Source organism: Leuciscus leuciscus (genome assembly GCF_965113295.1).
Source record: "Leuciscus leuciscus genome assembly, chromosome: 6".
Taxonomy (NCBI): Eukaryota; Metazoa; Chordata; class Actinopteri; order Cypriniformes; family Leuciscidae; genus Leuciscus; species Leuciscus leuciscus.
The window spans coordinates 24,671,277-24,738,520 of NC_138730.1; the positions used below are offsets into that span (position 1 = coordinate 24,671,277).

General features: G+C 37.8%; 4 protein-coding genes across 6 annotated transcripts; 2 read left to right on the plus strand and 2 right to left on the minus strand.

Moving 5' to 3' along the window:
* Positions 1–3,653: 3,653 nt before the first annotated feature.
* hhatla (hedgehog acyltransferase like, a) lies at positions 3,654–10,440 on the plus strand. Of its 2 annotated transcripts, XM_082173869.1 has the most exons (13): positions 3,654–3,824; positions 5,652–5,764; positions 6,572–6,639; positions 6,729–6,842; positions 7,071–7,091; positions 7,317–7,511; positions 8,036–8,245; positions 8,442–8,613; positions 8,760–8,904; positions 9,002–9,037; positions 9,160–9,361; positions 9,564–9,708; positions 9,955–10,440. In XM_082173869.1, exons 2-13 carry the CDS (start codon positions 5,659–5,661, stop codon positions 10,095–10,097), a joined length of 1,557 nt encoding a protein of 518 aa, XP_082029995.1. In that variant the 5' UTR covers positions 3,654–3,824; positions 5,652–5,658; the 3' UTR covers positions 10,098–10,440. The 2 variants fall into 2 exon arrangements, with proteins under 2 accessions (XP_082029995.1, XP_082029996.1); XM_082173870.1 differs by lacking the exon at positions 7,071–7,091.
* A 1,899-nt stretch (positions 10,441–12,339) lies between these two features.
* On the plus strand, positions 12,340–17,168 carry klhl40a (kelch-like family member 40a). Its single transcript, XM_082174387.1, has 6 exons — positions 12,340–13,533; positions 13,849–14,009; positions 14,544–14,651; positions 14,753–14,938; positions 15,025–15,174; positions 15,290–17,168. Exons 1-6 carry the CDS (start codon positions 12,418–12,420, stop codon positions 15,399–15,401), a joined length of 1,833 nt encoding a protein of 610 aa, XP_082030513.1. The 5' UTR covers positions 12,340–12,417; the 3' UTR covers positions 15,402–17,168.
* On the minus strand, positions 17,152–23,719 carry zbtb47a (zinc finger and BTB domain containing 47a). 2 transcript variants are annotated; one of them, XM_082174386.1, is made up of 6 exons: positions 23,207–23,719; positions 19,825–21,096; positions 19,381–19,528; positions 19,149–19,264; positions 18,039–18,183; positions 17,152–17,960 (listed from the first exon to the last, which is right to left on the minus strand). In XM_082174386.1, exons 1-6 carry the CDS (start codon positions 23,207–23,209, stop codon positions 17,554–17,556), a joined length of 2,091 nt encoding a protein of 696 aa, XP_082030512.1. In that variant the 5' UTR covers positions 23,210–23,719; the 3' UTR covers positions 17,152–17,553. The 2 variants fall into 2 exon arrangements, with proteins under 2 accessions (XP_082030512.1, XP_082030511.1); XM_082174385.1 differs by having other exon boundaries at positions 23,204–23,717.
* Positions 23,720–26,084: 2,365 nt separating this feature from the next.
* vipr1a (vasoactive intestinal peptide receptor 1a) lies at positions 26,085–60,738 on the minus strand. The gene is made up of 13 exons (XM_082174384.1): positions 59,726–60,738; positions 57,384–57,459; positions 52,495–52,599; positions 43,306–43,412; positions 39,641–39,738; positions 33,342–33,474; positions 30,852–31,005; positions 30,343–30,403; positions 29,427–29,493; positions 29,217–29,308; positions 28,992–29,121; positions 28,091–28,132; positions 26,085–27,958 (listed from the first exon to the last, which is right to left on the minus strand). The coding sequence occupies exons 1-13, from the start codon at positions 59,777–59,779 to the stop codon at positions 27,767–27,769; spliced, it is 1,311 nt and encodes a 436-aa protein (XP_082030510.1). The 5' UTR covers positions 59,780–60,738; the 3' UTR covers positions 26,085–27,766.
* Positions 60,739–67,244: the final 6,506 nt, after the last annotated feature.

Below are 67,244 nucleotides of genomic sequence, written 5' to 3' on the forward strand. Positions count from 1 at the left end.
TCCTGCACTGAGCCAGAAACCTCCACACATATACACCAAACTTTACAGTTTTATTCTTATATTCTAAAGGTTTTCACATTGAGTTTGTTCTTGTTCACCTGATTTATATAACAGTTCATTTTTACTTTTTCAGCTATTTTTCCTGATTTTTGGAGTAATAAAAAGAGATAACCCAAATCCCCTCAGTAAAAAAATTTTTTTAAAAAGAAAGAAAAAAACCTAGCTTAATCCAATGTTCCGATTTCTTTTCTGGAATTTCTTATTTAATAATTTCTCATTTGCATATTTAAACAACATTTCAGAAAACTTGTGCAAAACAGTTGTCTTAATGTACAGTACTTAAATCTACTAGGTTTTATGATGCTGGGTTTAATCAACAAGTTATTATGTATCCTATTCATCAGTGGTTTCTTGTCTTAAAAAATAAAAATGTGCTTTTTGGCACGTAAAATGTTTGTTCGCATCCTGACCTAAACAGCGCCATCACAAAACTGACTTGACTGTTTTGTAAAACAAAATCGTAGGCAACTAAATAACATATCTAGCCTACTTAATTCCTGCTGACTTGACTGAAAGAACAACAAGTCAAAAGTCCGCCGCTTCTTAAATAAAACATGTGCCCTTTAAAGCACTCAACTTATGCAAGTCTTGCCCCGTGACAGAAAGGAACATGTTTACGTTGGTCTCCATCCACATCACGGGCGACCAACGCTTACAGAGCCAAAACTTTCGCTCTTTTACAAAGCAGTTTACATTGCGCCTTTACGACGACTCAATTATATAAACACACTCGGTGATTGTTTTGCATCAAATGTAACACGTTGTCATATGAAAGCATATAAAAAAAGACCAAAAAAACACTATATCCTCGTCTATGTTGGTCTAAACAAGAATGAAATTATTATTGTACGCGGACGCAGGCTCGCAGCCCGCTCGTTTAAAATGGTGGGTAAAGCTAACAAAACGCGCAACGGCGACCAACTTCAACGCACAAAAACACCTCTCACCTTTCTCAGCATTTGACGAGAGTATCTCCTCCTCCTTAGGGTTCGTAACCTGCGTTATTATGGACGTGTTGTCCATGGAAACGAGATGTTAGCTCCTTTTCCAGCGAGTTCTGGCCGTGTCCGTGTTTCAGGTTGTGCTAACAGCTAGTCGAGTTAATGGCAGATCTCCAGCCAGCCAGCAGACTGCTGTCGCTCAGGCTAGCGTGGGCGAACGGACTGCACCCGACCACTAATCTTTGCGTTTTGTTGCATTAAAATACGCGTCGCGGACACACATTTGATCAATCAGCCCGTGCGGATGCGCATTACAAAAATCAACTGCGCCAGCGCCGAATGGCTAATAAGTAATTGGAGGTTGGATTGCTAAAATAAGATAGCGTTAGCGAGCTGACCATGAAACCTCCGATTCTGGGCTGAATAACTGACCCGCGCGATGTCTGAACGCTCGCGTTTAAACTCCTGGGGCTATAGCGGAGAACGCCGCGACATCTGTGCGCTTAAGCGAGCGTCAAAAACTGCCTCTTCATGTTTTCCCGTGTTTTCTGATCTCTGCTTCCAATATGGAGACGGCGTGTGTTTGATGTTCACGAGTCAGAGCTGAGGAACGGCAGGAGGAGGTATTTTCTGGGAACCCCCTCCCTCATATTAAAAATAAAAGCACGGCCGGGGAGCGCGCAATCCGCCCAATGACAGGACAGGAGTCCTCACAAAGTCGACTGATCAACACTGACTCAACAATGGAACTAACACTAAAAAACAAAACGTCCAAATAAAACACACGAACACTTGGTCTGGTTTGCTTCGTGATCCTTAGAATAAAGAATAAGAGTGAAAGTTTAGAGAAGTAGGCTATAGCTCACAATAATGATTGTTTTGATTTCTTCCTATTGTTGTTTCTTATGTATTGAGCAGCTTCAATATGCGAAGAAATGAACATCGGTCATTTACAGAAAAGAAATGGATATAGAATGTAAATGGGAGTCACACTGTAGGTTACCAATAGAGCAAAACAAATTGTGCGTGTGCCTGTATTATGAAGTGGGAAACAGACCGTATAGGCCTATATTTCTGACTGTGAGGTTTAAATAGTAAAGGGCTTGCCTTCCCCTGTGCGCACTCTGCTGCTCAAAATTATTGTTGCACTTTGTAATATATCGCTAACCATGTCGCTAACATCTTTTTCTGCCCCTTTCAAAGTTTTTACCAAGGTTCTCTGTCTCTTCAGTCTCCATATTATGTCAAAAAAATTCAAATTCAAATAATAAAAATAAAAAACATAGGCACCAACAAACAATCTGGTATTTATTTAATATTGACACCCATATTAACACAAATAAATGAAATTGTCAAGCATTTTTCCATGTTAACCAATGCATTTTGTTTTGAATTATAGCTATATTGCTTTTTATAATATGTAAGCCTATAAACTGATTAACCTGTACGTAATATAGCCTATGTATACATATGTACATATTTATGTATGTGTATATATATATATATATATACAGTACTGTGCCAAAGTCTTATGTTAAATCCCATGTTAATACCCAGGCATGTTTTAAGTCAGTTATTTATATCTTTTGCTGTAGGGTGTCAGTAGGAAATATCAGTTTACATTTCCAAACATTCTTTTTGCCATTAATTGTAATAATCCAGTGAGATTTCTGTATGCACAAGGAATCTGACAACAGCCGGTATGATCTGATCTCACCATCATCGAGTCCGTCTGTGATTACATGAAGATTTTGCACAGTAGGCTACTGTATATATACACATATATGACGTAGGCTACAGGTTAATCAGTTTATAGGCTTACATATTATAAAAAGCAATATATAATATATATATAGCCTATATATATAGAGAGAGAGAGAGAGAGAGAGAGAGAGAGAGAGATTTTTTTAACCTATTTTAGTGTCTTAGTATAGCTGCATAACTATGAACAAAATAGCCTGTCTTTATTGCGCAGTTTCTTCTGCATGCATTTTGCCACTTTGGGGTGTCAGAGCAGCCTTATTAAAAATTTGCAAATTGAATGTAGAAACACAAGAATTCCGGTGAATGCGTGATTGACTTTCTAATAGCCTATTGTAATTCAGGTTTACCGTATACCTTTACTTATAACTAAGGCAAGTTGCAACGTTTTATTGAATCAATAGCCTATAGAGTCATATACAGTGGCGTAGCGCAAATCCGCGGGACTCCCTCGTTTGGGGTCACTAAAATCACTCACATTACCATCACGTCACCCTCATTGATTTGAGCCCCGTCACTGAGGAAAATGTATAGCCTAATCGTTTAAAGGCTTTAGATAATAACAAAGGGTGTTAAATAAACAGTTTATTTATTTATTTATTTTATGCATTCAAGCCCAGTTGGAAAAATAGACTAATAGGCCTACCAAAGTTATATCATGAAGTGAGTGATGGTTCACTGGATGAGCTCTCGGGACTGCTTTGCGACAGTATAGCTTATATCATCCCACGGACCAGAACATAAAGGAATTTCTCCAACCGGCCAACCATCACCTGTATCATTTAGCGCTTCTTCAATTTTTGCGCCTTTTTGATGGACAGTTGGTGCCACCCCTTGGCGGTTCCAATCCGGATTATAAATACACTCTCTACACCCCCTCCCGCAGCATCCACACCAGCTACTGCTGCCTCTCACAGTGCACCATCGGCACTGGGAAACCGGGACGGATGTATTAGGAGAAGCCCCTACTCACCCCCCTTTTCTTTTCTTTTTTACCCCCAATTTTGTGGGGGTTGACATCTGTCTTCAAACATCTGAACGGCGGTAAAAGGCAGATACGAGGTTAGTACTGAGCAAGTGCACTTCGTTTTGAATTACTGTACTTACTCTGTACACAGTGTTGCAAATAGACAGAGTCCCACGGACCATAAGTGAGGCGGCGTGTGGGCGTTTGGAGGTTGGTGGGGTTGTGCAGCATCATTTACATCTAAAAGGACTTTGGATTTGCGTGTATAGCCTATATTAATTAGTCGACACAAATACTCTGATTTTAATTGAACAGGTACACGCATGCCTTCGTAATTAATTAAATGTTAAGATCAAGGAAAGTGAGTGGCCAGAGCGCTCGTCCTTGGTTTCTTATGCTCCTGAAGGATCTCCTGATGTGTGGGAGATCGCATTGCGCTGCAGCTGCCGCACTGTACTACCATGAGCAACTGCACAGGCTAAAATAGGAAGAGGTTGTACGGCGCGGCGCAGCTGACTGTGCTGTTTCTGAAGAGCCGTGAAAACAGGCACTCCCATTTAAGTCACTGACTCTTGAGAATTAGTCTGGGTGTCAACTAAGTGCCAATGTTTTTGTTGTTTAATTTGTTTTAGTTTTTTTATTGATTGCCTAGGCGGAGGGTAGCGTAATGCGTAAAATAATAAGCTATATTAATTATTGATGAGCATTGTGTGTAATAATTATGCGGTGTAATAGGCCTACTGGTCTTTTTTTCCTGGAAAATATCAGCTTTTACATGTACTTTTACTGTTGGCACTTGGCAGAGGAATGCTGCCTTAAATTTTTAAGTTCAATCAACTTGGATGTTTAAGTCATTTCAACTTAAATTCCATTATAGCCTACTGACTTAATAAAATAGTTGAAAATTGCTTGGCTTATTTTTTTTTACAATGTACAGAGTTTACAGTGTAGTTTACAGCAGACACAGTAACAAACATTATTATGTTGTTATTTCACGGTAACTGAAATGAACTACGAAAGTACTGGAATGAGCGCAAATAAAAACATTTAAGGCTCACGTGAGATAGGCCTACAAGTTATGCTTTTGTTGTACCATTTAAACGAATGTTTTGAAGCATTACAGATCACCACTCCTTTATAAATTGGATTTTGAAAACTAGTTCTGCAAGTAAAACTTGATTATGGGTGTCAAACCCCGAATGTCATGTTTCTTGACAACATCACTAGCTGCTAGCAGTTGAAAGGGAATTATAATCAGTACAATTTTTATTTTATTTTAAGTACATAAAAAAAATCTATGTATGCTATTTTCATTTCTAGCACTTTATTATATTTATCGTATGAATTGTAAATATTTTTTTTACTCCAACTGTAAATTTGTAACCTCATTAATATTAATAGACGCGTCACAAAAATCTCCTGTGATTGGACAAATAATTGCCCGCTGATATTATTAGGTGAAAATTTCCCCGCCTTCCATTGCTTCACAGTATAACCTAAGTGTTTTTATTTTCTTACAGTTTTAGAACTTAACTTTCGCACCAAACTCAAATATACTTTTCTATATACGAAAAGTATTGAAATAGTGTCCTTTTGACCTGGTTGTAAAATACCTGAAAGAAGAGAAGGATCGCTGAATATCTGAGGAGTGAGTGTGAGTGACGTTTGACCAGCAACGGCCGTTAGTGAGTATGACAGCGGAGCTAATACACATATTGTATAATACGAACAAATAATAAAATACGAAATAAATACGATTCGACATCAAAATTAATCTTTGGTTTATGAACATTTAACATGACAAACAATAAAAAGAACCTTAAACTTGTGGGGGTAGTGTGTAACTGTAAGATTTGCCTTTACCTTGTAAGATAATTTTCATGTGAGTGTAATAGGATTCTAATGTTAAGACTTCTCTTCAGGTTAACCATGGGGATCAAGGCAGCCCTTCCCAAGATTGAGCTGTACTTGTACACTGCTGTCGTCTCTCTTGCACTCTTATGGGCAGGCAGCTGGATCATTGAGGCCTCCAGTGGTACACTTTATTTTTATCTCTTGCTTTTTCTTTCTACATTAAGGACACATAATTATATTCATGTCTATCATGGATGCCCTAGAACACCATGAGTAAAGGTGCATTTTCTCTTGTTCATTGTAAATTAGAGCACTATAGATGTAGTATTATTGTTTGTGTGTGGGCAGATTGTTTTGCTTATTGGCATCCATGCTGGTCCTGGAGCAAACCAGCCATGTCCTGTCCATATTACATACATATTGATTATGTCTACTTATCGGCACATAAACAGAAACATAATTTTAGACTTAATAATTTAGTTATTTCTAAATCCAGTCCTACATTGAAACCCTCAACAACCCCTGACTTTTAAATAAGATCTGTTATGCAATTTGTATTATCTTTGTAATTCATGTTACAAAGATTTTTCAGATTTCACAGGACCATCTCATAATCTCAATATATATATGAGAGTCTGGATTATCACAGAGAGCCTCTGAATATGCAGGCTGGCAAAATGTACCTTATGTAATGCTATTAGGTTTTGCTCTGGAGGCTGGAGCTCACCCTATTTGCTGTTGAATCATGTGAATCTAATGTTCATTTTATTCATTTCTATAACACATGGAATTCATGGTTAGCTGTCTGCAAAGACTGCATGCATACACAATAAATATTGTAATTCTATAGCAATAAAACAAATTTCAACGTCCTTCTTGATTTAAAATGTTAAAAAAACATGACGTGGTCAGGTGGTAAGTTTGATTATTTAGCCTGAAATGCACCTTGCTGCTTTTGTGAATCTTTTCTCTTTTTTTTTTTTTCCAGAGCATATAAACAGGAGGGCATTTAGGGAGAATGTGAAACCAGGATGGCACTACTTTGGCCGAAAAATGGCAAGGATCATATCACTATGTTATTACATAAATGACTCGTATTTAATCATATTTAAGCTTTCTGTGACTGATATCCTCTATCTCTTCAGGATGCGTCAGATTTTGAATGGGTTATGTGGTTTACCACTTTCCGCAACCATATCCTGTTTGCCCTCTCTGGTCATGTGATCTTTGCTAAGATCTGCTCGATGTTGTCTCCAAAGGTACTGTATGTAGTTATGCATCCTGTGCACAATGATCAGGTCATTTACAATGACTTAAGAGTAATACTATTTGTTGATTTGTGAATGTTGCATGATTTTATATGCCAACAACTGTTAACCAATGAAATAGTGAAAAAAAGCATTTTGATATTGACAATGCATGTGTGAAATGATCTAATCCGAATGTTGTGTGAAATGTTACATGTATTTCGTCTGCTGTCAAAGAAGACTGGTATAGATGCATTCAAGGTAACTCTGAAAGTAGGCCTACTTATTATCTTTAATCATACTAATTGACCAACTAATATTAGTGCTGCTACAACTCAAGCGAATGCTGGACTATATTGTAATTTCTAACACTTAGAAACAGTAGAAACTTAAAAGTCCTTTAAAACCCCATTCAATATTGTTGCATGTGACAGCTGGATTACATGAATGTGTTTTTTCACAAGAAATTTTCTTCGTAACCCACAGAACAGATCTTTGATCTATATGGTGTATGGATCTCTAGCTGTCCTGATTACTATGGGATGGACATACCTCTCTCTCGTCCTGTCTCACTGCATCATCCTCTACAGTGTTTCCCTCATCAAGAGGAAGTGGCTCTGCTTTGTGGCTGGACTTACCAGCCTGGCAACATTTAAGATGGAGCCCTTTAACAGTTGGCAGGTGAGAAAGTCCATAGTTATTGTATCATCGTTTATAATGCCTCTCACGGTGCATTCACATGGGGCGTCGGCATTAACGCTTCTCATTTACTTTGAATGGGTGACGTCATGCGTTGCCTAACTGAAATGTGGGTTTCGTTGTGCCACGTCACTGGCGTTGCTCGCGGCAACTTTTCAAGCGCCAACGCAGGCATCAGCCAATCAGATCGCCTATGCAGATACCCTAGTGCAGACGGTAGCCAATTGCGTTCATGCAACACCAGAAAAGTAATGTGATTGGCTGTTGACACTATGACGGTCGCGGCAGCACCAAGCTCCAGACACGCCCTCCGTCAAGCGTTGACGTCGATACCCTGTGTGAATGCAGTGTTATAAAATGTTTTTCCCCACAGTCTAACCAAAAAAATAAAGTTAAACCCAACACACTGGCCAAATGGAGCATAGATGTAATTGGATGCAATTCAGGCGTCTACATCAGCATGTGAAAAACCATTTAGTTGATGTTCTGATAATGTTTTAATGCAGGAAGGCTTTGCGACTGGCTCCTTTGATCTGCAAGACGTCTTGTTCTACGGGGGCTGCGGCTTCTCCATTATGCGCTGTATGAGCTTTGCTCTAGAGAACTGTGAGAAGAAAGATGGTAACTACAGTTTCATGGATCTGATCAAGTACAACTTCTACCTCCCCTTCTTCTTCTTTGGACCTGTCATGACCTTTGATCGTTTCCATGAGCAGGTGAGTCCTGTATAACAAGAATTCCGATACCTTCCTAACATTTTTCTCAAGAAAAACACAATTTTAAAGGTCCAGTCTATAAAATCGTGTTTATAAAACACAATCTATATAATAGAATACATACAGTAAATGTAATTGTGTTGATATTGTCACTCTGGTTAAGTATGCATTATAATGATCCCTCTGATATTCTCAGGCTAACAACCCTAACTTGACTCGTAAAGAAAGAGAGATGTGGAACATCACCATTCATGCTTTGGTGCACCTTGGGGCTATTTTGGTGGTGGATGTCTTCTTCCATTTCCTTTACATTTTGACCATCCCTAATGATTTGAAGCTTTTGAAGCAACTGTCTGACTGGTCTCTGGGTCAGTTTGATACAATTATTTCATTTTAGTAAATAGTTAGAAAGCACAGTGGATGTTTAGAAATGATGTCGCAAGTAGTTTCTAATTATTTGTAAGTAGAAATTAATTTGTTCACTCACTACAATATTGATTGTATGGCTTTTCAGCTGGTTTGGCATACTCTAATCTGGTGTATGACTGGGTGAAAGCAGCCGTCATGTTTGGTGTCATCAACACGGTATCCAGACTGGACCATCTTGACCCCCCTCAGCCTCCTAAATGCATCACAATGCTCTATGTCTTCGCTGAAACGTAAGTATTGTCATTAACAGAAGAGAAATGGAGCATGTTTTTGGGTCTGTGTAACCAGATCACATGTTAACAGTTTCTCCTGACATTGACTTTTCAGACACTTTGACAGAGGAATCAATGACTGGCTATGCAAGTGAGCAAATAATCAATCCCATGTGTATCATCCCATGTATCATTTTAATATATATTGCTCTATCAATCATATACTCAGGAAAAACATTCTTCACAACATATATGTCCTGGTCTTTGTTAAAGATATGTCTATGACTATATCGGAGAAAACCATGATGCTATCTTCAAGGAGCTTCTTGCAACCATCTGCACCTTTGCTGTCACAACTCTATGGCTCGGACCCTGTGAGCTGGTTTACATCTGGTCTTTCTTTAACTGCTTTGGCCTTAACTTTGAACTGTGGGTGGCTAAGCTCTTTTCTCTGCCACCGTTTTCCACCATTGAGGTAAGATCCCAAAGACATCCACTGAACAAATACAGTGTAATTCAGCCTGATGGATTTGAGCATTTGGGTTTTTCATTACACTAACAAATTATTCTCTTTGAATATTACATCATGACTGAATAGCCTTGCATTTCACTGATATTAAAATAACAACATTTGTTTACTCTGAGTTCAGCCAGAATGTAATATTAATATTTTCCAGCGGAATCTTATGTCTGAGGCGATGTCACGTCGAATCAGGGGCTTGTTCAACGCTGTTAACTTCTGGCAGATTATCCTGTACAACGTCCTGGCGCTAAACAGTCTGGATTTTGCTCAGCTGGTTGCTAAAAGACTGCTTCTTAAAGGTAATTTTGTTTTTGTTTTAGGTCATTATATAATGAAAAATAAAACAAATGTAGCTAGAATGAGTGTAGAATGTGTTAAACATTTCTTACATATGTAAATCACTTGTATAGGATTTATCTATATATACACACATATATATATATATGTAAAATGTTCAAACAAAGTTGTATCAGCACAAAAATTCTTGAGGAATGGAAAAAACAGCATGTACATGGAGAATAATAGGACTCTTGTGATTCCCTCAGGCTTCCCCCTTTCCACTCTCTCGGTGCTGTTAGTGACTTACTGTGGCGTGCAGCTGATCAAGGAGAGAGAGCGAAAGCAGGCGCTACTGGATGATCAGGAACCAGTGCCGCCCCCAGAGACGGGCAAACAGAAGGCAGAGTAAAGGACAGAGAGGTCATTGAATCCGATCCAGCTCTTGAGGTCCTTCTTGTTAATTCTACCCCTGAGCTTTCATGCCAGACCGATGCAGTCCCATCACTATGGTCACTGCTTTGCACAAGTCTGTTTTAAAAACACAAGATGTTCTTAACTGTGAATAGTTCTGAAGTGCACTTGCTGTAGCCAGATGCAACTTGTCTTCCGACATAATCTTGCACAGACAAACCAAGAAGTGCATTTTTTATTTATATTTTCAGTGGCTATAGCATTTTAAAGGATGGGTTTGCCAAATATTTTATGAATAAATAATATATTGAACAATAAAAATAAAATGTACAATGTTTTCAGTGCTGTCTTTTGTTTCAGTCTTTCTTAATATGTTTACAGCCATGTTATTTTAGTATTATTGAGATATAATTATAGTTTTTATTCATATTTTAAAATGAGTTTTTATTTTATCTTCTGTTTTAATTGTAAAGTTACGTGTTAACTAAAGATAAGTTAGTTATGTGCGTTTAGTCATTTTTTATTTGTTTTTTAATGTCAATATAGTTTTTATTTATTTTTATTTTAGTTTGAGTTATTTCAATACATTAAGATAAACCAATTTAAATGAGAAATGTCGGTGCATGTCTTGGTAACTTGCTGAAATAAAATATGTTTTTTTTATATATTTATATTATTTTATTTCAGTTAACATTTATTTTATTTCAAGTACCATTTTTTATGGTTTTAATTTTAGTTTTAGATTACTATAATAACCCTGGTTTACAGCCATTATTATGACACAAAACATACATGTTAACATAGAAATAGTCACCACTGGGCATTTCAACCACACAGAGCTTAGTCACTTTTCAAAGTTAAACTTTGTGCAATCACATTTTTATGTTACTCATGTCACACTCCAGCAGATGATACGGTGTGAACACATTCCCCTATTAGGCTTTGTCCTACATGGAGCTTTGAGTGGCACACAGGAGATTTGAGTTGATTAATGGGTCTAAATATACACTGATGAATACTGTAGGTCTGCTATGCTGTTATCAGCACACAATTACATATCCTAGTTTTCAGTCTCCCTTTTGACCTCCCTTTGGTCACCTTATATGGGGTATTAGCACAGAATTAACCTTTCGCTTGTCTTCATATACACTATTGAAAATAAACGTTCTTTATTGGCAAGGTTCTCTAGATTATTTAAAATGTTTCTCACACTAGGAAAAAAAGTGGTTATTTTAAGAACTGTTTTATGGGAATCCAAAAATGGTTCATCACTGTGAAAACACCCTTTTGACACCTATTTTTAAGAGTTTACCCTCAGAAAGTGTTAAAACTTCAAATTAAATATGTATAAAAATGGCCAGAAAATGCTTAAACCAAATACAGGTTCAAGGTGAAATGATAAACAAGCTGAGGCCTAGTGCTCAAATATTAATCATATTAAGCCATGGCACTCCTGTAAGTGAAGTTTGAACCTAGCTCTTGTCACTTGCCATTCCTGTTCTCCCCACTATTTCCACTTCTTTCCATATGAAAAAAAGGCAAAACACATCAATAACTTAATAAATTCTGTTGGAACTATGACAGATAAAGAAAGTGCTATTGTGCTCATAAGGACCCAGGTTCAAGTATAGCCTGGGACATGTCCTGTTTCCCTCTCTCTCTCTCTCTCTCTCTCTCTCTCTCTCTCTCCATGTTATTTCCTGTCACTTCTCTACTGTTCTGTAAAAATAATAAAACCAATCATAAATGTTGCAAATAAAAAAATAGGCATTGCTAGTTTCTCTGAATTGATGCTATAGGATGCAGGAGCCCACGGTCGCGAGGAGCTCCACTAGAGGGCTCCACCAGGTGGACATTATCTCTCAAAGCAACAGGCAGGCAAACTTCGGTTTGTCTCCTTTTAAATCTGGTCTGATTTCCATCTTTTGTTTTTCTCTGTAACTCTTCTTTTCAAATTGGCCACATTTCTCAATAACATTACATTTTCACATCTTCCTGTCCTTTTGCATAAGATCTACAACTCAGTAGTCCCAGTGAGCAGCATGTCAGCTGTTGGCATGATCTGTGTGGCGGGGGGAAGGGAGGGACAGGTTGAATTTCAGGCCCTAAGTGTGGTTCATTTGCACATTTCTATATATAGATGGACAGACAGTAGCTGATAACTTGTGACAGCTGAGGAAGGAGGCCACACCAAAGAGGCACATCCTCCGCCATTTCTCTTTTAGAGTAACGGTGTTAATACAGTCAGTTCAGTTCTGCAGTGGGAGAGGACTAGGACACCCCTCCCTCCTACTGAAATCACATCAAACCATAACAAGATGGCCTCCATGTCAGTGGACCCAGTGACAGAGCCGCGGATGTACCAGCAAACGCTCCTACAAGATGGGCTCTGTGATCTCCTAGATGCTAACAAGTTTGTGGACTGTGTTCTGAAGATCAGAGACAAAGAGTTTCCTTGCCATCGGCTAGTGCTAGCCGCTAGCAGCCCTTACTTCAAAGCCATGTTCCTGTCAGACCTAGAAGAGAGCAAAAAGCGGGAGATTGTTCTAAAAGACATCGAACCTGGGATCATGGGAATGATCCTGAGGTACATGTACACCTCGGATATCAACCTGACTGAGCAGAATGTCCAAGACATTTTTATGGCGGCCAACATGTACCAGATTCCGTCAATCTTCAGCGTGTGTGTGTCGTTTCTGCAGCAGAAGCTTGTTCTCAGTAACTGTCTGGCCATCTTTAGACTGGGATTGTTGCTGGACTGTCCACGTTTGGCCATGGAGGCACGGGACTTCATCTGCGACCGGTATCCCCTCATCATTCGGGACCAAGACTTCCATCAGCTGGGTCCCAGTGAGTTGGCGGCTATCATCACATGTGACTCCCTGAATGTTGAACGAGAAGAGGCAGTGTTTGAATCTCTCATGGACTGGGTGGAGTATGACACGAGTGAGAGACTGAAAGACCTGCCAGAACTTCTACACTGCGTACGTTTCCGTCTTATGCCGACGAGTTACTTTCAAGAGAAAGTCGAGGGGCACAAATTGATCAGGATGGACCAGGAGCTCAAGAAGGAGCTCCAGCTTATCAAGGATGCACAGAAAGGACTGCTACATAGGGTCAAAAGGTCATCGCACAGGAAGGAAGGCGCGGCGGAGGATTCTGAAGATGAGGATGAGGAGGGTTTGCTGCCGGGGATCCTAAATGACAACCCACGTTTTGGAATGTTTCAAACAGACCTTATATTGATGATTAGCGATGCAGGAACAATGGCGTATGACATTGGTGCAAACGAGTGCTATATGGCGTCTTCATCCACCGAGATCCCTAAGAACCACTGCAGTCTTGTCACAAAGGAAAATCAGATCTTCGTCGCTGGAGGTCTGATGTACAATGAGGAGAACAAAGAACAGCCGTTCAATTCGTACTTTCTGCAGGTAACACACAGGCATGTTTTGGGAATGTTGCTTTATGTGTTTGCCTTACAAATCAATGACTCAAAGCATCACCTTCCAAAAATACATTTGTGAGAATGACCCTCAGGGTCTATTTTGCTTCAGAACAGCTGTTAAAGCTTTGAACCTCATGTGTCATGTTTTTAATAATGCCCGCATGACACATTTTCCTCATGTTTTTCCAATGAAACCTCTGAAGGGATTGTGTTGAAGGAATCAAACAATTATATAAGTATGAGAAAGGAACAGTGCTTTTGGATTATTATCTTTCAATCTGAGCTCTTGTTTACCCCACAGTTTGATCCCATGAGCTCTGAATGGTTGGGGATGCCCTCACTACCAAACCCTCGCTGTCTGTTCGGTCTGGCTGAGGCTGAGAACTCCATCTATCTGGTGGGAGGAAAAGAGCTGAAGGAGGGAGCACGTGCACTAGATTCTGTAATGATCTACGACAGACAGTGAGTAGCATCAGGAGATCGCAACATGCAGCTGACTTGTTGCCTCGCTGACTGATCAGGTATTGCAGTCAGTGTTTGCGCAAAAAGGTATATCCCGAAACTGATTTCAGACAGTTTCAGGACAGTCTGAGGCAGCAACAGTCTAATGAGATATCTTTGGTAATAGCTAATTTAATAATTAGAATATTTAATTAGTTGCCTTCCTACCTCGGATGCTGCCCATGGATGCAGCATTTGTCAGATTTCAGAAATTACTTCAATACAGCCATTAGGCTGCTTTTACTTACTATAATATATTAAAAATATATTCTGTTTATGTGTTGGCTATACCGCACAACCATGTCTTTCTTCATGTTTATCCTCATTTTATAGCTCACCATAAGCCTAATGGTATGAAATTGATAAGTAAAGAGAACACAGGTTTTCCCCCTCACATGTCACTCTGGTAGATCAGGCTGAGCCCTGGTCAATATGATGTTGTTTGATATGGTTGAATTCTGATTTGTTTTCATTAATAATTTCATTATCACACAGGTCATTCAAATGGGGAGAGTCGGACCCTCTTCCGTATGCAGTTTATGGACATGGAATCGTTTCACACAAAGGGCTGGTCTATGTGATAGGTGGAAAAACCGAGAGCAAGTGAGTGAAGAACCTGATTTTAACCTAATTTACAAACACATAGCCTATGCCAGGTTGTCCTCGGTTTTCATAACCGCATTACTTGAAATGTGATCATTCAGGAAATGCTTGAAGAGAGTCTGTGTCTATGACCCCACTAAGTTTGAATGGAAGGATTTGGCACCCATGAAAACTGCCCGCTCGCTGTTCGGCACCGCTGTACACAAAAACAAAATCTATGTGGTGACTGGAGTTACTGATAGCGGCCTGACTAGCAGTGTGGAAGTCTACGACATCGCCAGCAACTCGTACGTGCCACTCCTTTATCATTTTATGTGTACATTGCAAGCTCATGAGACATTATAAGTTGCTCACTTGTGTGTCTCCCGCTTAGCTGGTCGGAGTTTGTGGAGTTCCCTCAGGAGAGGAGCTCTCTTAACCTGGTCGAACTGGGCGGCTGCTTATATGCTGTGGGGGGTTTTGCTATGATGCCCAAAGAGACCACCGAAAAGATGGAGCCCACTGAAATGAACGACATATGGAAGTGAGTATTTAGGTTAAAGAAACTGGTTTAATGAGATTTATTGAGCTGAGGAAGCTTGGTCATATTTGAAACTAAAGTTGAGACATGAGGTTTGAACTTGTGATTTTCCTGACAGGTTTGACGAGGAGGAGAACTGCTGGAATGGGATCCTAAGGGAGATCCGTTATGCTGCAGGAGCCACAGTGCTTGGGGTGCGTTTGAACACCTTGAGACTCACAAAGCTGTGATCTACAGTTGTCATCTATAGACAAAATAATGCCGCCCACATTTTCATAAATGAGCAATACATACAGTACATACCACTGAATCATAATGAACAGCACAGACCTAGCTTGCTTAATGTTAATATAGTTTGTTTGTGGTAGATCTTAAGGTAGCCTATATACTGTGTCAGTAATAGATCAATGTTTTATACCCAAGTCGGAGTTATGAATTTCGCTGGGTCAGTGTACAGAAGATCTTAGTATGATGCAAATAGTCTAAAGAGATTCTACTGTTTTAAGAAAAGGATGGAGACAAACACAAGACCATCAATTTTTTTAGTCATATTGGGTAACTAAATGTTGAATAATTTGACCTTATTTAAATGTCCATGTACATTGATTTCTATCATTCTATTATATGTTATTTTAGACAACAACATAACATTTTGCAATTATGACCAAGTGCAATGTTCTTATATTTAAAAGAGAGAGAAATAAATGGTAATGACTGAACAATAACCTAATATCCTGTAGTAGACAATGACCAAACTAAATTAAAACACTAACAATAAAACACAGTTGTGTCTGTAGTAAATGTCCAAAGCCAAATGAAAATTAAAAAAAAGTTAAGGTGAAGGATTACAAGTGTTATTATTTTATATTATGTATGCCATCCTTTTTTCTTCTTCTTCTTTTTTTTTTTTCTCTCTTTTGTTGATACTGCTATTGACGTTCATGGTGGATCCCCAAGTTTTTTCCTCATGAGTAATAGACAGCTGATGCAAACACAAACACTCTGGAATGAAGAGATCTGAACACCTCCCTGGTTTTGGAACATAGACCAAAATATTCATAGTTACATCAGCAGAAATTAAAACACTGCAGACATAAGATTGTAATAGCCAACTCATGAAAAATACCAAAATTACTGCTGTGTAAAAACATTTAAAGATCTGAGACTATAAGATTCCTGCCTAAAAGTGCAAAATGACCAGTTAAAAACAATTAAAAATATATATTTTTTTAATTCAGAAGACATTAGAGTCTGCATGAGACTGTGAGAAGTGGATGTATATTAAATAGAGGAGAATAACTGATTTTTTTTCTTCCATTAATAATATAATACAATCTCTAATAATTCACCAGTTAAAGGAGCACTTTTTATGACCTACAATAACAGCTCAAGTTCAGCCCAAAAACATTCAACCAAAAACACAAAACCTCAAGGTTTTTTGAGGTTTTGTAACAAAAACAAAAGAGCCATAAATTCACTGACTCATAAATGTATCAGCTTTACAAGCTAACAACATACAAATTACAGTTATTATTATTAATGCTTCTGAAAACAATGAACATAAATGATAAAACTATCACAAAATGTAAAGACTAAACAAATCCTTATGAAACCCTTCACACCAACAAGCTAGTAAAATAAAGTGCCAGAATCTACACATTTCCACCACCGACATGACCTGCATTATTTACTCATGAATTCTCCATATACCTCTATGTAAATATAGCAGATCATCACCACAAATACAAATAGTACTTATGGACAAACTCTGACGTAAAATAAAGCATCAAAGACTAATAAAATGTAAACTGAAAGCTATATAAACCGAATATGCTTTTGTCTATGTATTATTCTGTAAATATACTGTACATAAAAGCCTATATGTATTACATTTAGTATGATACATCTGGGTAATAGTTTTAGGGCTCGACATTAAGCCTTTTCATGTACTTGTCCGTGTAAAAAAGTTGCTTGTCCAGATTTTTTTTTTTTTTTTTGTAGTAAATATAATTTATTCTGAAGCAATATTATCATCAGTGTTCAATCAGCTTTGATATATTTAAATCTGCATATTGTAATATCTGCACCTTTAAAGGAACCAGTTTCAAAAAATCCATTTGTCCCGGACAAGCGTTAATGTCGAGCCCTGCAGTTTTAGTATTTTACTTAATACTTTTTGCCTAACTAGGGTTTTTCATAGCACAGATAACTCTGTCAACATTTGAGATGGGAATGGAAGGGATATTAAAATGTTTTTACATCAGACATCAGAGAAAATGACATATGCAAACAAACAAAGGCTAACATGAAATCCCAGGCTCTTTGCTACATACAAAGTACCTCTGCATCACAAAGAAACAATATGCTAATACAGAGCAGTAGTTACAGATTCCTGGAGTCTGTCCTTCCAACTGAGTAGAGTGGTGTAAGGGAACGCAGCTGAGAATGTGACGGACCCCCGTCCACTGAGTGGAGAACAGATGATGGAAAAGAGACTACGCCATGCAGATGTGGGCTGATATCTCTCAGTGTTTCCATCCCGACCGGCAGTTCTTGGTTTGCGGCAGCTTCCGTTTGACTGGTTACAGCGGAGGAGTCCAGCAGTGGAGGATTCCTGACCTGGGAACACTTGTCTCGGTGAGCTTTCAGCATGTTGGAGAAGCGGAAACGCTGGCCACACGCATCACAGGGGTAAGGCTTCTCTCCCGTGTGTGTACGCCGATGCCGCTTCATATTGGGTCGACTCGTGAAGCTCTTCCCACAGATCTCACATATATACGGTTTCTCTCCTAAAAAGAAACAGCAGGCCTCTTAGACTGACTGTATAAAAGATTTCAAAGTGCTGTACATGTGTAAGAGCGTCTCACCTGTGTGCGTCTTCATGTGTTCATCAAAGTACTGTTTCATACTGAAGTCCTTCCCACACCACTGACACATGAACTGCTTGTGTCCGATGTGGATGCTCATGTGAGAGCGCAGCTGGTACTTATACTGAAAACGCTCACTGCAGACCTAAAGGAAAAGGAGTGGACTAATTTAAAACATGGCCAAAAATTTATAATTGATATTATCCATATTAGACAGTTCTGGTCCTGGATGCCGATTGGTCAATTCAGATGTGCTAAAATACGCAATGTTATGATGCAAAAACATGTTCACCTGGTTATAGTTTATTATCACTGTGCAGAAACCATAGAATAACTTTCTTTTATTGTTTACTAGGTATCATTATAGATTAGCTGATTCAGAACATTTTATATTTTATTTTAATTTCATTCTGCTAATGCTGTAAATAATACAGAACAGTCTTTCAGACCGATTAAAATCAGTAACTCTTCTTTTCTAGACCTATTTATTAAAAGAACTGACTCGTTACTTTTTTTGCCAATTTCTGCTGCTAACTAACATACTGTATATAACCCCTGTAAAACATGATTTATGTCACTGAAGGCGCTTCACCGCAGCTGAAAATCAGTGCAGGAAACAATAATACAGGGTAGCTTCTAATTATACAAATTATGAACATATTGATTAAAAATATGAACTTTGTCTGATACATTTTCAAATAATAGAGTAAAAATGAATCTTGTGATTTTAAGATTTTATGTTGGAAATGTTCAAATGAAGATTTCGATTAATGTGAAAAACTATATTTTTTACCATGTCCTATTGTTTACATACATCGGGCACTCTATCCATTAGAAGTACTTTTGATTTAGCAAAAAGGGTTTCATGTTTTTTTTTCCGTTTTTTTTTTTTTTTCATACGTCATATTAACTTTTGTTCTAATATTCATTGTAATATCCCTTTCATTTCCATATCAAATATTGACTGTTTGCTGATAGGCAAATTTGTTAAGTAAAATACTAAAACTAGAAAAACACTAGAAAGGAAATTTGCTTAATCTTATAGTGAAAGAATGACAATAATGAAAATAGTCACAGCTTGTCCTACTTTATTGCTTATTGTTTTCATACCTCACACTGGAAAGGCTTCTCCCCTGAATGTTGGAGAGAGTGGACCTTCAGAGACATGCTTCTTTTAAAGGACTTGCCACATGTCTCACAGGTAAATGGCATTTCTTGTGTGTGGGCTAAAGACATGTAAAACAAGTAAGAAATGAGTCAGACAGTCAAAGCTTTCTGTTTAGAGTATGAGAGAGACTGCGAGTAAAGATTTGAAAGTGAAAATGGCACTAACACCACTCACCGACCATGTGTTTGCGTACATGAGCCATTGTGTAGAATTTCTTCTCACAGATCTCACAAGTGTACTTCTTCTCAGCATAGCCATGGACAATCTTATTGTGCTCATGAAGTGACCAGAGCTTCCTGAAAGCTTTTCCACATGTTAGACACTACAAAAATGAGACAAACAACAGTAAAAAAACAATAAAATCATGTCCATTGCATTAAAGTCACCATGAAATCATAATTGACAATTCTTGTTTTTATGGAATATAGCGTTTAGTGTTTATAATAAATTATTTATCAGTGCACGTTTTTAATTTATGTGTCCTTGTAAACGAGGGCGGGACATCCTGTCACTCAAATGAGATCACAGCAATAGCAAACCACAACCATCCAATGATTGACATCCAATGACCACAATGATCAGTTCCTAAATACTGTAGATCCAGACAAAAGCGCCCACCTGTATGCTCTTCTCACAGTCGGTCTGCTGATGCAGCAGTAGCTCACTCTCCAGAAAGAAGCGTTTTCCACACTTGTCACAGATATGCATGCGGTTATGCGTCACGTTCATGTGTTTCTCCAGGTACCAGCGGTTGTTGAACGTCTTGGGGCACCTCACACAGGTGAAGCTCTGAAACTTCAAGCTATCCTGGTCCAGACGCTCCTCCCCGCTCCCAACCTGAGCCGTCCCTTGCCTCCCGCGGCTTCTCTTGGAGACCATCGCTAAAGCATCAGCAGAGTCCCGGGTTTGTCGTAGTGGTCTTTCAGATATGAATACAGGTAATGCATGGTCACCTTCCTCCTCACTGGTGCCGTCAAGTCTCACATCATCATCATCATCTTCACTTTGTTCACCTTCCTCTTCCTCCTCCTCCAAGGCCACATTGTCTCTTGATTCCTCAACAGTGTCATCGCTCCTCCTTCCTTTTCCAGGAAGCTGTTGTGCTGAGGGTGACTGAGCTGCTGCGTTGCCCTCTAAACCTTTGGACACATTAAGGGTCTGGTTGTTCAGATTCAACTCTACAATTATTTGCTCTCCGTTAAATGAACCAAGTTCTTCCGAGTCCTTCAGGTTTCTTGTTTCCTTCCCTTCTACTTTACAAGCGCCTACTTGCACTTGGCGCCCTTCGCCAACTTGAACAGTATATGAGTTCTCTTCACTTTTCCCTCCGTAGATTCTGGCACAGGTGGGGTCCTTCTCTTGCTTGATCTCCATGTGAAAGTTGGAGTTTACTGAGGTGCTGTTGCTCCAGCTCTGAGCCCTTACTTCCTGTTTGGCTTGGTCCACACCGGGACTGATTTCCAGCGAGCCTCTAGTAATGAGTTCACTGCAAGAAGTGGCAATGTTGCTCATCTGGAGCACCGTGGCAGCTTTGAGCACGTCCTGGGCATTGCAGCTGGAGACCAGCAGCTTGGATGTGTAGATGAAGTTGAGGATTTGCTGCAGGCCTTGAGGCTGGAGGGCCTCCAGAGAGAGCTCCACATGCCGCAGCTCCTTACTCGACGCAAAGAGTGAGTGGAAGAAGGGGCTGTAGGCTGCTAGGACACCCTTGTGGGCCTGGAACTGGAAAGAGGTCTGATGGTGCAGGAGGATGATGTCCACGTCACATAGATCTGGTTGGAACAGACGTTGCTTGTTCAGCCTGTCCATCAAGAAGGTGCAGTGAAGGGCCTCATCCTCAACGAGGGAGAACTCTGCAGATGGGTGCTCAGCAGTTTTCTCCACTATAAGCTACAACAGAGCATCAGATTTAATCGAGACGCACATCAATTTGACATTTTAAATAGTAGATATTGATTTACATTGCAATCAAACAACAGGCAGGTGTAATTGTCATTTTAAAGGCAGATGTTAAGCATATGATATTATTATACATTTTTTTTTAATTATAATTCTTCTAATAATGTAAAACTATTTCTATTAAACACATTATATGTGTGTGTGTGTGTGTGTGTGTGTAGAGTGTCTTAAAGGGATACTTCAGGATTTAGCATTAAGCTTTGTATTAGTAGAAAAACTGTAGTATTTTCGAATTACCGTGCTTTCCACCCTCATATCCCCCTGAGATGAGAGATTTATGTATTTTTTATCTGGAAAAAATCTTCCGATGACGCAAAAATCGTCATATTGCGTCATCGGAGGATTTTCTGGCCAGAGGCTAAAGACTACAGCCAGTAGTAGGGGCTGTCCCGCATGTTTTCAACCCGCCCATAGAGGGTGGGATCTCACTCACAGAATGTACACATAGTTTCAGCCGTCTTTCTTTGGAAGCTAAGTTAACAGGCTCTTGTTCTGTGGAGAAAGCTGAGTAGTAGGAGAAAGCTGAGTAGTAGGGGTTACCATCCTCTTTTTCCTGGACATGTCCAGCCGTCAAGATCGTCCAAAATGTCCGGGATTCGGCTTTTGCTTTCTGCAGTCGCCATTCATTGTTTACATGCACACCTTTTGTTTCAATCTAACTGAATTCATTCCGATTGGTGAATCTGAATGTAGTGTTTACATGAACGCTAAACAAGTGATCGGTTGATGTGCGTTTTAACATTGCTAAGAAAATTCCCGCTCCTCCGTGAGAGATGCGAGACCGGCGCGTCTCAGTAATCACGCCACCGGCCTCGCGCCGTTCTCCCGCGCCCCTCAGCCTCGTCCTGCTCGCCACAGTAAACATGATGAATGGCGACTGTAGAACGCAAAAGCCGAATCCCGGACATTTTGGGCGATCTCGAAATCCAGGGCAAACTCATCACGGAGACTCGCTAGTAGCCTAACCTTGTTGTTTTCAACTGCGCTCTCTTACCGGTAGGCGTGGCTTGGGAGTGGCCTCCTAGGGCAGCGAAGCAAGTGCATTCTGGGAGTTGTTGTCTTTCATCCACATAAGCCAAAAATACATTTTCTGGCTTTTCTCAGTCTAGAAAGCTCCAAATTCAAAAATAATTTCACATTTCTTCTACATAAATGACCTATTTTAAATACACATTCATCTTTCCAGAGGTGAAGTATCCCTTTAATATAGGCTAATCAATAATCATCCAATTATCCAGGTAAGCAGTGAAGATACCCAACATATTATTATATTATGATGATTTTTAAATATTATATTACAATATTATATATGTTATGTTTATAGTATCTAAATGATATACAGGCTTTCCAACTGTCATATTATAATCATCCAATTATCCAGGTAAGCAGTGCAGATATCCAAAATATGATTATATTATATTAAGATGATTTTTAAAGATATGAAATAACATGTAAAGCTGCTTTTACATTTAATAAAGATGGTCCCTCACAAGGAAATATTATATATGTTATGTTTAGAGTATCTAAATGATATATAGGCTTTCCAGCTGCCATAATAAAATCCAATTATCCACACAGTAAGTAGTGGAATATGAAATATTATACAAAGATTTTTTTTAATTAATTTTTTATTTTATGATGTCAAGTTTGATATTTTTCCTTATAATGTAAAGCTGATTTTATATTATATATTTTTATTTTAAGATCTGACTGGTTCTACCAGTATCTTACTACTTGATATATCAACATTATTGCAAACAGTCAACATTGCTAATTTAAGTTGCAGTATTGTTCTAAGTCATGAGCTGGACCGGCTACTTTATTATGCATTAAAATTAGATCAGTTTTTTCTACATCAGCATCTTATCAAAAAGTCGCAATAAGTTGTCGAGGATCTCCCCAGATGTGGAAACTGCATGACATCAGCACATCTGTATGACAAGCACTTCGTCATTCAGATGTGACTGATGCATGTCAGATTGCACAGGCCTACGAAACCTCAGAGATATGCAGGTAATAAACAGAAAAAGGGTCTTACAACCATGGTGATTCAGTGCTTTCTGCCTCGAAGGAGTACCGTCTCCCCTCCTTAGCATTTCAGTGCATCGTTTTCATGAAAACAGCTGTCATTCATATCCCCACTGTGCTTTTCTGTTTAGAAATCTGTCCTTTTTCGCCATGTCGCACGCAGAGGGCTCGCACTCTCAACCAGGGAGTGATGGTGATTGGAGGTCGAAAATCATATGGGTCGTTTTGTCTGGATCTTTAAAGCGACAGGGACGTGATTAAAGGAGGGAAATATACAGTCGGCATCTTTCGACGCAAATTGTAATTACAAATGGAAAGAACGCATTTTTGAACGTCTTCAAACGGTTCCCTTGAGCACCTGGCGCCAGCTGCGCAGTCACAGCAGCAGAGCCCATGGCAGCGGGGTCAGCGAGTCCACAGCGGAGTTAACCGGTTCACCGCAGACAGACAGGCAGCGTGGAACAGCTGCAGAGCGCCACTCTGGCCACGAGGTGTCGCTAGAACACCGTTTCTGTTAGACGCCTTTATCGAAATCATCGTTGCACTGACTGACAGCTGTGGTTTCTTTAAAAGAATGTTACTTTTCATGTTTTGATTGTTATTATGTTGGCTTGACAAATCACAAACTGATCTACTTTTTAAAATTCTCCTTCTTCTTCGGTAAAGCTGTTAAACAGCCACCAAACTCGCCTCAGACCTGTACTTATCCGACGGTTTTCCCATAGACTTACATTGACTGAATGTTCATATGAAATGAGCCAAGACTGTTAAATCTCCAACTGACAAAAAATTCATTTTAAACTGCCAGAAGCCCACTGGACTCAGAGGACCCTTTTCAAAGACTGTGATGACGAATTTGAGCGGTATCGGCATCGTAAATCCTACATTAAGTTTTTTATATTTTTTTATGTTAATTTATAACACTATACGTAGTATAATATTACCTTTGCATCAAATTACCCCCCAACATTTTTTTTTTTTAATTAAAAAGAATAATTTTTAGCTGTCGCTGCTGTGAGGTTATTTCTATATCTACACAACAGATATGTAGGGCAGGCCGCAGGCTATATGTTATGGTTTCTAATTCAGCGGCTGTAGACGTGGTAGTAAAGTTGGAATCTGTTTCTCTCTTCTGACTGCCGTTATCAACCTCTCTCTATTTTTTAAATACAAATATATATTTAATGCATTCTCCCATGCACGACTATTCTCCTATTACGACTTCCGCTTCTGTTCTGACTCTTGTGAACAAGTCGTAACACTGGCTCTGCTGCTGTAACCCATTAAGCATTAAATTATCAAAAAAGATTAGAATCATTAGACACCAAAAATGTCCTCAACAACATGGTGTAGGAGGAAGGTTGTAAATCTTAGTGATTTTCGCACTTTATGAGTAAGCTTAGGCTAATTCACAAATATCCATAAATCATAGGGACTATACAAACTGATGTCAGTAGGCTATAGGGCATCTAATAATAAGCCTCTCAAACAAAGATGTTTATAGTTGTAATAATGAGTAATGAGAATTTAATTATAATGCCATAGTCTTTAAACAGTCCATTTGTGAAGTAGTTGAGGCTTTTGTTATAAGAGGGGGTTTCATGCTTTCATTAATATTTATATCTACCTAATTAACATGATGTGATTCTAGGCTTGGTTTCCAGCCCTCCCCATGGGAGTGCATTCATTTCAATGAAATCCTCAGGAGTCACTGCCTCCTGTTGGCTCATTTGCTTACAATAAAATAAAACATTTTGTTTATGTATTGGAGATCTCTCTGTAATTTTAAACCAGGCTTGGCCATGCTGAGTTCGGTAATCTGTCTGGTGGGACATCAACGAGCTGCCTGGTATTCACACATTGAAAATGTTATATGTAGAGTTACACAAAGGGATAAGGAGAGAGAGAGAGTTACGAGAATAATTTAAGAAGGGATTTGGTAGATAAATAAATGAGAGATGTGTTTCAGACGGGAGGTAAACAAAGATGAGATCTCTCTCACCTTTCACTGGGTCTGGTTTCTCTCACTCCATCATTCTTGCTCAAGATTTGATTGTCATCTTAGCGGTAATGTCTCTAGCAGGCGTTTACATGATTTTTGTTTTTAAACTTCAGTAGAAATCTGAAATCCACAGTAAATGAAAACAAAGCAGTTGCTATTGTAGTTGATTTAATGCCAGAATTAATACAATGTGTTCAGCTTGTTTTGGGACCCTTGTGTATATGAATACCTACCCCAGAAAAAAATAAACATTTGTCATAATTTGTATATGATTAATCAATCTCTCTCTCTCTCTCTCTCTCTCTCTCTCTCTCTCTCTCTCTCTCTCTCTCTCTCTCTCTCTCTCTCTCTCTCTATATATATATTCACACACACACACACACACACACACACACACACACACACACACACACACACACACACACACACACACACACACACACACACGGGCAAGAATAAATAAATAAAATGGGCCAAAAGTGGTTGTTTAATGGTCTAAACCATTTTAATCACAAATTACTGGTTACGAAATAGCCTTCCCCAACCTGCAGACAGCTTTTTCCTGAAGAAGAGTCAGTGTTGTTCCACTCAATGTTGATGGCTTTAAAAAGTAAAATGTTCGTTTGAGTTTAATGAGTTCAAATTTGGACTCTGATGCCAAACCATGACGGACTTGTTCTCAAGCCACTTCTTGGTTGTCTTTGCAATTTGGGCAGGAGCATTGTCTTGTTGAAAAATAACATCTGATCATTCCTCTTTCTCTCATCCCAACTTTTTCCTTGAGGAAAGCAAGCCATCCTGCAATATTCTCCAGTTACTCCAAAGCATTAAATTACTTTTTCACTAATACCAGCAGCTAAAAAGGCTCCCCACACAATGACACTCTTCATCCATGCTTCACTGTGGTAGAGATGCATTAATTATTATATTTCTCAGCAGATTTTCGAAGACGCCGCTCTGGATCATCATTTCTTTGTGATTCATCAATCCACAGTCCACACACAACTTCCCTTATTCTGCCAAAAACTTTATTCTGTCTTTGATGTTTTTCTGAGACAGCAATGGCTTTTTAAGTAATGCATTTTATACAATTTTGCAAATTTCCTGTATATATAATAAACCAATAGTAAATAAGAGACAATTAAAAGATTTGTGTTTAGACATTTTGGGCTTGACCCTTATTTTCCCCAGGAGCATGTGCGTGTGTGTGTGTGTGTGTGTGTGTGTGTGTGTGTGTGTGCGTGTATGTATATATATATATATACAATATACAATATACAATTACCAATTATATATATACAAGGCAATTACCTATTAAAATTAAGTTTTATTTAAAATAAATTAAATAAAACTAATTTAAATCGCTTATTGGTGATGTTGATGATCGTTAAATAGAAAATAGAAAAATAACTGAAAATAAATAAAAAATGACTAAATGTAAATAATTTAATAGAAAAGACATAGGACCTAATGTAATAAAATTGATCTGTATACTTTCTATGACAACATCCACAATACACTTTTAAAAAAAACCAGCAACAACACTCTTATAGGGACATTTTCTCTTAAATGTACATCTTATTCACACTACAAGAACTGTGCATGCAAACATGCATGAGCATTTTCATGCCAGCAACTATGACTAACAATACGCATGCACTTCTGACAGCTAAAAAGATCTTGGACTAAATATTCTCTTTAGAAAGACCAATCTCATAAAAAAAATGCATCTACAATTGTCTTTATGCAACAGTGCAGTTACACAACCCATGTAAATGTTAACATAGAACTATACAATTACACTATAAATCACTATCATAAAACACATAGAATGACGTATACTTCAGCTGCACAAGGAAGCTTGCTTTTATGACTCTCAATGAGAGACGTTTGTGTTTGTCCACAGACATGCAAGCACATGACAAAAATGGGTAGGACGCAAAAACAGGATTGTAGCAGAATGTCAGTTTGTCTGAATCACATGACTTTTTTTCCTGGAATAAGGAAGGAGATAAAAATAAAACCTGGTCACAAGAGACCTAAAAGGTCACCTTTCAGCTTTACAGATTATTAAGAGTCTGACAAATATTGAGCAGCATAATGAGGGCAGGGGAAACAGAAAAACACAACAGACAGATACCAACTAGAAGATTAATGCCTGTGGTGGTGTTGTGCACCAAAATGGGGCGATGGATGGGGACCACCAATCAAACGCTTCTTCTTCAGCAAAATCACTCTGATCGCATCCTTGTACTAAAGACGGCGTCCTTTGCTGTTCAGAGTCAGTAGTTTAATGAAACACAATCAAACCTCAAAGAGTCCATTTTACCCGCATGTTTCCCTCCTGATCGATGTGTTTGAAATGATGGCTATGACCACCATCACATGCCAAAACATCCCCATAAGCCTTGAGCTGCACGGTTTCCCTCATGTTCCTGCTGAGCAGTGAGATGCGCAGTTCCTACAGGAATGACGACGGAGCTGCACCCTGCACATGGTGGAGGTGGTGTGGTGTACAGCACAGATTCATTGGTTTCTGTGTCCCGTTATAAACGGAGCATCACTCGGCATTCAGACGGTGGAGAAGTCATCTTGGCAGGCGGAAGCGCGACGTGTGGTCGGGCTGCATTTCGTCATCATAGTGATTTGGGAGCTGAAGTTGAGGCCGTTGCTTGCCATTGAGGGCTGCTGGTACTTGGTATCAGCTCCCAGAAATCTCTGCATGTGCCACCGCCTCCACTTTCGTTTAATCTCAGACTGAACCTGGACAGTGTGTGAATGTGTGAAAATTATTATTATGATCACAAGAAACAAATTCACTTTTCAAACATTTTCACGTTTCCAAACATCTGATTTAATAAAATATAAATAAGAATTAAATTCTGGTCATATTACCTCTCCATTTAGAAAACAGTACAGGACAGCGACACAAAATCCCTGAAGAAAAAAAGTCAGTCATAGCAACAAACAAATAAAAAAAAAACTAGAATATATATATATATACAGTATATATATAGAATATACATTCATGCTGTTTTAATCAGAATCAGTTTTAGAAATTACCATCTTAGACCACAAAATCAATGTTATATGTGACCCTGGCTGACAAAACCAGTCACAAGTCACATGGGTATATTTGTGGCAATAGCCAACAATACATTGCATGGGTCAAAATTATCGATTTTTCTTTTATACCACAAATCATTAGGATATTAAGTAAAGATCATGTTCCATTAAGATATTTTGTAAATTTCCAACCGCAAATATATAAAACATTTATTTTGTGAGTGAATGCAGCAAAATTGTGAACATAAATGGAAAACTTTAAAGGCGATTTTCTCAATGTTCCGATTTTTTGGCATCCTCAGATTCCAGATTTTCAAGTAGTTGTATCTCGGGCAAATATTGCCCTACCCTAACAAACCATATGTCAATGGAAAGCTTATTTATTCAGCTTTCAGGTGATGTATACATCTCAATTTCAAAAAATGTACCCATGTGACAGATTTTGTCGATCAGAGTCACATAGGCTATTTAAATTTCAACTCATCTGACTTCAGAAAAAGATGGATTTAAGGCCATTTTTGTATATCCTCATTCGACCTTTTCATCTAGCTGCATAACAAACATCGAGGGAATAATATCACTGAGCAAGCTGGCAGATCCCACGGTGAGTCTATTGCTGTGGCCAATCTTAGTATTCTATTGGCATTTAAGAAATCCAAACTAGATAAGCAATTGCTTATAGAAGAGTGCAGTTGTGGGTAAAAACATGTTTCAGTCCCCAGCTGCCTACCTGGAAAGACCCCAGGATCAAGTCAAACACCAAACGCACATAAGAATTGATGTGATGAGGCATAAAGGCAAAGATTATGTAGTTTATTCCAAACAAGGGAATCAAAAGTAGAGTTGATTTTGCAAGTCTCCTGTAAATAAAAAGAAATGGCATATGTTGGAATACTTTTGTGTTTATATTGTGCATGTAAGACCGCGGTGTCTATGGTCTAACACAAAAACTCACGAGTACTGGTGTGATTCATTTCTCCCAATATCCCGGGAACTGATTTTCTGACGAAGTATCCGTATGATACAAATGAAGAGAATAAAGTTCATCTAGAGAAAAACAGAATAAACAGATTATGACCTATTTGAATATTGCATTCACTACTTGCCATATTAGTTTATTTTATTTTGCCATATTAGAATTTAATGCTGCTGTACGGCCACTCACCAGTATCGTTATCAAGGTAGGGGTTTTTATAATCCACCACAGATCATCGTCAATAAAATCCCAGCATCTGTTAAAAGGAAATAATAGCTGTAGAATGAATCTACGGTGATGGAGCAAAAACATTTGGGTTCTGCAAGTAAAAATCTCATTCATTTTCTGCATAGAGAAATTTATTTTTGGCAATACTCTACAAACCATTTAAGACAGATCTACCTTGAGCTACAAGGTTGTTAATGCCGTTATCAATCTATCTATATACTTTTTCCTCTTTTTGAAAGATGTGAAAACACTTGTGGAGTTTTTCTTATGCTATTTGAGCACATGGGAACACAAAAAACATATTTAATGTATTCTCTCATTCACCGCTATAAAGGTTTACCCAACTATGACGACTTCCGCTTCCGAGTTAAACGTCACTTTTACCATTGAAACAAAGCTGATTGATATAGTTATTTTCTTAAACTCTTTGTTAAATAATTGTTTAAAATTAAAAATGAAAGTGGATGATCACTGTTTGAACGTATGTTGCATTCCACAGTCTACACATGTAGATTTAACGCAAAAACAAATTATGATTTTTTTTTTAAATGAGGCAATGAAGAAGAAAATATCCACGTAAATTATTTTCAAATGTCCACTCCTATGAGCTCTGTTCTAAATATAGACTACTGACCTCCATAACGGCATGTCATTTATCATCGAGGAACAGCCTTGAGTGAAATTTACAGTGTCAGCTATACTGTAGCTATCGGCAAAAAGTGTGCAGAAGACAAAATCAACTGAGCTCATAAACTCATACAAATAGTTACATCCTTACTCCATTTGTTACTCGTAGGTAATGGTGGCTACAACAAGTATTTTTTATATGGCTTTATAGTAGCAAAGTGCAGTTCTCTTAAAAGCTCCATTTACTTACCCAATATCATGTAAATAAGCTTTTGTGATGCTCCAGACTGTTATGAAGACACCCGGAACTCCTGTAACACACATATCGACTATAATTATTATCAATATTTGAATACATACAGTTTTGACATATGAAGGCATAAATTAAGGCATATTTCCAGGGATTTCTTATTAAATTGGCCTACACAACCATTAGGAATTCAATAAAACAAGTGGGATTTCCAATTAGCCTCAAACCTTAATTGATCCTGAGATACAGATCGGCGTCTGCTTATCACATTATACAATCCTTAATTTAAAGAAATGTGATGTGAAACTTTTTCCAACACAATATAGTGACGTCAATTTAAAGGTTAATTGTTAAATCTCGAGTGTATACATGGACAAGGTCCTATTGACTTTAGTGATCAATTTTTCATTCATATTTGACAGGCGTTCCTCTCCTGTCGTGAAGAGTTACGAGACTGAGGGGCCATATATCTTAATTTCACTGGCACTGAGATACATGCACATACACACCCCATCCAATGAGAATGTACCACCAGAAGTACTTCCTCTCCGAGAAGAAGGACACAGCCAGGAGAGCGTGCAGATACAGACCCTCCACCAGTAACCAGAAGAAACTGGCTATGACGCCGTACTGGAAGAAAACTATCGCGGCCTTGCAGCCCACCTGTAAAATGCAGAGAGGATTTTGTTTAGAACTATTATGCACTTGTGTATATTATAACAGGAACTGCGGTCTTGCATGTTTACCATGTACTTAAACAAAGGGAATGCCTTTGCGCTGGTGTGTTGCATGCGCTTAGCACTAGAAGACATTGTGCAATACTTCTAAAGAGGGGCATTAAAAAGAGTGTAAACACATATAAAGAACTCCGCATTCTGGTCTGTTAATGTTTGAAACTTGTAGTGCACTGACTGTTCAGATATACTACATGTAATTATCACCAATAATTATTGCAATAATCACACAGACATAAACAATCTATATAGCGAATCCATTTTAATTAACAACAATATCCAACTAAGCCTGATTCCTCTACGGGCTGCTTAAATGTCAAACATGTTGTTGTGACCTTGCAAGGGTGTTTACGGAGGGGATACCGTGCCATCATGAGTGTTTGAGCACCCTGTTGTGACAGATGTGACATATTCTGTTGGCCAACAGCTGCGTCCAGACTACTCAAAACACTCAGAGCCAGATGAAGAGTGTTTATACAGGAAAACACAAAGAGAACACACTATTAAACCTTTACACACACAGGCCGTCGAAAATGTAAGCTTTTCTAATAACCCTTTATTATCTAATAACTCTTTATTAACAAAATGTTATTACTTCACAATTTTTTTTTTTTAATCCGAGCACAACACATATGCTATTAATGAATATGAAAATGGCACTAAACAAGCCAAACATTACCATGATGCTGGGTAAACACAGCGTCGGCCATATCCGGATAAGGGAGGTCATTTACAAACTCTTCAAAGATCTTAAAGGACTGCTCAAACACGGCTACACCTCGCCACAAAATGAGATTAATGAGCACTTTACCAACCAACATTTAAAGAGCAAACCTTATGACAAAACATTAGAGCAATTTACTCCTGACAGTGTATCAATTGTGCAGTCTGTGCTGTTTGTTTCTTAGGTTAAGAGGGGGAAAAATCAATTGCATTCACCAGGTGCAGTTACATTCAGCTAAGAAAGCAGAAATAAAGTAGACCGCAACCAAATACACCTATAACCTAATGAATGTGATTTATGTGGTAATATTCAAGTGAAAAATAACTGTATAACTGGAATATCACATTTTATTACATATCTCTCTGCAGTACTTCATTCTGATTAGTCAATGGGAGAATTCAGAGGTTAGATTTTCATCAGTCAGGCCTTGGGCTGGAATTAAAATTCCCATTAATTTTCTCCATAGGGGTCACTTATTCAAAACAAAAACAAAAGCGTAGCTTGATGAAGCCGTGAATGAGCGTGGAATCATGGGAGTTGTCGTCTTTACCTCCACAGCCGATGAAAAGCCATCCGGCGGGTTTATGTATTAAGAGCTCAGCTAATGTATTAAAGTTTTATTAGCGTTACAGTGGTATGAAGCAGGACGGGCCGAGTGACTGGGGCATTTTACGTTTCTGTTTTATTATGCTTATGTGCCGCAGTCGGTCGCTGACGCTCCTTTCATTTTGTTGTTTATGCATATTGTACAATCAAAGATTTGTTTAATGTCTGCCTCCTTCTGCCCTAAACTTGAACTTTGTTACAGTAATATTTGATCGCTTAAATTGACATTATTTTGTTTCATTCTTATAAAACACCCGTATATGCTGAATTACTCATTCGGGTCACTTTATCTGATGAATTAAAATTGTGGGGTGACGCAACACTGTTTTACTTGGTCAAAACAATCATACTAAAAATACATCTAAAGTGTGTTGAAAGTTGTTATAATGTTACTCTGTGTGTTCGCTCGTGGCTGCTATGAGACACTTGTTGCACACTGCAGTAATCTAGATCGATATTAGATTATCATATTAGTAAAAGCTGGATGACTGTGCTGCTAATTGGCATGCAATTCATTTTAAAACATTGTATGGTGTTGAAAATGCTGTATTTCTGTTACTACAAATAAAGCTCTTTCTGATTTTGCTGTTAGCCACTTTACATAATAGTGTTGTCTGATTTTCTTTTTTGGTACAAACATGTTATTCGCGGTAAATCAAGAAAACAAGAGATTCAAACAAAAAGACTAACTGTGTTGAGCTATATAACAATTAGCTGTCTGTCGATAAAGGTATCCAAACAGTTGCTCACCTGTCTAATAAAACTCATAATGTATTAAAGCGTCTTTGGTGTTTCCATGGTTTCAAAGGAAAACCAGAAATCAAGGGTACCGCGGAAATGGCGTTAGTATGACACAGGACATTACACTGGTTAAAAAGCATATTTCTCTGGATGTAAACATTGTTTACATGATACCTTACTTAAAAACCACTTACAGATTCATAGTGGCAGTCATCAGGTTCCTCCACCTCATACAGGACAACATCCTTCATTATTACAGCAACAGCCTTCAGTATAAAGGACATGAACAGGTGAATATGGATGTAGTTCCTTGTGCAGTGCAGTTTTCTGGAAAGAAAAGACAGAAAGAGACTCAGTGGTTTGTTTCAACATAATAAATGATACGCACAAACAAAATTAAGTTTACATAATAGGCTCTGCAAATACACTGTGTTCCAAATTATTATGCAAGTGGATCAGTAGGATTTCGGTACAATAAAAATTCAGATTTGAGTTTTTCAAAGAAAGTTTTTGTTTGTTTTATTTCTTTTATCTTTTTAGGTAACTGGTATCAGTCTCAGACAGGTTTTTAAAGTATTTTGCCAGGTCTTCTTATAGGTGAATGGAAAACCTACTTAAAGAGGTGTTTTCACATTATTAAGCAAGTCACAGTTCTCATGCTATATGGGGAGGAAGATCTTTTTGAAGATGAAAAGTATGAAATGGTGCGATGCGAACCAACTTAATGTTTTCCAAAAACTGAATAGATCGAAAAAATTTGTGAGTGATTTAGAGCATAGAAGAACCCAGTCAGATTAAGGCTTTAGAATGGAAGTTTCTGTCAAACTAGATAATTTGATTAAAAGGGAAGCTATTAAAAAAGCCACTGTTGAGCAGCAAACAATTATTTGAAGCTGCTGGTGTCTCTGGAGCCTCAAGAACCTCTCCATGCAGGCTGCCAGTTGTGCATAAAGCTGCATTTCAGCCACCCCTAACCAAAGCTCACAAAGACACTGGCGGAGGGGGTGGCCAGGGGTGGCTTCTTCCACCCCTTTGGCCACCCCTCTCACAACTGCTGTTTCGGTCTCTTTTTATATTTACAAAAATTGCGTTTTTTAAAACGCTGAACCGTCTCTTTAAGACCACAACTTTTCAGACGAACACTCCAACTTCACCTCAGCGCCAGGCGCAAGTCAAACGAGTGCGGAAATGTGCAAGTGCCGAATGAGCTTCAGCAGAACATCAGACAGTGATATGCACATAGTAAATATAGAGTCAGTCTTTCTCAACTGGTGGGTTGCAAGACCGTTTTGAGTAAGTCGAATAGTGTGCAGTCAACAACAAACATAATTCTCTTTTTTTCTGATGCTACTTTTATTTTAGAAGATGTGTGTGAAAGCTTGTGACACTTCTGATGCTGAGAAAAGGGCGTTGTCCTTATTCAGTTGGCTATCTTCGGTAAGATAAGATGCCTGTCATACGGCTGACAGCTGTTGTAGGGGAGACCGGGGACAGTTGCAACAGGGGATGGTTGCAACATGTCATTTTTCTCCAATCAGAAACAAGCTAGAGTGATGACACTCATACTGCACATGCACAGTTAGACCCTCCACCCACCAAGAAGACAGTAGACATATTCAACCTCTGCTGATGTATTTATTGAACAAAACTTGTTTTGGAGGTATGGAAGTAAAATTTTTCATGAGATATATTTTTGTCATACTGTCCTGAAATTTTGTATGAATTAATCGAAACTTACTTCGTTTGAATTATTGTTTTGTTGACTTCTAAGTGACATGGTTAGCATGTATCAAAGTCAGTGTGTCTAGCAGGCATATGATGTTCTGTCATGGCTGATAGGTTTGGGGACGGTTGCAACATGTTATAAATTGCATGTTTAATAAAAGTTTGTTGCATTGCAAATTGTTAAATTCTTCCTGTCTGACACTGAAATATGGAGAGATTGAATAGCATCTGTAACACCTGCACACTGAATCTATGTAGGCCTATGTTCTACACATGAACAAACAAAACTCAATAACTGTTATTTGATAAATATGACTAAATAAATAAATAATAGGCTACAATAATACTATTGAAATAAATAATACTATAATATTATAGTAGGCCTAAAACAGTTAATATTTTCAGAATTCTTTGCTCATTGAGACAAAAAGCTTAAGTTAATTAATGAAATTTAAGGTATTTTTAACATGTTGCAACCGTCCCTGGGTTGTGTTGCAACCGTCCCCTGGGTCGGGGTCAGTTGCAACATCTGACTTCTTCCATTCAAATAAATACTGTGAACGATATGTCATATATAATCATCTTTAAATGGTATGGGTAATTAGCAGACAGATGCAAGTTTAATATATACAAATTTGGTTGGTCTAGTCCAAATAGTCTCTGAGTAATTGAGAGAAATGCAAAAAGTGTTGCAACTGTCCCCGGTCTCCCCCTACTGTGCTTGCGGTACGCGCAAATGTGGCGTGCTGTAGTCGTAGTTGTCATCAATTAACTCATGTAAGAATCAAAAAGGCGATTAAAGCTGTCAAAACTGCATGCATGTATTTGTTATATATGCGTCCCATGTGTCTGGATTAAAATATTCTGCTATGTGAGATCACAATATAAGGCACAAACTGATATGTAATGTTTTAATGTCCAAATAAATGTGAGCACTGTGCATTTGTACTAGACGATAAGCATTCATTTTGCGTTAATTTGTAAAGGACAAACAAAAATGGATCATTTTTAAATCCATAAAATAAATAATTTTACATTCTGGCAACATTACATTATGAAAAACATAACATTTTACATTTTGTGCTGTTGACTTCCGCCTTGTTCACATTCTTGCACATGGGGATTCAAAAGATAACTTTTGTTTTCCTTTTTAATTTAGGTATGATAGAACTGTTGCAAATATATATTTTGACAACTAATATAGAAAGTTAAACTTTTTTTTTGAAAAACTCAGAATTGGTTGAAGAGTTCATTGATTATATAAAACGCGTTGAAGGTTGAATAATCGTTGGACTACAGTATTTATCTGCATGTTATCTCATCCATGAAGATGCAACAATGTAGAACAAGCTATTGGATATTTTGAGAACCAGAACCAAGCTAACTGAGCAAGTTGAACTTTAGCTATAGTGTGTGCACTTTAATTACTATTTAATTAATTTTAATATGAGGTGGTGGGTAATAATAAAAATATATAAAATTTACTCAGTATTCCATGATTCCTAATTCACTACTTTCTCAATTACAATTAAGTACAAATTAACTTTATGCAGTTGTTTAGGCACTAAAACAGTCCAATACATTATCAAATAATTTTTTATGATAAAATAATTAAGATTTCTGTGCCACCCCAGACTGGTTGCTGGCCCTTGCCTGGCCACCCCTATGAAAAAATCCTGGCTCCGCCACTGCACAAAGAGAAACCTTTACAATGGGTTTAGAAATACATTTTTAAATAGTTGTGTTTACGGACGAATGCTGTGCTGCAATGGATGGTCCAGACGGATGGATTTCTTGGATGGTTGGTGAATGGCCACCCCGCTCCAACAAGACTGTGATGTCAGCAAGGAACTAGCATTTGATGATTTGGGCTGGAATATTGGGAAGTGAGATTGTTTGAAGTGTTAACCGTTTAGCGGGATCCCAGGGCATGCTCCGCATGATATTTATTTGTTTGCTTGCTTGTTTGTTTATTTATTTTTGCAAAATAGTCTTTTGTGGTATCATCCACATACAAAGGTTTTTAATAACATAACTGCATGTATTTTATATTATTTAAGCACCTAAAACCTTATCAGTTTAAGAATTTTACTTAAAGAACTTTACTTAAAGGTATAGCGGAGGATGTTTTACTTCCTGGTGGGTAGTCTAAACTATTGGTCCTCCTAATTGTCAATCATTCTGGTGAATCAATCAAACTTTTCAAAAAGTGGAGAGGGCGGGTCTTATCTAAAATTTGGAAAGATCCTCCGCTATACCTTTAAAATGTTTTAATATTGACAATGTTAATTTCCAGTCATCTGCCAGGTTTTTTCCTAATATCTGTCATTATTAGCAGAAGACATATTATACATGGGGGAAACCAATTGTTTAGTCAATAATTCAGGAAGGTCCTGACATTAAAGCTCTTGATTCTAACTTTATAAAGGTACTCAGCCTTATAAAAGTTCTTGTAATTGTTTAACTATAGTATTTGTTACAATAAGGATAATCACAGGTAAGACCATTGATGGCTCCTCATTACCATGCTTTGAGCAATGTTAACTTTTCTTTCTTTTTTATCTATAGCATTTGTTATGAAAAATAGCATAGAAACTATAGGTTGCTACAACATGCCACACTTGTAATGAAAAATCTGTTCCCTTGACAGATAATCTATTATTAGTTAGTTATAACAAGTAAGTCAACAATTACCACAATAAATACAATAGAAGTGATACATTCTAGTAAAGGTGGTCATGAATAGTTTAAAACTATGGTAGTGGTAGTGGCGCAATGGATAAGACACATGCCTTTGGTGTGAGAGACCCGGGTTCGAATCCACTGTGAGACACCAATGTGTCCCTGAGCAAGACACTTAACCCCTAGTTGCTCCAGAGGCGTGCGACCTCTGACATATATAGCAATTGTAAGTCGCTTTGGATAAAAGCGTCAGCTAAATGAATAAATGTAAATGTAAAACGCTTTCTGGTTTATGTTGGTGCAAGATGATGTTTTCTCCTCTTTTCATCAGTCTTTTCAGTTTATGTGGCTGTTTCAGATCACGTTTGACTTTCTCCATAGCGTTTTAAAGTGGCAAATTCTCAATAGAATTCAAATGGGTCGCACATTTTATCATCAGCGTCGCGATAGGAACGGCTCGCACAAATCTTACCACACGTTTGGAACGCGCAGGTGAACGCCCGCAGAGTATACAGTGATTCGCGTGCCACACATAAACAATGAAATAAACCAGACTTCAGTCATGTTGCGCAGATAATTGGTCCGTTCAGTTCGTATGGGAACTTAGTGCACTAGTGTACTTGCTTGTTTTGGTTATTGGGGACGTTACCTCCCCCATCCCAATGTCTGCGAGACAGAATTTTATACATTAAGACAAAAGGGCTACATACAATAGGAAACTGTTACGCCCTCGCCCTCCCACAGGAGATCGATCTACCCTGCAAGAGTTGATTGCATCTGAGGCACAGTCACAATGTAAATGCATCTGTCTAAAGATGACTGAAAATAGGCTACACATAATCTTTCAACTGTTTGCTGCTCAGCATTGGCTTTTTTATAGCTGTCCTTTTGATACAATTCATTTGTTTGACAGACACTTCCCTTAATAAGCCTTTATCTGATCAGGTTCTTCTGTGCTTTAAATCACTCACAAACCTTTCGACAGTTTGATAATCTCGATTCAGATTTCGCAAAATAATAGTTGTTTTCATGCCTTTTGAAAGACATTGCACCATTTCATGCTTTTCATCTTCATAGAAAGATCTTTCTTCCACCCCATATAGCATGAGAACTGTGACTTGCTTAATAATGTGGAAAAACCTCTTTAAGTAGGTTTACCTAAGAAGACCTGGCAAACTAATTAACAAACCTGTCTGAGGATGATATTGATACCAGTTATCTAAAAAGATTCAAGAAATAAAACAAACAAACACTTTCTTTGAAAAACTAAAATATGAATGTTTAAATGTTTATTGCACTAAAATCCTACTGATATGTCAATTGCATAATCATTTGGAACACAAATATATATATAATTTTATAAAATCAAATTCTCAATTCATGAAATTTCCGTACATATTACTATCTGCACTCAAATGAATGTTCTTCATTCATATATGTTGTTCATGTTGAGGAGAGCAGCTCATTCTGTTCAAACACACTGCTTGTGTTCAAAGCTGAGAAGGAAACTTGTATACTATATATGAGAGCATAAACATATCAAGACTCTCAAGAACTGTGTTCCTGTTTAATTAAGTGTGATGTAAGCCAAAAGAGGAAGCTGTTCAATACACTTGAGATATGGCTTCACCTCTGAGGTCACTGAGCGGGACATTCACTGTGTTTTACACTCACTAATTTACTACTGAGAAGTTTGTGCACTGCAAAGCGGCATCTCAGAGGTTACAAGCCATTTTGTTTGGGAGGTTGTGCAATAATGGAAACTGTGTATAACCCAATCAAATTCCTGACTTGGTGTACTTTCGCAATGTATTGTTAAATGTGATATAAAACGGGGCATTTTGAACAAGGTCTTCTGGCTTGACACCAGTGTGATTTAGCAGAACACTGATTTGCTGCTGGATCACAGCTGAATCAATCACATAAAATGTGGGTATCCACTGAGGACAACAAAACTATCAAATTTGAGTTATTTGGGAGTTTCTTCCTTGCGAGAGAGGCAAAAGCCATAGAGAGCCAAGGTTTTGTGACTCCTGTCCTATAAAACACATCAATGGTATATTTTGAGTTGTATTTGAGGATTTACCTGAAAAAGCACAGGATGATGATGGCGATAATGAGGGATATAAGAGACACAGTGTGACCAATGGTGTATCCAATTCTCACAGAGCCCAGGAATTCACCCTATGAGGGAAAAAATGTGAATGATAGCCAACTAAACTCGATTAGTTGTAAAATGATTAATATGTAGAAATGGAATGAGAACTATAACAACAGTCTTGATTGTTTTGGATAGCTGGTTTAATTAGCTGCCATTTAGCAGAAGATTTTCCATTAAAACTGAATTACTCCGCTAATTAGTGTTTGCGTGTTCAAGACAGACAGTCTGTAAATCAGTGGTTTGTATTTCTCACCAACTCTTTCTGCAGGTTATATCAGTATTCCAGTCGGTGGTGAAAAGAGACTGTGTTTATTGATTCATTCAGCCGATTTGTTCAAAACACGGATTCATTCAGAAACAAAACAAGTGACTGGCTGCATCTAAATAATATGCCTACTTCCCTAAAATATTGTAGGCAAAAATAGCAATGGACACTTTACTATCCCATGAGGCCACAGAGAGGAGTTATGAAAGGCAGTAAAGCGATGCAACTGATGGTGATAGGTCAACATGATAATGACAACTTGACGAATGTCGTACGTCCAGATACTACACACATTCAAACTATATAGAACATATTTTTTAAACTACGTAATTAATTATTTAAAAGAACTACCAATTTAGAAAGTAGATTTTAGCGTTTCCACCGCAGTAACCTTCCCCAGGAACTAGGGACTTTGGGGAGGTACTCGGTGTGTTGGAACCCAGGTACCAGAGTCTAAATTAAGTTCTGGGTAAAAACTTCCGCCTCAGAAAGTCCCAGAAAGTAAGGTAGTACTTTTTCAAAGTTCAAGAACTTTCGGAGGTGGGACTTGGGCGCTGAACATGCTGATTGGTTGAGTTCACACAGCATTTTGATTGGTTGACTCCACACAGCATTTTATTTCAACCACCATTTTTAAAAGTCAGTTGCGGTGCGTGCAGTAAGAGTTGTTTGCAATTCAAACCAACGATGGACTTCAAAAAATACAACCGATGGACCGAAGACGAAGTTCAGGCTTTATTAAGCTTATATACGGAGGATGAAATCCATCGTGAACTGGAAAGTCGACCGCACTCCTATGTCACTGGACTAATTTGCCTAATCTTCACGGTACTTTAGACCACGATGGAAACGAAGACAGCAACAGGTCTGGGGGAAAAAAAGTTCCTGGGACAAATTGTTCTGAGTAATTTTGGTGGAAACGCGGCTATTCATTGAGTGAGTCATTGAATCATTTACCCAACCGATTCAAACACAAATTAAATCAGCAATGAAGCCCCACTACTGTCAGTCTCAGCCTCAGACCGCCCACGGACCGCTGGCTGAACGTCTGATGCATATGGCACACTTAACTGAAAACACTTTACATTTTCACACCCCTAAACATGACGCAGAACAAAACAAACTGTGATTGGTTGCTTTACATGTCAGTCAGACGACATTTGGGTAGTCCTTGGTCATTAAAAAATGTGCTATGGAGTCCAGACCTGAGAAGTTACTCAATTTTATTTTTTGGTCTGAATATCAGCAAGGCTTTTACAGCAAGGATATAAGGGAATAACAGCACGCTCTGTGTGTTAATACTTTGAGGTACTGCAAGCTGAGGTTAAAGAGTCTTAACCTTTGGGCGCCTACCATACATTGTATTAATTGATTTATTGCAGCCAGCAGCCATATCACCCTGTAGCCCAAGACTGGTTGCCCACTGAAGCTAAGCAGGGTTGAGCCTGGTAAGTACCTGGATGGGAGACCTCCTGGGAAAACTAGGTTGCTGCTGGAAGAGGTGTTAGTGGGGCCAGCAGGGGGTGCTCACCCTGTGGTCTGTGTGGGTCCTAATGCCCCAGTAAAGTGATGGGGACACTATACTGTCAAAGAGCACCATCCTTCGGATGAGATTGTCTCCTCTCCACCAATAAGCTGGTGTGTGGTGGGCGTTCTGGCGCAATATGGCTGCCGTCGCATCATCCAGGTGGATGTTGCACATTGGTGGTTGAGGAGATTCCTCCTTCCATATAGAAAAGCGCTATATAAATGTAACAAATTATTATTGTTATTATTATTTTAGATTTAAAGTCCAACTGAAATCAAAATGGACCCTATTTACTTTGTTAGCGCATATTACTAGTCTTGTGGTGAACAATTAATCCATGCAAGTTAAAACACAGAAAACATTTTTTTGGCTTCGGAATCTTTAATCAAAATCTGAAAATGCCCCTCCCCTCTGCATTGGAGGACCTTCCCTGATGACGTAGGTTTGACGGCTTGGTTTGGGAAACGCTAACCACTCCCCTCAAACCGTTAGACTGCTATGAGCAGAGATGGAGAGGAGGAGCGCTAGAGTAAAACCCTGCCCTCTGTTCAATATTCCTTTTCACTGGGAAATACGTCACAGCACTGGAGAAAAGTCGTTTGCAACTTCCGGTTCACGCGGACTTTAATAGTGAACTCGATTGATGTTGAAGCCTTAGGGCCCTATTTTAACGATCTGAAACGCAAGTGTCAAGCGCAAAGCGCAAGTAACTTTGTGGGCGAGTCTCGGCGCTGTTGCTATTTTCCCGGCGGGATAAATGACTCTTGCGCCAGGCGCAAATCTAAAATGGGTTGGTCTGAAGTAGCTTCATTATTCATAGGTGTGGTTTGGGCGTAACGTGAAATAAACCAATCAGGGCGTCATCTCACATTCCCTTTAAGAGCAGACGCGCTTTTTCCATAGCGGATTGCTATTGTAACGGCGGATTTGCCAGGCGCGCGCCAGGAGCGGTTCACAGCCAAGGAGAGCAACGCTCTCGTCACGGCCGTAAAAGAGAGAAGTTACAGTGAAATGGAGAAACCCACCCAAATTAACTTCGGTTAAACAGGCGTATGATAATTTGGGTAAATGTGTAAGCTAGATGTATGCTTTTATAATAAATTGTCTGTCTATCTATCTATCTATCTATCTATCTATCTATCTATCTATCTATCGTAATAATTTATGATTTGCAAAAATGAAAACTGCTGCTTCTGTGTGAGAGAATCAAAATGTATGCGCGTTGTGCACATGCTACATTGATTATGGCCAAGCATGCGCCCTTAAAATAGCATATGAATAACATGCGCAACGCGCCACTGACTTTAAACTATTTTTTCCTGGTTAGTGGCGCAATTGTTTTCTAAACCTGCAAAATAGCATGAAGGAACGTTTGCGCCGGAACACGCCTCCTCTTTGCGCTGAACCGCCCCCGCGAGCGCAAGTGTATTTCCTCACTTACCGACGTGCTTCTGTGGAGGGAAAAGTCCGCTTTGCGCGGGTGCAAAATAGGAATGATACATGCGTCGGTGTACAAAGTCACTTGCGCTGGGTGCAAGATAGGGCTTGTGGGCAGCGTTCTGACATATAGCGCATCAGGCGACCAAACTCGTGGTCCTTTCCCGATCCTGTGCCCCTCTCACCTCCTGTCTCTTTTTGACTGTCCTATCCAACAAAGGCAAAAATGCCTAACAATATAACTTAAAAAAAGAAAACTTGATTGATTGCGTATTTGGTACCTGTGAAAATGTATGTATAGTTACTGATTAAAACTGGATGCCAATCAAAACAATAAAGAAAAAAAGCAATCATACGCACCATGTTTCCATCCTCTGTGATATTTAGGTCGTAGCCACAGTTGAACGCAACGGCAGCTAGGTTTATTTCTGTCCAGCCATTGGCAGTACAGCTCTTCGAAATGTTTCCTGAAAATGGCAAAAGGGCGGTGAATACGTTAAAGGGGTGGTTGAGTGTGATTTCACTTTTCTAACTTTAGTTAGTGTGTAATGTTGCTGTTTGAGCATAAACAACATCTGCAAAGTTACAACGCTCAAAGTTCAAAGCAAAGGGAGATATTTGCTTTTAAAGAAAAGGACTACAACAAACGGCTGGTTGGGACTACACGACATTCCTCTCGGGTTAGTGACATCACTAACCCTAGAATTTACATAAACCCCGCCCCCGGGAACAAGCAGTCCATGTTGAGAAGAGGAAAAGTTGTTGTATAAGAGTACATTTGTGAGTCAGCTCAAAATTTAGCATCCATCTTTTCACATGCAATAGAAAGTCACTCTGTGTGCATCTCACAACAGTTCATATATGAGCAATTTATAGATTTATCATGACAGAATATCCTAATTGAAGATAGTTAACTCCACATCAGCAACATAAATTCATCAACTAACCATTCAGAGACGTCCTGTTGCATTCTACATGTTGTCACTTCTTCTTGAGTCTCTCCATCCTTATCTGACTCCATTTAACATTAAAGGCAGAACAGTTTCTGTCAGTTTAGTGTGTCTGCGTGAGGTAATAGCAGCTGCTAACACACACGAGCTCTTGAAACCCCGCCCTCTGCAGCAGCTCATTTGCATTTAAAGGGCCAGGCACAAAACGGTGCGTTTTTGCAAACCCTCAAAAAGTGACAACTTTAACTTGCTATATAAAAATATCTGTGGGGTATTTTGCACTAAAACTTCACACACACACTCTGGGGACATCATAGATATATTTTACATCTTGTGAAAGGGGCATTATACCACCACTTTAAACTAGAAGATTCAATCACAGCTTAATTCCTCCATGTAATCACTGCTACTCAGTCACACTTAAAAAGCATAGCCAAAAATGAGCTGACCGATTACTGCAAAACAAGCAAAGGAAATGAGCACTTCATGGATCTCAAGCGACCAATGAATTAATCAACAGGAAATTACTTACATCTACATGTACTGGAAAACTTGGAACATATCTTTTTTTTTTTTTATGTTGCAACACAAATTTTATGATCTTTGAATTTTATGAGCAAACTTTAATGGAATTATCTGACATTTTTTGGAACAGTTTTCCTTGCAATTTGGAGAAGCAAATTTCAGCAACTGATCACTGTGCTAAATGTTAATTGGTTTGAGAATCCTCTCAGGCCTGGAGGACTTCAAACTGAATGGAGCTGATTTGTGAAGTAAAGAGTACACAAGCTCATCATCAGCTAATCACGCTCTGCAGAGTGGAGGAGTGTAGTCCTGTCGGTCTTATCGCTGCCTGAAATACCAGCTGGACTTACTGGACACATTACATCACGCTTATCAAATTCATGACCTTTCTGCCATAGACTTGAGGCCAGATTTTTTGAGGGTTGATGTCACAACAGAAGATGAATGGAAAGGAATGGAATTTTAAAAAACAGCACCTCCTAAAATATTACCAGTATTACGAGGAAAGGATTGTAAATTTGCCTCTGACTTAACCGAGTATTAAAATGTCATACAGATATCTCACTCTGCATTTGGAAATATTTAGTTTTCTATCAAATAAATCAATTAAAAACAATAAAATAAAATAAAAGTTGAATGTACTGTTTGTCACTGGTTGTATTTTTATCTAACAAATTTCCCAGGGGAAAATTTGGCTCACAATTAGAGAGATTAGTCATGAATAAAACATCAACTTCTGCACCCCTGAAAATGTTACTCTCATTTGTAGGAACCTTGTCATCCTTGGGGAAAATTAGGGCATCAAAGAAGGTAGGCATAAACCTTTAGAGAACACATCAGGCTCCACTTGTGAACAGAGAAACATAACTGTGTGCAGGGTTTCATGTAAATCCACTGCACATTAATTATAACAGAAACTTTGTAACGAAATGTCAAACTCAGCTAGCTAAAAAAGCCTTTAATGAGTAGCATTTTCTCCATGCAATGCTTCTACAGTTAATTGACAGATTTTGACCACCCCATTCTGCCTGTTCACCAAGCCTTTAAACATGTTATCATGAACAGAGAAGCTGTTTTCTATTTCTGAAGTTAAACAGCAGCCCCACATCCAATTAAAATGGCTCTGTGGGAACCAAGAGGGGGAAAAAAACCTCACTCCAAAACACTGATTTTTTTTTTGGAACGTTTGATATGCATTTGGCAAGTTGTAGCGGTGATCATCTCCCTCAGATGGGACAGCTTGGAAACCTCATTATCAGTCTGCCAGCAGTATGTGTAGCTGATGATGTTATACCTCTGAGAGAGAAAATCTACATTTAGACAAAGTGAGGATTGGGGACATTCACAGTGCCTGCAACAGAATTCCATAAAATATGAGCTATTTTATAGTGATAACTAATAAACAGATTATAGTCAAAAACTGCTCCTGCTCATATCAGCATCCAGAGCTTGCAAAATCCTTCGATGACTCAATTTTTTATTCATGTCCATGACAAAAGCACTGTCATTCAGTATGTTTTTCCTAAATGACAATCTCCTCATCAAAATACATGTGCATTAAAAACGCATAAGACATTGTCTGTGTAATCTTAAGCAATGGGGCTAGACCGAGGCAGATAAGCTACTGCTGCTAGAGTCTGGGGTTGTTTTCAAAGAGGGATTGTCAGAAGAATGCTTTCATCATCCCGAAAGACAATGAGGATTGTCAGTGCCATGTATGAAGATGTGGACCGAACATGGGAGCTAATCAACCTGCTGTTATGTTATTTCAGAGCGTGCCTTTGAAGAGATCGTCTGCCTCGAAGCACGCTGCAGAAACACACGCTGGGCCTCAGAGGAGGCCTCAGATTTAAGCTCGCTCCTGTCAGAATTTACACAAGATTCATTGCCAGCCTGAAGGGAGAGGATGGGGGTTCTGGTAAAGTTTTGGTCCTTGTGCAAGTGTTGACAGTAGCATGACTTGTATAAACATGAATCCAACTGGGCTTTTGATAAAGCTCTTTGAGCAAAGTGTTATTACAGCAGCTTACTGCATTGAAGGTGAGTGTTTAGGTGTGTCCTTCTCTTTCAAATGCAAGCTACTTGATGTATTATTATGACAGCGGTTCCAAAAGTGGAACTATTGTGAGAAGTCGTAAGAATGTGGGTAATTAAAGAATATTCTGTGTTCAATACAAGCTAACCTCAATCCAACAGCATTTGTGGCATGCCTCCAAAAATAATGGTCACATTGAGGTACTTACAACTTACCGGAAAAGTTCGCTCCAGCTGGTAAACACCTTCGAGATTGGTCCGTGGTGATGATATAATAGGTAGGCTCCGCCTTCTTTGACGTGGTAATCTTCTCCAGTTCATTGCATTCCAGTTCAAAACATGAACACACTGGAGAGCCGCTTTATAGTAGAAAATTAAGTTGTATTTCTAATTGAAATTGAATTTTTTTTTGTTCAAAACTGTAAAACTGCTTGCTTTAAAGCAATACATTGTATAAAGTAGTTTATAAACATGATGTGACTTGACTGGAGTACCGAATTGCAGAGCTTCTGCAAACATGTCCTCATCGCTATGATCAGACGCTTTCTTAGCAGCTGTTTTCTCACTGCTGTCATTTTTGTTGTGTGTTGAATGGAAAGTGTGCATCACATACTTACATATTCATCAAAACGGGATGTTCCCTAACAGTATACCTGCTGGGCACGGATTTCAGAATTTACCCTAAGCGAAGAACGAAAAGGAACTTCGCGAGTATATTAGGGCCTTTATAGTCTTGTGTTATCAAGATGACAAATTTGTAAAATTGGATATAAGTAAATTTCAACACAAATAGTTAAGACAAATAGTGTTAATGTCTTGCATCTAAACTTTTATTTATATTTATGTATTTAAATTTTTACGACTTTTAATATTATTGCTAACTAAAATTATTAGAAATAAATTTTGACAATTGAAATAAAGCAGAAAGATGAAAAATATTAGAATTAAGATATTAGATGAAAAACTACAAGTTAAAATTTTGAAAGTTTAAAAAGTTTAAATTGAAGTACTAAAATTTCTCAAATTAAAACTGAAGAGTTCAGATGCAAAAGCCTCTAAGTGCCGTCTGAAATTTTCTTCTAGAATGATCATTTTTATCAAGCTCATATATTTAAGTTCAGTAATTTCACTTAAATGACAATTCATTTTCATTGCCATTTAAGTGAAATAACTGAACTTAAATATACGAGCTGGATAAAAATGATCATTCTAGAAGAAAATTTCAGACGGCACTTAGAGGCTTTTGCATCTGAACTCTTCAACTGAGCTAAAAATTATTTAAAGATATACAGAAATATTAAAAAAACAAACCTATAAAATTAACTTTTTTTTTTTTTATAAACTAAAGAGACAAATGGAAATACATTTTTGTAGAAATCAACATTAGGCCACACATTCTTGATTGAGCTTAACTACTGAACCATGAACTTTGTGTTTACCTTTGCTTTCAATGTAAAGTAACGTAGAACAGCTCTGGTTTGGTAAACTTTACTTCCTGAACATTTATATGAGGTGTGATCATGAGGTCATTGCCCTATTGACAGTGTGTTTGACTGAAGCATGAAAGTGAATGCTGAGTTATGAGCAAAGAAACCACTCTGAAAAGTTGAGAAGATTAATGACTGTATGTTTGCTGTAAAGCTCCTGGGTAAAAAGTTCACATGTGTTAGGACACTAGAAGCTCCACCCTCCATAAATTTATGACATGTCCCTGGATCTGTGCGCTGCCAAGTTTCGTAACGCTTGTTTTCCTTTCCATGCTCCTATAAAAATGAATTGCCTTTTGATTTGACCATAACACAAGACCTAGTAGATTCTTTTGAATCTGTAATCTGATACTACAACTGGACAGATTGAGCTTCAAGAAAGGAATTTTACTTCTGCTGGATAATATAGGAACAGCTGGCAAACTGGAATTGAGATTTAATCTTCAGGCTTGATTACACAAAGCATCAGTGCTATTAGGAAAGAGCCATAAACAAATATTTCTACACACACAACATTCCCAAATGGCTACATTTATGCAATTAAACACTTAAAAATGTCTGAAATTGTCTACGGAATTTTTTTTTTCCCTGAATTAAACTGCTTAAGATTCTAAGGTTTTGTTGTTGTTGTCGTTGTTTTGTGGATTTATAAAGTCAGTTCTCCATAAATTCACACTTATTTAGCTTGATAGGTGTTAGTGCTATATTTCTCTATAAAATAAATGCCACTTGGGTCGATTTTTTTCTGTGGCTAAAAAGAATTTATCAAAAATCAAACCCACAGTCAGTTCTACACAATACAGAAAGCTTAGATAGATAAAAATGTGTATGATTCATTTTGAGGCCATTAAATTAAGTGAATAGATTGAACTGGCTTTCCAAAAGCAATACAATCCAACTTATGGTTGCATAAATTTCGCATAGTTCCACTGAAATGAGCGTAATCGCAGCAAGTAGTGCAGAGTAAACTCTAGTGTGTACTGTAGGCACCCTAATAAAAACAATTCTATCTAATATTATCAATATTTACAGCTGAATATCTTTTAAACACTCTTTCTGCAATAAACACTGAGCATTTCTGGGAAATCAGTGCTAAGGAAAACAAACGTTTCCTTTGATTGGTCCAGAAAGCCTCAATCTGTTTGCTATAAATTAATGAGGATTTTTGCGTCCACTGGGTCCGTGCATGTCCTTTGTTCTTCCCTCTGGTTCATAAATTGTTCCATCAACATGTTATAGATGTCTCGGTCTCCTCTAAAATCCAGCTCAACATTCCCAGTCAGTTCGTTATCATTTTTTTCCCATCACATGATCATCAATTCGGCCAGCCCCCAAACTAATATACAGGTCTTTTCCCATTCACATCTGGCCTGTATCACAGCTCACCAAAGGCTATCTCCTGCATGAACTCTACACGATAAATCCACTGCATTTCACCCTGTACCATCTAAATCCCTCAAGCCATGTTTGGGATTTCTTCCAAAAAGCACTCTCTCAGAGCACTCAGAGTTTCACAGTAAAGGCATGCCCCTTTCAGCAAGACGGAGATATGACCTGGAAGCTATTAGAAATGTGTAAACAGTTCATATGATGAAATCAGGGTCGTAAATCAAAGCTGAAATTGTGACAGAAAGCGCAAATGAGTAGAAGAACATTCACATAAATAAACTTAAATTCTATATCATCTATACAGGGGTCTAGATAAAAACACATAGACACTTTCTATAGAAAAGACAGGCGTCACAGATACATCTTCAACACACGACAAGCCTTTGTAAGAGCTCGGCCAAAAATGCTGTATTTTTAAAGATGTGTCATTACAGAAATGACCTCTTAGAACTGCATGGATGTCACAGCTGCTTTTAAAGTAAGATCACTTTGAAAACCTTATTGATCCACACAGTAATTTTCCTTTACAATTTCATGATTACTGAGCAACCCACTCTCAAGAAATATTGGCAAACTTAACTGCCGTAGACTCCTCAGTTCCTCTGGACATTTCATTTCAACATGACTCCTTTTACTCCTCTGTGTGCTTGAGAGGGAAAAGAAAAATTTAAGAGCCAGGGACAAATCAAAATAAAGATTATTGCTGAAAATATGAAACGAAGGCTGTTCCATTAACTTTATGACAAAAGGCGTTTTTTTTTAAATTCCCCAGACCGTTACAAACACTAAAATAAATGAAGGTAAGGTTTCGCTTGAATGACGTCTGGCATGATAGGAGTGCTCATGTTTAAACCTGTCCATCAAAGGACAGTATGATTGACAGGTCTATTGGATAGTCTAGTAGAAAAGACAAGTCAGCAGCTGATGAATGCTCTATGAATGCAAGCTATTAAAATTATGCTGAAAGCAGTTTAGTTATTAGCCAGTCAGCAAAGAGTACATAAGTCAAGGACTCTAAAGGACATTCACTCATAAAGCAACATATATATACTCTTAAAAATAAAGATTCCAAAAGGGGGTTTTCATGGCAATGCCATAGAAATGCCATTTTCTACTATAAAGAACCTTTTGTACAATGGAAAGGTTTCATGGATGTTGAAGGTTCTATATGGAAACATTGATACCAAGGAAGAACCTTATTTTTAAGAGTGGAATGAAACATCCACATAAATCGGCGGTTCAGAATGTATCATGTTGCCTTTCTAAACAATCCCATAGTTTTTGTTTTCACCCCACAAGTCAAGTATAAATCATCAGGTCAAATATACACTACAGTTAAAAAATTGGGGTCGATTTTAAAATGTTTTTATAAGAAATCTATTATGCTCACCAAGGCTTCAAAAATATAGTAAAAAAAAAGTAATATTGTGAAATATTAATACAATTTCATAATAATAATCATTCATAATAATAATAATAATTTTCTATTTTAATATATTTTAAAATGTAATTTATTTATGTGATGGCAAAGCTGAATTTTCAGCAGCCATTGCATCCTTCAGAAATCCTTCTAATTCGCTGCTCAAGAAACATTTCCAATTATCAATGTTGAAAACAGTTGAGCTGCTTAATATTTTTTTGTGGAAACCGTGATTTTTTTATTTCTTTTGATGAATAGAAAGTTCAAAAGAACAGTGTTTATTTAAAATAGAAATATTTTGTAGCATTATAAATGATTTTACTGTCACTTTTGATCAATTTAATGCATCTGTGCATAAAAGTATTCATTTATGTAAAAAAAGAATACTGACCCCAAACAGTAGTGTGTGTGTGTGTGTGTGTGTGTGTGTGTGTGTGTGTGTGTGTGTGTGTGTGTGTGTGTATTACATTGAAACACCCTTTTATAAATGGGTGATATAATAAAAAATATGTATGCAAAAAAGATATTGTCATGTCTGCTTCTTGGTATCCATAAAAACACAGCTACCTTGATTTCATGTTCTGTTGCTAAATACACAGCTAATCCTGATTATCCTAACGCAACCACAAAAGGCTTACTGAATGGTATTAAAAGTTAGCTATGGCTTTCCTTGTTTGAATAAATTACAGTAGTCATGAATTCTCAGCAAATAATTGCCCACCAGGCTCTCCCCAGAGAAAGTCACATGATTACAGTTTGTGTGTAAATATCGCTGCTAAACTACAGCAGCAGGTCCCAATAACAGAGACAATCTTTCTCTTGTGTCCAGACAAAGACTAATCAGAAGAACTCAGAAAAAGGCTTTGGCATAGTCTTTAAATAATGTGATGTTGGTTATGATGCTAATTCAGTCATAACGAGGACATTTGCTTTCTCTGAAAATAAGTCTCTAAGAGGTTGCAGTACTACTAGTGACTTTCAAGCAATACCAAAGCACTTTTCCTCTTCGGTCCCCCTACAGGTTGGAAGCGGAATTGTCCATTACCGCTGTCGTAAATAATTTAGCCTACCACAACCTACCATCGCACACACGCTATTTGTTTATCCAGCACCGCCTTTGGAAATAACGATGTCCACAGAAAAGGTGGAGTATGTTGCATGATTTTATGTTGCCTCCTTCAGCTCTCGCCAACGAGTGTAAGCTGGTCCAATGTTCACTCTAGTTAAAGCTCTTTCTCTATCATGCTCCCGTTTTCTTTTCTTCGCCTCCTCCGACATCATAACCTACCTTTTATTTGCAGACTCTGTCATGATGACAATTCAAAAGCTACCTGGCTGCTTGGTATCTTCCATTTATATGCCGAGTATGCTCCAACCAGAGCCTTGCTCCACCTATTGGCTATTGCAACGCTTGCCGTAAAGCAAGTCAAATTTGTAGTTTCTTATGTCTCTCTAACAACAGATCCGCTACCCGATCTGGCAAACTTGCATAGTGCAGTTATAGCCGATAGAGGGCCGCAAAGCGAATGCAGAAGTGCCGTTCACCCTGTTGCGAGTTGATGAACCACTGAAACGATTTTGGAAACATTATTTTAAGGTACAAAAGAATCTTTGGTGTTGCTTTAAAAGACGTTATCAAGAATGATAAGAAATAGAATAATGTTGAAAACACAAGGAGAAAGACAGGAGGTTTATTGAAAAACATTTTGCATCTCTATATTTATTGGAAAAGATATTGACATACCTCTCTGATCACTGATATGGCTGAAGTAATTTGGACAGGGGATGGTGACCAGCTCTCCAATACTGGCTGATGGCCAACACGCTAGATCCCATTCACCTGTGCAACCTGACCACAGAAATGAAGAAAAACTGATTAGGGGATGGAAACTGACAAAATACTGCCACCTAATCAAGTTTTAATTGGTGACAGGATCTAGATTGTTTCTTTAATTGGTCAATAGAATCCTGTACAATTATTGTGGTTCTTGACAATTTAAAGTCACGATGTAACGTAAGTAGCAAAATATATTTTCTTTCATGTTGTATTGTACTTAAAAAATGAAGTGTGGGGAATTGGTTGGCTCAATATATCCATCGGTTGTTGATTGAATGGAGAAAAATCTGAAAGCAAGTTTTAAGTTGATTGTAAGAAAGGGACTAAATGATTAAAGAAGTCCGGCATATGTCACCAGTCTATAATTTCACCGGAAGATCGAATTATGACATTTTGTTTAAGAATTATGAGGTCAAAACAGATTTTAATATAAAAACATATGCATGGATGAATCATTCACGATAAGATCAATAATATTCATTTAGATAATAGATAGGGTGAGTTTAAATTGTGTTACACGATTTGATTTGCTGAATTAATTCCATATTTAATTATTCGCTCTGAGAATCAAATAATTTTAAAATCCAACTGATATCAGATTTTTATAACAGACTGGGCTACATGATATAGAGAAACCAATCAAACACAATGCCATGGGAGTGAGCTTTATCAAAGTACATCTCACAGTCTGAGAAAACCATTTGCATATTGGTCTAAGATATATTACTCAAGGGAGATTTGTGATTGAGATTTACATCACAGGACACACAAATGACAACACACAACTTTGACACACTAGCCACAATCAGACCTCAGTTTCATACAACTAGCTTTTGCAATTGCTTTGTCCATTAAGAACAAAATCAATATGAGATTAGGTAGGAATAGGCAGCGTTTCTGTTTGATGAGGTACATGCCCAATAGTCAAACACTGAAGCTCTTGGTGAAGTCCACAAACTAAGACACCTGCAAGTTTAATTTACTAGCTTTTTCACACACACAAATGTGTTGAATCACACCACTGCTCTGAAACAACCTCTGATTAAATCATGCAGATAATGACAGTGAAACCACCTCATGTTGTGAAGATCGCACTGTACAGAATGACATTTCTGCCTAATTAGCCAGCATACCTTTGTAACCTCTTCTAAAACCTGATAAGTTATGACCCAGACAAGCAAATACAAAACTGTAAATTATTCTAGTAATTAAGGTGCTCTAATATGTGATGTGTTATTAGAATTTGCAATTAAATGTGTTATCATGGGTTCATTTGTGGTTATTGTCCTCCTTGCCAGTAATAAACAGTCAGGATAAAACTTGAACTCACTATACTAGTGACCTTTTTTTCATGTTTTTCCATCATCACAGCAGAATCAGACTTTAATATTGAGGTGAAAAAAGGCGCAATTCATATAATTTCAGTGATTTTTAGCAGACAAAAAAGCATCATTGGAAAAGGCTCTACAGGGCTTTAAGGGACTTAAAGGGTTAGTTCACACAAAAATGAAAATTCTGTCATTCATCACTCACCCTCATGTCGCTCCAAACCCATAAGACCTTCATCCATCTTCGAAACACAAATGAAGATATTTTTGAATAAATCTGAGAGCTTTCTGACCCCCTTATAGACTACAATGTAATCACTACTTTCAATGCCCAGAAAGCTAGTACATACATTGTTGAAATAGTCGATGTGACTACAGTGGTTCAACCTTAATGTTATGCAGCAATGAGAATACTTTTTGTGCGCAAAAAAACAAAAACAAAAATAACGACTTTTTTCAACTATCTCTTCTCTGCCATGTCAGTCTTTTCACAAAGTAAACACAGTGCAGTGTGTCCTGGTTCTATGTCAGTACGTCGGCTCAGTATTGGCCGGCTCCTGTGTCAGAATCACACACATGTGTTGCGATGCCCACTTGAACAGAGTTAGAGACTGACACAAAAGAAAGTCTTTTTTTTGGTGGCACACAAAAAGTATTCTCGTCGCTTCATAAAATTAAGATTGAACCACTGTAGTCACATGGACTATTTTAACAATGTCTTTACTACCTTTCTGGGCCTTGAAAGTGGTAACGTTACAGTCTTGGAGGGTCAGAAAGCTCTCGAATTTCATCAAAAATATCTTAATTTGTGTTCCGATGATGAACGAAGGTGGGTTTGGAACGTCATGAGGGTGGGTAATTAATACCAGAATTTTTTTTTTTTTGTAAACTAACCCTTTAATAACATGGAATGTGACCGCGTGTGAATCTGGACTGAACTGAATTCAGTGGGTACCACATGGATTTGCTCTCTGAACAAAGTCTAAGATCTAATCAATGATGGAAAAATAATGCATAAAAAACTGATTTTGTTAACCACAAGCAAAACCAACCTGCTGAGGTTTTACAAAAGCCCTATTCAGACGGGACTAGTTTAACATGGAGAGGTGGGGTAAAGTAATTATTAGCAGAGATTTTAAGCTGGCCGTCCGACTCCCGGACGGCCAGCTCTAGGGAGGGTTCTGGTCGTCCCAAACGTCTTCCATTTAAGGATTATGGAGGCCACTGTGCTCTTAGGGCGTTTTTCCACTGGGTTCGTTTGCTGCGGTCCGAACCCGAGTGCGCTAGTTCCCGGCGCCCCCCGCAGCGTTGGTCTGGTTTCACACTCAATTAGTTGTATCGAACCCAGGTGCGTTTGCAGTGATCTTACGTCATCGCAAACGCACACGGAAAACGCATGGAGAATACAACTCGTGTGAGGAAACAATGATATTCGACAGTGATACGCATGCGCGGGATACTATACTTCCTGAACAGGCGCGCACCCGAGTCCGTGTTGCTTGCACATTAACGCGAACCGCACCACGGTTCGGGAGCAACCGAGCTCAGACCACCTCCTCCAGGTAGTCTCGGGTTCAGTACTCTAGTGCGCACCTGGGTCCGATGACAGCGTTCACATTAGCGATTTTTCATGCGAACTGTGCCCCGGTCCGCACTAAACTGCCAGTGTGAAAGCGCCCTTAGGAACCTTAAGTGCAGCAGAATTTTTTTTGTAACCTTGGCCAGATCTGTGCCTTGCCACAATTCTGTCTCTGAGCTCTTCAGGCAGTTCCTTTGACCTCATGATTCTCATTTGCTCTGACATGCACTGTGAGCTGTAAGGTCTTATATAGACAGGTGTGTGGCTTTCCTAATCAAGTCCAATCAGTATAATCAAACACAGCTGGACTCAAATGAAGGTGTAGAACCATCTCAAGGATGATCAGAAGAAATGGACAGCACCTGAGTTAAATATATGAGTGTCACAGCAAAGGGTCTGAATACTTAGGACCATGTGATATTTCAGTTTTTCTATTTTAATACATGTGCAAAAATGTCAACAATTCTGTGTTTTTCTGTCAATATGGGGTGCTGTGTGTACAATAATGAGAAAAAAAAAAGAACTTAAATGATTTTAGCAAATGGCTGCAATATAACAAAGAGTGAAAAATGTAAGGGGGTCTGAATACTTTCCGTACCCACTGTATATATAAATATAGGTTGATAGGTTGCGCACGTGATATCAGGAAGCAGCGTAATACACACATGACGACAGGAGGGTGACGACAATGCACAAATTGAGTTACCCCTCCCACTTCTGCTAGTTTTACTGAAATATCTTATCCCGTACGAATTGGCCATTAATATTACAGACGTCCTGTGGTAAAATTACTCCATCTACCCTTGTAAAGTTAATCCCGTCCGAACAGGGCTTAAGCCACTGCTCTGAAACAACCTCTGATTAAATCATGCAGATAATGACAGTGAAACCACCAAATGTTGTGAAGATCGCACTGCACAGAATGACATTTCTAGCCAGCATACCTTTGTAACCTCTTCTAAAACCTGAAAAGTTAACCCAGACAAGCAAATACAAAACAACAATAATATAGCCAATGTCTAGAGTAGAAGTTTGAGCTGACTGCAGTTTGTGGGAAGATGTAAAGGAAAAAAATATTGACACTTTTGCAGAAATGCAGATAAGCAGCAGAGGTTTTTTTTCTTTTTTTTTTTTTGCACACTAGCCATTTAATCAGATCTTAACACACTTAAAATGTTGCTCTAGCAGTATTAGGCCAACCTCATATTCCTTTTTTTTTTTTTTTACGCTGTTTTATGTTTGCAGGAGTTATGCTGGTATTTCTAGTTGATGAACATTGATGAACAAGTGATCACATTAAAAAGCAGAGACCTTTAGCATTACAATCACAGAACTTACTGGTACACTGTAAAAAATATTTGTAGTTTTTATAGAAAAAGACGGTAAAAATGCTACAGTAAAACCCTTAATTTGTTAACTGGTTTACCATTGCATTATATGTAATTTTGCAAGTAAAAACTATGAATTACCATATAAATTATGGTGAGAAAAAGTAAAATGAATTTCCCAGAAGTCCCTGTGTGACACATCACATTATGTTTCATTCAGTAATGTACATTAGGGCATTTTATGTTATAGCATTATTTGAGTGTTGCCCTGATGGTGTTTTGTCTTTTTGTGTATGACCTTGTGCACCTTCTGCATAAGTACTGGACATGTTTTATGGACAGGTCACTAATGAGTCATCATGTGGCTTTCAGTTGTACCACCTGTATTAATATGGTGGTTATCATTTTAAGGTAAAAGGTAGATTTTGGTAACCATATCTGTCGATTTTTACTAAAAATGTAACAGAATTTTTTTTACAGCGTATATCACCAATATAAAGAAATCACACTGTCTTTACATGCATACATTGTCATACAGTGAAGGATATGCAGTGTACATACCTGACGTGATGTTTTCCAGCTTGGACAAACACTCCCTTTTCTCCCACATGACCTCACACATCTGGACAGACAGCATCTGTACAAGATTCTGACATGAGGTATGTTTTCTTGCAATAAAATATATATACATTTTTTGAAGTTCTAAAAAATACTACATCACATTTCCGAATAGCAACAAACCTTTCATCACATTACAAGCTGAACATAATTACTGTTTGAAGAGAATAAAGTGAACTGGTTCCACATGTGACACTGCCTCTCTCTTTTCCTGAGTGTCATGCAGATTTGATGAAGGGTATGACAATTCATGTTGTTCCTTCCATTTTACATAGCAATTTAACAAGTGTAGCATAAGTACCTGAGCTATGCTGAGCTCTTAATAATGTCTCCTTTCACTTCTGTCGATCCCTAAAGAACTAACCTCTTGACATCTATATGGTGGAAAAATGTACAACATAAATTATTTGTCTTAAAGCTGTGTCTCTGCAGCTGTATCCAATTTTCCTTAAAAATGTAGGCTGTATTATAAGAATATGCTCTCATGGATTCCTCCATAAAGCACCAGAGGACAGTGAGATTTATGGCAGGTACTCTGGCAGATGAGGCCATTGAGAGGTGGCATCAATAAAAACTTCACTGTAGAGCTATGGTTACTCCCAAACCAGTATGCTTACAGAAAGTATGACCATCTGGGACAAATGTTACTCCAGTGTACCCAACCGGTCAATATGTGTGATCAACAGCAGTGTTTTGCCCATCAAAAAGACTCAAAAGTGCCTTCATCAACACCGGACCAGAAACGTGTCCCTTTTAACTCATATTTTGCTGAATCTCATTTAGTATAATGATTAATATTATTACATCATTTCTGAACAAAAAAAGATCTAAATAGGCAGGGTGAAACGTACTCATCAACGTACTCAGCACATAAAATGTAATCCACACACATTTTTAGCTAGCATATATTAATCCCTATTTTCTTGTTTCTTTCTGTTTTATAGGTTTAACAAAGCAGAATCTAAATCTTTTCACATACTGACAGATCTACTGGACTGATCCTGCCATTCAATCTTGATCTTTTTCAATTAAACCAGGTGAAAACGAGCGTTCACAATATTTAATGTGCAGAGCAAACAATAGCATATACTGTACTGCGTGGGGTGAAGTGAATGAATTCAGTGGCACGGTGAGCTGTACAGAGACCTGAGTCACTACAGTCTGCAGTGAGGAAGGAGCTTATCAAGGACAGTGGACACATGGATGAACAGAGAAGAAAATGAGAGTTGTTACCATGGTGTCACAATATAAGAAAACCATTCGATTTCACAATTTCAAATAGCATGATCAACAATATGACAACCACTTTAGATGGTGAACATATGCTGTATAGAGGAATCTTCCCATAGTAACTCTGCTTCTGCAAACTGATAGGCAACTGATTTCCCTGGTTAACCAGCAAAAATGATTTTAACCTGCATAAATGTTAGAAGATTTCTAACATTAGCAGCACAAAAAAATGGTGATATGTAATGTGTCATAAATATAATGATGTAACGCATTAACACTTCAGCACCTTTTATAAAATGTTACCTAAAATGTAAAACCTTAGGAAATGCTTTAAGTAAATCAATAAACAAAAAAGTCTAGATTTATTTTGATGGAAATCTGACATCCACACTTGCAACTGCCAACTAAAGATGCTGTCTTTTTAAACGATTGGGCTGTAAATGACACTGCAAACTCCACACTTGAACAAGATCTGATTAGCATTCACCTGTATAAATCAGCTTTAATGATAATGTCTTTGAATGGCCAATGCTTTATCAATATATCAGAGAAAGTTTCAGTTTAAGTGAAGTTCTCTTATCCAGACAAGTATGTCCTGTCAGCCTAGTTTTTATCTTAAATTGGATTAATTTCTGACGAATAATGCAGTAAAATTCTAATTGATTGCATTTCATCGGTGCTAGCAGAAAAGTCAATGTAATACAATGAGTCTCATGAAATGTAGGCAAGTTTAATTCCATTCCGTTTCAAAACTCTGCTGTATATGAGAGGAAACGCACAGCAGCTGCTTTGAGACAGAAGAGCAACAGTTTGAGTCTCATTTATTTAAATATTTGTCAGGAAGATTTATTCAAATCAACGTGGCCTTCAAATTTTAAACGCAAACATTCTTCAATGAAAAAATAAGAATGAAAAAGCATCCAAACTATCTATAAATCCTTGGACCTGACACATTTGTTTGAGGACTAGATGTGTTAAAAGTATAGGCTACTTCATTGCTTTTCTTTCGTCGATGACTAATTACGTGGGAAACCGAATGAAGTGTTGATACTCACAGGTCCGAACGAGCAGGCTAGGAATAAAATCAGCATTCGTTTAGATATATCCATTTCAGCCGGTTTAGCAGTTGACTGAGAGCGCTTGACGAAAGTATCGATGCACAGAGACAAGTTGACGGTAGAAAAGTAACTGACAAAGAATCCGAAGCGTCAGCCAACTACGCGCTGCGCGCGCGGGCACTCCGGTGCGCGTGGGTTCACCAGTCGTACTCGCCGCGAGACCTGTCCATGTTTCTCCTTAATCCAAAAAACACTTCATTCACAAACGACTCTGGAATGATGCGAAGCCATTCACAACTGGCGTTTGCATAAACCACGTAGACACCTGACACGTGTGAGGTGGATTGTAAAAATCCAAGGTAGTCGATCCACGTCCTAAACCCTCACTTCCAAAGTATGTGTGTGTGTGTGTGTGTGTGTGTGTGTAGTCTAGTAGCAGCACACCACTGAATAAAAGCGCTGAATGACTCATTCTCTGTCTTAACCTGTACGCACAGCTTCTGCGCTCTTTAATTTAGTGCGCAGATTTTGTTCTCCTGTAAACTGTCACCCAATGCGCATCTTTTGCTATTTTCTCTCTTAAATTAAAACTAAAACAGAGCTCTCTGAACAATTAAACTTCCATATATCACAGCTTCTGATTTCTTCTGCTTCCCATTGAACAGAAACTGTTCTATTCGATTATTTTCTGCAGTTAAACCAAACGGTATGTTGTAATATTCAACATGTCATATGCAAGACAATAATGTAAACTGACACGCCAATGTAAATAGGCCTATGTGAGCCCTTGCAATCCCAAGTTGCCAATAATCACCAATAACTCACTGGTGGAAGTGCTTCGGGAATCTAAATGTAAATGCCTTCATGGAAATTTCTTTCATTGGTGGAGAAATGTAGAGTTAATCAAAAGCAGATATGTATGCATATGTGCTTGAAGCATGAAATCATTCATTTTGAAAGCATAATGGAGAGTCTAATAGCCTATAGATTAGCCAACCCACAGCATGAGCTCTTATTGTTGTTTTTGAAAGAACCTGCCAGAACAAGAGAAGTGAATGTAGCCTATACTCAATGTATGTGAAATGGTGGACATGCCCTAAAAAAATTATATTCCTTTTAATTTGTCAGGGTTCACATACTCTCAGCTCACTGATCTTTCAAAAAACGATAGGCTACATACTATACATTCCTTCAGATTTACTGCTCATTTAGATGCATTGACTTTATGACATGCTGCGCCAGCACACAGAATTGCACCCTTCATCATTACTAACAATATAGCAAAGAATTTATACAACTGGAAAAAGACAAAAGTCAACAATTTATGCAAAACATGTGTGCAACATTTTCTGTTATTTATTTGTTGCTATTTAGTAGCTAAAACAAAAGGTGCAAAATACAGTCAGCATGCATTAAATGACTTTCCGTACACTCCAGCATAATATTGGCCAAAAGATCTGTGAATACAAATACGCACATGAAACAATTAAGCAAAAACATCATGCATTTAATTTTTGTGTAATTGCATCCTGTTTTTTGTTTTGTTGAATGTGCTTTTAACTCTTGTGAAATTGAATCCTGGTGTTTTGTTGTGTTTTGTTTGGATGAGTCACAGAACGCAGATCTGAGGAATGCCATAAAATCCTACTAACCATGGAATAAAACAGCTGAAATGTAAGACAGTGCCATATATGACCTCAAAAGTGTTAGTAATCTAAAGCCTAAAGTTCTTCTTCCTCAATAATGACCAATAATTTGACAGACAGACATTTAACTGATTTCCTAAACTACTGTGCGTCATCAAGTTCCCTGATCATAAACTTACTTGGCAAAGCCTGACCTTTACAAATACATCCGAATCTTAACACATAAGTTTATCTTATATTAGCCGTAGTCTTTTTGTGCTGCCATCTAAAGAAAGAAATATGCCTTCACATGTGGAATGGATGAGCTGAAACCATCTTTGCTTTTGGCTGTGGCTCTGTGATGGAGAAGGAATATAACACTCCTTATCTCATGCCTAATCTATCATTGACTATCCTTCCTTAAGCCCACATCCTGTTCAAATCTAGAGGTGTGTCTCAATTTGCGTACTTGTGCACTATTCTACCCCATTTTGTAGTATAAATAGTGTGAGTAGTGTGTTCACACTGAAAATTCCAAAAAGAAAGAGTGCACTCTAAATACCTGGATGATGCACTAAAAAACTGTGTGGAATGTTGGACACTTCATGGACTCAACGGTCACAGCTTTCCTTATACATAGCAGAGGGGGGAGGCTATCAGACTCTGATGCTGGATGGCAAAATAACATTATACTATACACTATGTAGTGTATGAATTTTATGAATTAAGTGCTTGTCTATGAGAAACAACTTTGAAAGAGGTGCTGTGTAAATGTGCAAGGCCTGTCTGAATTAGAACAAACCCTTACTATCAACAAGCAGTCTCATAAATTACACACAGAGGCAACAATGTATATACTTGTCATGTCCTGTCAGTTTAGATACTGTGAATAAAGTGGCGGAAATATTGATTTAAATTTAAATTATTTTGTGAACGCTTCTACAACAAAAAAATAAATAAATAGTAACAAATGTAGAAAAGTATCAACCTAGCCACAAGATGAACACTGCAATAATATTGTAGTAAAATTAATATTCAAGTCCTCCGATGTCACAATCAGTAACTAAATTGCAAAATTGCGCCAGCTGCATTTGATTGAAACAATAGAGTGCAATTCTGCGATGTGATAAAAGAGGCATGGTTTCAGTCAGGAATAGGGTCTTGGCATGGACGACAGCTAATATTAGGAAATATCGCACCTGGGTGGCTCAATTGACCAATGAGAATCGAGTATTCCAGAGAGCAGAGTAAAAAAATAAAAAATATGCCGTTTGATTGTCGCGTCACACTTCATTCAGAGTGGAGCGATAGTTTATTAAACATTCTTTATAAATTCCTAGTTAGTTTATATCCTCATTGTCATTGGTCGAAACGGAAATAACTAGGCCTATGTTTTGTATATTCAATCACACCCAAAAATCAACATAGGAACAATGACTGTCTTATACCTAAGTGCTTTATAAGCTGAGACTTTTGGTCACAGCTATTAATATTAAAGTCGACATGAAATGTAAGTGGCAACAGTCTTTTCTTCCCTATTGTGACGTACTGTATAAGTGAAACGGCTGCTCAAACAAGAAAAAAATTTCTTGTCTTAATTTTGTCCATCAGGAATGTATTGGACGGTTTGCTACAGCTGTGATGTCATGTGAGTGACACCTTCCCGCCAGTAAACACTGGGAAGATATTTTGATTAAAGATTACGAGGGTACTTTAATTAAATTAAGATGTGCACGAATAAATTATTTTGAATAAATACTGCAATATTCCTTTGAAAAATGAAATGTCAATTTGGATTTCATGGTGACTTTAAAATAGGGCACATGAAAACTCTAGATTACAATATGATTATATTCTTCTTTAGTGCAAGTTTGCTACAAATTCTTATAGGCACAGTACTGGATTAAACATTGTTCAAGCCTCATCACATTAAAATCAGCATACACTGTAAACCCGAATAAGTTGGCAAAAAAAAATAATAAAAAAAAAATAATTAAGGCAATCAGTAGCCTCAATTTTTTTACGTTAAGAAATTCAAAGTTTAAGTAAGCAGAACTGGCAGATTTTTATTTTGTACTTACACATTTTAATTGTTCTTAACTTGAAATTTTTAAGTATACTAATTCATACATTTAACTTAAAACTATCATGTAATCTCAATATGAACACTTTTATTAGTATACACTAAGCAAGCTTTAACAAACTATTTTGCTAATAAAATAATTTGTTAACATGTTAACAATAGTTTGTTATACAGTAGCACTAGCTGTATGAGTGCAGCAATATAAAGGTTTTACTTGCTCTCAAATCAAGCTGCATGCACCACTTGTCACCATGATGGTAACTAAAACCAACATTAACAGACATTTTTCTAAATTAGCATAACAAAACATCAATCACTACTAAGTCTCCCACTTAACATTTATCTTGCACAAAAAACAACAACATTATATTACACTTAATTTTAGCACTTACTCTCCCTTTCTAGTGCCATCAGCAAAGCATGCTGGGAAATAGACATCCCAGCCATTTGAAACAGTGGAACACAATGAAACACAATGAAACAGTTCAGTTTACTTAAAATATATCAGTTCTTTGAACTTGAAAGAAAAAGAAAGTGCTAAATACTCATAAAAGTTAATGTGACTGACCTAATTAGTTTAATTTAAGTTTGTCCTACTCAAAGCAATTAATTATTTTGAGCATTAGGGTTTACAGCTACAACAATAATATTTATAACATATATTCCAAAGCCAATATTCTAAACTAAGTAAAATAATACTTTTTTAAAGAATAATCTGCCATCCAAAATTTTTTACTTCTTCAAAGAGGAGAGTCACTCAGGCACTCACATATGCTTAGTTTGCCATATATTTTATTCATCTTTAAAGCTGCGCCTCCAATAAAAAAATACCCACTAAGGTAAAACGACAGAAGTGCAGAAGTATAAGCAAATTAAATCAAAGAGGTTTGATGCTAAAAGGGAGTAGGCTATAGTAATTCATCAGGTTTGGTCAAATCAATTCTCCAAATGTAATAGGGTCAATGACAGACCCAGAGGTGAACCTGTTGACTCAGTTTACCCTCTGGCAATTCAGCATGAAACCTGGTTAGAGATCAGTTTGAACATTAAACCCCCTTACATGGAAGGAACGAGCAGCAATGGTGGTTTTGGAAATAGTTTATGGCTTTTTTTTTCCTTGAGAGAGAGAAACTGTACTGCTGAAGACTTATTAGCAATACAGGTAATTCTTCATTTGTTTGCTCCTGTTTTTGCACAAGAGAACTGTTTGAATGTTTATGGTGGACTACCTACTGAACATTTTTATTGTAATGCAGAGATTTGTGCGTTTGGCTTCAGTGTTGATTAAACAAACAAATACCAAACGTTAAACCTGCTGTTTGAATACCAGAGACTCTGCACAAGTTGTGGCCTGCGCAAGGAATCGTGTGCCAGTGTACTTTGGGAAAATTCACAACCTGTCTCAAAAACGATCATCCAACCTTTGCACATCCAACTGATTAAAATGATTTAATGATTCACAAGAGAAAAAAAAGATTGGTATTTTCGCTGCAATGAGCCAGACACTTCATAATACTATCTGCAGCTGTTCCTTATTTGAGTGTATTACCAAGTGAAATGCCTGAATGTTAAATACATTGGACAAATTGATTCTATTGATTGAAACCTGAATCCTCCGTGATACTACGCATGTGGAGGCTTTTAAATGAATGGGAATTACAATGATGTGACATGGTGAACATGTAAACAAATCAGTTGTTAGTATGGATTGCAAAACAGCTTCTCTAATGGTTGACATAAGTCCTTAGTCAGGTTAGACGCCATATTAAATATAACAGGGATCATGAAAACAAGGCTGTGAGAAACCGTGCTTTACAATGACACGCTTTTTACAAGTTGAGTTGTGAAAATTATGTGATCTAACACCTTTGTACACCTTGATAAAGGTCCTATCACGTCATTTTCACAACTTTGTGTCATCTTTTTTCTCATTTGAATGTTTTTTTCTGAAAGACATTTCGTCGGCTGAACAACTGGTGTGTTGTTAAAGAACAGTACAATCCATTAAAGGACCGCAGCCTCGTTCTCAATCCTGCCAAAAATTAAATAAGGCGCTATAATGACTACGTTTTTTTTTTTTTTTCACAGAATAGATTACATATTTTTATGTGATGCTCTGCTAGTTGGTTGACACACATTTTCCTCATTATTTGAATTATCAACAAAAAAGAAAAGAAAAAAAAAGGTACATGATCAAACTGAAATGCTCTCTTGCTTTGGACTCTGATATCAGGGGCTATGTGTCTGTGGTGACATATTGCTTTCAGGCGAGACAGAGGTCTTGACCAACATGATCTCTCTGTAGAGTGTAATCTCAGAGACTCAGAGGGCCTTAAAGGGGTCATGAACTGGGTTTTAATTTTTTTTTGATATTGTTGTCTGAGGTCAACTTATGACGTTCGCTTGGTTTTTACATTCAAAAACATAAAAATGAATAAGTAATAGGCTATTTTCTACCGTTGAGCCTAGCTCCTGAAATATTCGGTTTTTATGGGCGTGCTGCATTGAAGACTTGGAAGTAAACGCCCACTGCTATGATTGGATAACAGTTTTGCATATTATAATTATAATTATAATTTAATTGGTGGACGGGGCTAAACAGTGTTGAAGTGGGCGTTGATCTTCTGCGGAGTTGGTGTTTGATACCCTTTGACGTCATAGATCCCCACTTTGAAAAACCTATCGTTAGCTGTGCCTGATGTCAATAAAAGCTTTTATTGGACTAACAAGGAAGTTTTCAGATCTGAAACATACAGGATATTCTTATTGTATGATGACCTCTTATATCAAAAGCTCAAGAAAAAAATTATTTCCCAGTTCATCACCCCTTTAATGACTGACAATCATCTTATCCTTTATATCCAACAGTAGCCTAGTGTGAAAGCAGTCAGAGAGCTTTGTATAATGATCTTTGACCAAATTTATTTAAGAGTTATGTAAAACACATGCACTCATTGAAGACATCCATTTCCAAGCGTGTTAATTGCAGCTGTTACATTGATGTAATAAATGAAATTCCATTCGGTTTGAAATACTGCGATAGTGAGATAGTGAAACACAAACACAATAAAGGACAAAAAAACGAAACTCTCCCTTTTCTGCATGTTTTCTTCTGCAGTAGGCTACTGAACAAAGGAAGTAATGTGTTACATCCGCTTCACATGTGGTTACTCTCAGTCTCAAATAGTTTGTCAATCTTTGTTGCTTTACCATGAGAAAACTACTAGCAACACATCCTGTGACATCAATTATACTACATATTACAATGATAACGGAGAAGAACCCCCAAAGGCAGTAGGGCTACTGGATTATCTTACTTTTTTTTTTTTTTTTTTTTTAAATAGACAAATAACAAATAATGATGACATGTTTTAAATATTAGGTAACACTTTTTATTTTTATAGTGTAATTGTTACATATAGCTATTATAATAACTATAAATTATGCATAATTACATGCAACTAACCCTAAACCAAACCAAGCCCTAATCCTAACCCTATAATAAGTACATGTAGTTGCTTCTTAAATGTACAATTACAGAGTAACAAAGAACTTAAAATAAAGTGTAACCAAATATTATTTTATGCAGTAACTGCAGGGATAATACACAACCCATATGACTTGCATATGTGACTATTATGTAGATCTATTATTTGAATCAAATTCATGTTTTAATAGTATAGGGGTACTCGTAGCAGGTTTCATCAGTCCAGTCTGTTTATTGCAACCATAAATGTCAGTTTTTTTGCTTTAAGATAGGTCAACGTTTACACAAGTACGATGTACTAAATACAGAAAAGTTGTTCTT

Coding starts and splice junctions, on each gene's coding strand:
- hhatla (XM_082173869.1), top strand. CDS start 5,659: ATGGGGATCAAGGCAGCCCTTCCCAAGATTGAGCTGTACTTGTACACT. Junction 8,246..8,441: donor TTGATCGTTTCCATGAGCAG/GTGAGTCCTGTA, acceptor TGATATTCTCAG/GCTAACAACCCTAACTTGAC. Junction 9,038..9,159: donor ATCAATGACTGGCTATGCAA/GTGAGCAAATAA, acceptor TCTTTGTTAAAG/ATATGTCTATGACTATATCG.
- klhl40a (XM_082174387.1), top strand. CDS start 12,418: ATGGCCTCCATGTCAGTGGACCCAGTGACAGAGCCGCGGATGTACCAG. Junction 13,534..13,848: donor TCAATTCGTACTTTCTGCAG/GTAACACACAGG, acceptor TTTACCCCACAG/TTTGATCCCATGAGCTCTGA. Junction 14,939..15,024: donor TACGACATCGCCAGCAACTC/GTACGTGCCACT, acceptor TCTCCCGCTTAG/CTGGTCGGAGTTTGTGGAGT.
- zbtb47a (XM_082174385.1), bottom strand. Junction 19,265..19,380: donor TGTACGCAAACACATGGTCG/GTGAGTGGTGTT, acceptor ACATGTCTTTAG/CCCACACACAAGAAATGCCA. Junction 18,184..19,148: donor AGAAGCCTTTCCAGTGTGAG/GTATGAAAACAA, acceptor CTTTTCCTTTAG/GTCTGCAGTGAGCGTTTTCA.
- vipr1a (XM_082174384.1), bottom strand. CDS start 59,779: ATGGATATATCTAAACGAATGCTGATTTTATTCCTAGCCTGCTCGTTC. Junction 39,739..43,305: donor TCACAGAGGATGGAAACATG/GTGCGTATGATT, acceptor TTTCCCTCATAG/GGTGAATTCCTGGGCTCTGT. Junction 29,494..30,342: donor GCTTATTTACATGATATTGG/GTAAGTAAATGG, acceptor TCCTTTTAACAG/ATGCTGGGATTTTATTGACG.